The sequence below is a fragment of the Archocentrus centrarchus genome, chromosome 2 (genome assembly GCF_007364275.1).
Source record: "Archocentrus centrarchus isolate MPI-CPG fArcCen1 chromosome 2, fArcCen1, whole genome shotgun sequence".
NCBI classification, from domain to species: Eukaryota; Metazoa; Chordata; class Actinopteri; order Cichliformes; family Cichlidae; genus Archocentrus; species Archocentrus centrarchus.
This window is the reverse complement of record NC_044347.1, coordinates 31,149,777-31,210,724: the sequence shown is the minus strand read 5'-3', so window position 1 is coordinate 31,210,724 and position 60,948 is coordinate 31,149,777. Positions and strand designations below refer to the sequence as shown.

General features: G+C 45.8%; 5 protein-coding genes across 14 annotated transcripts; 2 read left to right on the top strand and 3 right to left on the bottom strand.

The window, feature by feature from the left end:
- Nucleotides 1–3,918: 3,918 nt before the first annotated feature.
- Nucleotides 3,919–13,715, top strand: cryaa (crystallin, alpha A). Of its 2 annotated transcripts, XM_030754428.1 has the most exons (7): nt 3,919–4,055; nt 4,794–4,881; nt 9,030–9,123; nt 9,527–9,673; nt 9,746–11,684; nt 11,941–12,063; nt 12,962–13,715. In XM_030754428.1, exons 5-7 carry the CDS (start codon nt 11,487–11,489, stop codon nt 13,169–13,171), a joined length of 531 nt encoding a protein of 176 aa, XP_030610288.1. In that variant the 5' UTR covers nt 3,919–4,055; nt 4,794–4,881; nt 9,030–9,123; nt 9,527–9,673; nt 9,746–11,486; the 3' UTR covers nt 13,172–13,715. The 2 variants fall into 2 exon arrangements, with proteins under 2 accessions (XP_030610288.1, XP_030610297.1); XM_030754437.1 differs by lacking the exons at nt 3,919–4,055; nt 4,794–4,881; nt 9,527–9,673 and adding an exon at nt 5,275–5,609 and having other exon boundaries at nt 10,574–11,684.
- A 507-nt stretch (nt 13,716–14,222) lies between these two features.
- Nucleotides 14,223–24,634, bottom strand: hsf2bp (heat shock transcription factor 2 binding protein). 5 transcript variants are annotated; one of them, XM_030748748.1, is made up of 10 exons: nt 24,493–24,634; nt 24,297–24,387; nt 22,682–22,817; nt 19,982–20,085; nt 19,615–19,743; nt 19,319–19,463; nt 19,046–19,163; nt 17,456–17,559; nt 16,458–16,657; nt 14,223–14,468 (listed from the first exon to the last, which is right to left on the bottom strand). In XM_030748748.1, exons 2-10 carry the CDS (start codon nt 24,339–24,341, stop codon nt 14,439–14,441), a joined length of 1,011 nt encoding a protein of 336 aa, XP_030604608.1. In that variant the 5' UTR covers nt 24,342–24,387; nt 24,493–24,634; the 3' UTR covers nt 14,223–14,438. The 5 variants fall into 5 exon arrangements, with proteins under 5 accessions (XP_030604608.1, XP_030604616.1, XP_030604595.1 ...); XM_030748756.1 differs by lacking the exons at nt 24,297–24,387; nt 24,493–24,634 and adding exons at nt 23,056–23,248; nt 23,476–23,822; XM_030748735.1 differs by lacking the exon at nt 24,493–24,634 and having other exon boundaries at nt 24,297–24,482.
- A 59-nt stretch (nt 24,635–24,693) lies between these two features.
- On the top strand, nt 24,694–35,546 carry LOC115793682 (ankyrin repeat domain-containing protein 10-like). Its single transcript, XM_030748777.1, has 6 exons — nt 24,694–24,920; nt 25,858–26,010; nt 26,453–26,544; nt 33,861–34,093; nt 34,186–34,254; nt 34,343–35,546. The coding sequence occupies exons 1-6, from the start codon at nt 24,723–24,725 to the stop codon at nt 34,657–34,659; spliced, it is 1,062 nt and encodes a 353-aa protein (XP_030604637.1). The 5' UTR covers nt 24,694–24,722; the 3' UTR covers nt 34,660–35,546.
- Nucleotides 35,547–36,466: 920 nt separating this feature from the next.
- ccdc14 (coiled-coil domain containing 14) lies at nt 36,467–42,739 on the bottom strand. 2 transcript variants are annotated; one of them, XM_030751565.1, is made up of 11 exons: nt 42,593–42,739; nt 42,433–42,476; nt 42,269–42,344; nt 40,059–40,131; nt 39,756–39,857; nt 38,871–39,467; nt 38,593–38,719; nt 38,411–38,502; nt 38,072–38,215; nt 37,527–37,629; nt 36,467–37,447 (listed from the first exon to the last, which is right to left on the bottom strand). In XM_030751565.1, exons 1-11 carry the CDS (start codon nt 42,614–42,616, stop codon nt 36,979–36,981), a joined length of 1,851 nt encoding a protein of 616 aa, XP_030607425.1. In that variant the 5' UTR covers nt 42,617–42,739; the 3' UTR covers nt 36,467–36,978. The 2 variants fall into 2 exon arrangements, with proteins under 2 accessions (XP_030607425.1, XP_030607432.1); XM_030751572.1 differs by lacking the exon at nt 38,871–39,467 and having other exon boundaries at nt 42,593–42,738.
- Nucleotides 42,740–46,054: 3,315 nt separating this feature from the next.
- ddx4 (DEAD (Asp-Glu-Ala-Asp) box polypeptide 4) lies at nt 46,055–54,339 on the bottom strand. 4 transcript variants are annotated; one of them, XM_030746600.1, is made up of 23 exons: nt 54,223–54,339; nt 53,694–53,724; nt 53,529–53,595; nt 53,408–53,455; nt 53,287–53,334; nt 50,836–50,856; nt 50,696–50,758; nt 50,482–50,526; nt 50,385–50,411; nt 50,254–50,301; nt 50,128–50,163; nt 50,020–50,055; nt 49,870–49,914; nt 49,641–49,783; nt 48,186–48,338; nt 47,953–48,107; nt 47,732–47,861; nt 47,483–47,649; nt 47,210–47,355; nt 46,985–47,084; nt 46,632–46,902; nt 46,438–46,545; nt 46,055–46,358 (listed from the first exon to the last, which is right to left on the bottom strand). In XM_030746600.1, exons 2-23 carry the CDS (start codon nt 53,712–53,714, stop codon nt 46,272–46,274), a joined length of 1,965 nt encoding a protein of 654 aa, XP_030602460.1. In that variant the 5' UTR covers nt 53,715–53,724; nt 54,223–54,339; the 3' UTR covers nt 46,055–46,271. The 4 variants fall into 4 exon arrangements, with proteins under 4 accessions (XP_030602460.1, XP_030602475.1, XP_030602466.1 ...); XM_030746615.1 differs by having other exon boundaries at nt 46,272–46,358; nt 53,423–53,455; XM_030746606.1 differs by having other exon boundaries at nt 46,272–46,358; nt 54,218–54,330.
- Nucleotides 54,340–60,948: the final 6,609 nt, after the last annotated feature.

Here is a 60,948-nt window from a genome sequence, read left to right as displayed (position 1 = left end):
TGCACAGCTTTAATCCTCCTGTATTAGACTTTATCAGATTACAAAATGCATTGCCCTGAGAATTTGTGTCTCTTATGAAAAATGTAATGACCTATCAAAAATTACAACCACAATTGCCCTCGCTGTCAATCCAGGGAACTCCAATTCTGGACAGGAAGTGCAAAAACCTTTTTATTAGAAAATGTTTTACAAAAAAGTTATTCCCTGGTCACCAAAATAAAAATGGTATTTTAAATAAATTTGATAAGTTATCAATTGCCAAAATAAGAACTATGTATCTTTCTTTCCCCATACCCCCCAAAGCAAAAGAGACACTTTAAAATTATGAATAATATTTACCCATCTAAAGAGTTACTCAGGTTACGCTTTAATATTGAAGATAATATTTGTATATTTTGCGAGAGAGATATTGAAACCAGTGACCATCTATTCTTCTCATGTGATAAAGTTAATTGTTTTTGGATGGAAGTACAAGCATGGCTAAAAGGAAAATTTCCATCATCACCAGCCTCTCTGTCAAGAGATGATATAACATTTGCTTTAATCTTAGGGAACAAAAAAAGAAGAAATTTGTGTCAATGAAATTGTATGTTTGGCCAAGTTCTTCATACACAAAAACAGAATACAAAAGTGTCCCCTATTTTTAATTTTTTTTTAAGAATGAATTTGATTTATATAAGAAATCATTAAAACTTACAAAACTCCCCAAAAGCCAAAAATTGTATTCTTTTATGAATGATACTTAGTGATTCATTGAGTTATCTGCATATTGTACACCCCTTGCTATGTTCTTCTTATCTTTTTGTTTATTTTCTTCACCTTTTGATTTTAGCTCTGAGTATATGCCTTTCTTTCTTTCTGTCCTGTTTCCTTTTGTTCTCTAGTTATTTTTTTTTTTGCAGACAGGTTTCTAATTGAAGTTGTGTAAGATCTTAATAGTTAAGCTATATGTGATTCTTAACTTGTTGGTTTGTACATTTTTGTCTAATTAAAAAAAAATTAGCAAGCACTTTCTGTTAGCGAAACTCACGTTTTCGCCGTTTATTTCTGCACAAAACGCGTATCAAAGGTGAGGACAATATACAGGAAAACGCACGGCATAAATTATTGAGCATAACTCTGGTTTTACTTGGCCTATTTACATAATTTAAAAACATAGTTTGATGTCTGCATTTTCGATTCATGGCAGCAGTGTGTCATGCTATGTCATCTAAAATCGGCGATGTCATTTTGACGCACCAGCGTGTCCGTGGACTCCGGAGGGTTAAGCCAGTCTTTGCCGGGTCATCGAGCCAAAGTAGTGAAAACTACATTTTCTACATTGACTCCGCGCATGCGCACAGCAGATCGGACAGCGGGACCGTTCGTCTGCTCGGGTCCTGCTGAGTAGTTATGTTTTTATACAGATCTTATAGTTAAACAAACTTAAAACAAAAAGTCTGCATCAATGGAAAAGTCAAAATATATTGAAGGAGTGATGAAAAATTTACTACCAACTCAAATTCTGTTTACTACCTTTGACTACCTTTGACTACCTTTGACTACCCCGCGGAAACCCTGATTAAATCCTGGGAATATAATGCATTTCATCTTGCTTGTTATTCTGTAGGTGAAGGACGAATAATCTGTTACATAATTAGTAGTTTTGTATAATAGACAGTGACAGTTAAGAGTTTTTAACAAACACAGTGTCTCTTTTTTTTTATTATAAATTTTTTTATTCGATATTGTACACATAACAGACAATTCGAAGAAAAAAATAATCATCTCAAAGGATGATTGAAAAAGTAAAGAAAGAAAAACCCCAACAATCTGACGATCCCCTGCGAGCAAGCGTTTGGCGACAGTGGGGAGGAACAACTCCCTTGAAGAGAGAACTGTGGCATGGTGAAAATAAGCCACCCAGCCAAAAATATTTGATTTCATTATAATGTTCAGATGGTTCAAATGTGTCATTTTCTTTAGTTGTCACAAAACAAGCTGTGCTCCAGTCTTAGGCTACGTTCACACTATCAAATTTTTTAGGGTGTATATGGTGATCAGAGTGGAAAATCTGGACGCTGCTCTCCTCATATTCAGTCTGTGGTACTGGGAGGAGCAGTTTTATATCTGTGTTGATAACCAGCTGTTAGTTCAGAACAATGCTGACACTGCTGCTTGGACGCTGTCACCTAATACTTATAGAAGAAATCTAGAGTGTGCTGTATGTAGCAAGATGTATTGATAAAGTTATGAAAATGAATACAAATAACCAAAAGATGAAATTTCCATACCTCATTTACTTATCAATTCTAATTATGTTTAATGTTTTTAATGCTTTCATATTTGTTTTAATGTTAAGCATTTGGTCAGCACTTGCTGTTTTTAAAGTGCTATATAAATAAAGTTGGCTTGGCTTTACTACCTTTTAAATGATCTATAATAATGCTTTATTCTCAACCTTAAATATTTAGATTCAGATGTTTGTGTAACTTTAGGATTGAGAGGCTGTGGAGGGACCCGTGGGTCGCTGTAACGAGCATCTACTACGATGTTCTCGTTACCTTGAAGAAGGTGGATGTGTCACCACCCGACTGATGGAGCAGATGGTACAGAAGTGTGTGCATGTTTTAACATTTAGTTTTATTAGGACGGGCTTTTATATACATGTGGTGTCAGTTTCAAACCTCAGTCCGTTTGTTTCTGTAGGATCCGGACTTTTCCCGTACGGAATGGGAAGATGGTGGACTTCCTTAAAATCAGCTCTCGGGCATTGTGGTCCCAGAGGTGGCGTACCCTCTGACCTGAGAACAAATGTGAGCCTTAAAGGAGGAAGTTGACACCAAAGCTGCTTTGGCTGCAACATTTATATGGTGCTGTTCAGTTTTGTGAGCTTTTGCTTATTTTGTGAATAAAAGAGGATCCAAGAATCAAAATAACTCCACCTTTGCTCTTTTTGGTGAGTCAAAGGGAGGATATGGAAGGTTTGAAGCCTAAATATTTATTCCATGAATTCCTGTGAATAGCGTCCATGCAGCTAACACATGTAAACTCAGGACTTTTTTAGGCCTGAAACCTCGACTGCTCTGGTTCCTGTAGTGATGAGGTGGTTTTATTTTAAGAACAGTGAAGATTTGCAGGTTTTGATAAAGAAATCATCTGGACTTGGTTTTGTGAAGTTGAAGACATTTCAATTCTGAATTGACAGAGTCTCTTGGAAAAAACCAAGTCCAGATGACTTTTTAAAACTTTTTTCAAACCTTTGAATTATGGAAATATCAGCTGGCACTTTCACACTAAACTAAATCCTGTGTGGAAAAAGGAGCGAGTCACTGAAGTCTAATGGTTGTGGTGGGAAGGGACGAGCAGAATCTCAGAGCAGGTTGAGGCTGTGATTTCCTCTGCAGAGCTGCTGGCAGGACCTCCCAGCCTGTCAGAATATCAGCAGTTCAGTTGGTGTTGCTACATTAAAAAAAAAACTAAAATCAAAAGTTGATTTTTAATTAAATTTTACACCCAGAACACATCCTAATTCTGTTTAAAGCACATGTGCAAATATGCTGTAACAGCCAAACCCTGGTGATGAAGTCTTGGAGGAGCTGACACGACATTTGATGTCAGCTGATTTCATCATCATCATCGTCATCATCATCATCTGCTTGTGGCCAAGTGATGCTCCAGAAGAACCTGCATTGAAACGCACACTGAAAAGCATAATTCACTTTGACCTTTACATAACTATGACAGCACTATGAAATACTAAGTATCTGATGACTGTCACAAGCATATTTATATAGGACAACTATGCTTACAGGAAAACTCATCAATGCCTCCAAATAGAACAATATTATAGCTAAAAGAGCCTGCGGAAGAGCAGCGCATGCGCAGACAGTGGGTGTCGCTCACTGCTAAGTTTGTCTCCGTGGGTTCAAAGGTCACACCGCTTTTGTCGCCTTTTTTCTCCGCTCGCTCTAAAATAGCGAAAAGCCGTAGTTCGGTGCCGCCATGATTGTTGTTGTTGTTCTTGCTCGTTGCCGCCAGTGTTGTTAAAGTCTACTGCCGACCGCCCCCTACAGGTTAGAGAACGTAAGCTGATGTCATGTACAAAACCGTCTAGAAAACGTTTGGAAAACTGTAATCTAAATGTTTTAGACATTTGTAACGAGCAGATCTATTTCTGTACGTAATTTCAGAATAACAAGCCTTTAGGTTAGCACTACATCTAGTGAGCAGTAGAACGGTTATACGTTTTAATTGTTATAATTTTTAATAAAAGGCATTAGCAGCAACATACATGTGTAGTCTTTTACATTGTGTGTCAGGTACTACACTGATACTGAAGAAAAGTAAGAGAATAATTTGTTTACAAGAAGAAGAAGAAGAAGAAACAGCCTTTATTGTCCCACAGAGGGGAAATTTGATAGTGCTGCCACCATTGTTCATCTGTCTCCCAGCTGGGCGCCAGCCATGTACCACATGACTGAAGAAGCGTTGCGTGATTGGCTGAAAGTTGGTTCGCCTTCACACGGCATCGATCGCTCTTCCCTGGGGCGGGCGGATGTTTCTTGCGCATTTTTTTGCCTGCGAATTTTAGACGCTGAATTTGGCCTATCGAATTTGAGTACTCGAAAATATCTGCATCGAATTTTTAATAGGTGAATTTCTTATCCTGATAAAATAATATGAAAATGAGACAGTGAAATTTCAGAGGCAAAAAATTCTGATACTTTTTTCGGCATTAAAAAAATTCAGTGCTAGAAATTCAATGCATGTAAAATTCAGATCCTGATGACACAAGTTTGCTTCCATAACAGTGAGAAGATCGTCACTGATCTCATCCAGCTCTTTGTGAAGAGAAGCTCTGATTTGAAGCAGCAGATCAGATCTAAGCAGGATAAAGAGGTGAGTCGAGTCAGAGAGCTTCAGGAGAAGCTGCAACAGGAGCTCAGTGACCTGAGGAGGAACCACACTGAGCTCTCACACACACCAGATCACATCCAGTTCCTGCAGAGTTACCCTCTGCTGTCGCCTGTCAGTGAACCCACAAACACACTCAGCACTGATACTCACACTCTGAGGTACTTTGATGATGTGACAGTGGTTCTGTCAGAGGTCAGAGAGGAACTACAGGATACTGTTAAAGAACGATGGACCAAGATCTCACTGAGAGTGACTGAGGCTGATGTTCTACTGCCACAACCACAGCCCACAACCAGAGCTGAATTCTTACTGTATTCATGCCACCTCACACTGGATCCAAACACTGCACACACACCGCTGTTATTACCTGAAGGAAACAGAAAAGCTACAGTGATGAGAGAAGAACAGTTATATCCTGATCATCCAGACAGATTCACCCAAAGACAGCAGGTTCTGAGCAGAGAGAGTCTGACTGGACGCTGCTACTGGGAGGCGGAGGGAACATGGGTCACCACAGCAGCAGTCACCTACAAGGATATCAGCAGAACCAAATTTCCTGAAAGTGAATTTGGATGTAATAACAGATCTTGGGCTGTAATAAACTCTACTGAATTCATTCACAACAATATCAGCACTTCCATCTCAGGTCCTCGGTCTCCCAGAGTCGGAGGGTATCTGGATCACGGAGCAGGGATTCTGTCCTTCTACAGGTCTCTGAAACCAGTGAGACCACGAGTCTCCTCCACAGAGTCCAGACCACATTCACTGAGCCGCTCGATGCTGGATTAGCTGTTTGTGGTTATGGCAAATCAGTTAAATTGTGTGAGCTCAAGTAAACAGATATAAACTAACAAAAACAATCAGCTCAAATGCAGATTTAATCCAAACAGGAGACTCATCTGTCCACATGTTTAAATGTAAATGTCTGGATTAATGCAGTTAATATCATAAAACTGATTTCTTTTAGGATGTGAGGGTATTTGTAGCACCCGCTTCCAATGTTATCAGTCCATTAAATGCACATTATCAACAGTTATCAGACCCATAGTTAAGGGCCAGGAGGGGCCGTCTCCACCTCCTAGCTGGTCAAAAAGGTTGTTATCATCGTCCTAATTGAGGAACACTGTTCCAGTGTGACGTGGACTGGAGTGGGTGTCTGGAGTGGATCTGGATTCATCGTAGTCCCTCCCAGCAGCCAGCTGCCGCTCTAATTCAGCCGATTTGAGTGTTATCAGTCCTTAAATGCACTTTATTAACAGTTATCAGTCCCATAAGTGTAGTTCAGACTAGCCGTCTCAGTAGGCCGTTATCACTAATTAGAGGGGAATCCAGATCCACTCCAGACATCCACTTAAATACACACACTAGGTCATCAGGGCAGGTGGAAACAGCAGGGCCCAGGACCATGACAGGTAGCTGCTGTTGATGCTGCAGAGTGTTGCTTTTGTTTAAAACAGGAAGTTTTTATGAAGGGGGCACCTGTGTACAGAGGCCCAAACCATTTGCTGAAGGCTGTAGACATGCTGCTCAATGCTGTAAGGTTGGATTTTAACACAGCAGTCTGTGGGGTTTGAGGCTCATTTGGAGACAGTTTCTAGCAGCACCTAGAGGAACTTTGCTTCATTTTTCAGCTCCAAAGGTCGCCCCTCAGGTCAGGCTAACGAGGCGGTCCTGAGGCGTCTGAGGCAGGACCTTTGCAGAAAATTAAACTGATGTTGCAGGGTTATTGCTGTGGAGATCATGCAGCTGCTGCATACATGCACATGCAAACAGCAGAAAGGGAAGCTTTCAGGAAGCAGTCTAAAAGAAGGAGTGAATCACTGAATGTGATAGTGGCCAAATTTAAATTGCTCAGTTCAGATCAGTCTATTGCTCAATTTAGTTTATGAAATAATTATAATTATAATAATAATAATTATTATTATTATTAAGAAGAAGTTGCTGGATGATGATGATGCCAGACAGGGTTCAGCCTTTCATATAAAAGTAAAACATTGCTCCCACTCCTCATCATACTTTGCAAAGACGGACCAACAGGGGGCAGCAGAGGGAGGGCAGAGGAACTGTTCTCAGTTTCAATCCATGGAAATGCTGAAGAAAGAAAAAGGTTCTTCTCGTTAGTTAAAGGCCTGCCATAAAATCAAGCACCTTTGCAGCAAATAATTCTCATGTAATTAAATGAGCGGTGTACAGCCTACACTCACTGGCCTCTCTATCAGTTCACAGTGGGTTGGACTCCTTTTCTCCCCATTCTGATGCTCAGTTTGAACTTCAGCAGGTCTCTCTGATCATGTCTGTCAGTGAGCTGCTCCTGTGTGATTGGCTGATTAGATATCTGTGTTAATGAGCAGTGTTAACAGGTGTAACTAATCCAAATGTCCTTTTTAGAGGATGTGAGCAGCACTAGTCATCGGCCCCCAGAACTACAGCAAAGCTCTGCAGGTGGTGCCAAAGCCTTGAAGGGAGCTGCTGGGGTGGTGGCAGGACGGTCGTCTCCATCACATCGTCACTAAATGAGGGTCGTCTGTGTGTTTTAGAAGAGCGCTGTTCATTCTGCTGAGAACTGAATATGTGATGATGGGTCATTTATGGGTCTCTGACCTGTTTGTCCACATAAATCATCACATGCTTCTCTGTCAGTAGCTCTGTGGCACACTGGCTTTTAACTGCACTTATTTTCAGATTAGTGCCTGTCTCTATAAACCTGCTTCACCTTCTTATGAAAAAGTAATGAATATGAGGATGACTTGCCAGGTTGTCGACCAAAACAGCTTTTCAGAGCTGTGGAAACACAGCGCGCCCGGCCATTGTCTGTCCCATTGAAAAAAAAACTCAGAATGCTGACTTTGCTGAACTGCAGCCAGTCCAACTACATCTGCATCCGGTAGCAACCCCGAACTTAACAAGCTGCCTAAACTGCCCCTAAAACATCCCGAGCCTGCTCCCCAGCCCAGTTGCTCTTGGCCTGTGGCTGCGTGGAGCGGCTAAGCCCCTGTGTTGGCTGCCCAAAGCCCTGTGGGATTTGATTAATTCAGGCAGCGGGAAGCCACTGCTGGTGAAACAACAGACATGGGAAGTGACCCTTAGCTGTAAATTAGAATTCACTCTTAGCTACAAACTATGCCGTACTGTGATGTAATGTGTACTGTGCATAAAGGCTTCTTTCCTATTGTAGTGTAACCTGCTTGACTTCTGCAGACGTGCTCATACAGTGATCGTCTCTGTGTCAGGCTGCCTGTGTGCCACACAACACCAGGCCCCTCACTCAGAGCAGCAGCACTGCTCCCTGAATATCACTTAATGTAGACACAGCCTGACTGACGTGCACATTAAACACAACACAAAACTTCCTCATTGAATCTGCTCTACAAACCCACATGTCCATAAACATGTAACTTTACTGTGATGATTATCGAGCCTGGCCTTTGACATAATCTTTAAGAGGAGCCTTTCAGAGTTTGTCCTCTAGGTTTATTAGGTTTCAGGTCTGCATCAGGTCTACATGTGTCCTAACAGTGCTACCATCAATACAATGTTATTTTGTGTCACAGTGATAGCTGTCATGGTCTCTGGGTCTTGGGTTTTGAGTTCTTGAGTTGTGGGATACTAGATTTGAGATCATTTAGGTTCCAGTTCCTTTCCTTGCCTTTATGTGTAATATATTCTTATGCTTCTGAGGTTATTGGGTTCCTTGTTTTATGATTATTCCTTTCCATCTCCAGCCTGTCCTAGTTGTGTCTCTGTGTCCTGTGTTAAGCCCCTTTTGTCTCAGTGTTTGTCACTTCCTGTCTTATTGTGTGCTGTGTGTGGTTTTCCTTCCTTGGTCTCGTATTCTCTACGAGTTGTGTCTGTTCTCCTCCCGAGTCGTCTTCACAGACTCTGGAGGTGAGTCAGACTCATCCTCGCCTTCAGAGTTGCCTTTAGAGTTGCCCCCACTTTCAGAGTCCCCCCACAGCGTCGCCTGCATCCACTCCGATGACGAGACAAACACTTAAAGGATGGGTGACTGAAAGCAACAAAACAGGCAACTCTGAAGTCAACTCTGAAGGTGATGATGCAGATGACTCTGAAGGTGACGGCGAGTCTGAAGGCGACTCTTTCATGGAAGCCCACTTCTGCACTGTGGACAGGGTGGTTTGGAGATTTGTGAGGCCAGAATCCTTCTATGGATTGACCTAAGAATACCAGGGGCACACCTGAAGGATCTACCTGGCTACTGTACAGGTAGGAACACCTAACTATTACTCTGTAAGAGTCTGGGACCAGGTTGGGTTAGGAGCAGTCTGTGATTGCCTGAAGGAAACCAGTAAAACTAAACAAACTGTGCACTTAAAAGATAATGAAAGGATCTGAGATTTGTTGATTGCAATCATAAAAGGAAAAAGAAAAGGAAAAAATGTTATAAAAGTATATTAAGAAACTTAATGAAATCACACTGATAATAAAAAATAAAATACATAAATATGGGAAGCTGTTATTCATGTTGTCTGTTGGAAAAACTAATTCTGGGAAGGAGATCAAAATATATGAACCAACACAACCCAAAGAATGTTAAATATTTGCACTTATGGAAAAGAAAGCTAGGCTTTGAGGGAGATTTAAAAGGAGAACATTGCTGTTGTTGAAGGTATGAGAGAGAGGAGGGAAAGATCCTCCAATGGTGAGGGCAACTCTGAAGGCAACTCTGACCCTGAAGGTGACTCTGAAGGTGACAGCAACTCTGAAGGCAATGATGCACGTGACTGGGAAGGCAACTCTGTGGGCGGTGCTGCAGGTGACTATGAATGCGAGGCAGCAGGTGATGGTGACTCTGAAGGAGATTCTGAAGGAGAGTGCGATGTCGTAGGTGATGCTGAATGCAACACTGCAGGCGAGGGCAACTCTGAAGGCAACTCTGACCCTGAAGGTGACTCTGAAGGTGACAGCAACTCTGAAGGCAACTCTGAAGGTGACGACAACTGGTACGGGTGCAGGGACAGGATGGGCCCTCGCCACCCCCTCCTGGGAACAGGTTTGTATGCAGGGTGCTCAAACTCGAAGGAGGTCTCAGCAGAGACAGCAGTCTCTGGGAGGTATGCACAGGTGCACAGCAGGGTCAGGGCTGTCATATGGAGGGCACTGATGTGTCCAACAATAAGTTTAGGGTGAGGGAAGCGGAGCAACAGGGAGGAGGCGCCCCCTGAGAGGGGCAAGGGAGGATGGGCACCAGGAGGGCACTCAGGGAACCTACTGCCCCGCAGCCCCAGGGCCAGCCAGGGCACCTAGCCAAAACTGGCCAGTATCACCCGAAAAGCCCTGGGCCTGAACAGGGCTCCTGGACGCCCCACACTACCCAGGCAGAAAGGGTTGACCATACAGCCACCACTGGAGCATAAGGGTCCCCCCAGGATCCAAAGGAATAGAAAGCCCAGTTAACTCATGCTGGGACCCCTGGAGTGATCATTTGCTGTCTGCAGTGATGTCAGTGATGATAGATAAATCCAATGATAGTGATATGCTTAGACGGGAAAATGAATGGTGTTCATTATGGTGTATGGTAAGTTCCATTTAATGAGCCACAGAATGGAGACCATGTGTTAGTAACGTGTGTCATCCTGTTCTGTAAGGAGGCAGAAACTCTTCATTGATATCAGGACATTTAACCAGTGATTAATGTTAATGTTTTTATTTCCAGTTAACTAGAACTGTTTTCTTGGCGCTGCTGGAGCAGTGAGTGTGGTCACCGAGCCGGCACACATGAGGAGCCGGGATCACCGCTGCTGCCTTTGCCTGACACGAGCCGGCCTCTGCATCTGTTTTTAATCAAGTGCAGCTGATCAGCAGCGCCTAGCTTCTGTGTACCCTCTTCACTCCTATGGAAGAAGTTTGTTGAGCTTTTCTTAAATAAAGACATAGTGTAATATGCCATGTGGCTGTATTTAGCTCATTTGAAGACCTGCTGAGTAAAACCTCAGAGCTGAGAGAGGGCATCCTTCCTTTACGGGTCTGCTCTCGTTTCTGTGTCTGCTGTTGTTCCATTGGACAGCATTGTTTCTAAATCTGCCCGTCATCCAACCACACAGGCAGAACAATACAGCAGCATTATGTCACTGACTGACTGACAGAACAGATATGTGTGTGTGTGCTTGATGCACTGTCACACAGGTAAAATCCCTCTGTGTCTGTACTTGGCTTCCCGAGCTCATTGTCTCGCCCGCCCTCCTCTCGTCTAGCACGGTTTGTTTTGGCAGCCCTGGCTGTCTGATGCGTGAGTGCCACCGGGTCTCAGCAGGGACTGGACCTAGCGGTGCCCCCCCATCCTCAACCCTGATTCTGCTGACGGGGCCCAACCCACCATGCTGAGATAATGCCATTCCAGAGGGATCGTGGCTAAAGCCTCTCTTTCTGGCTCTCAGGTATATAAAGAGGAGGCAGCTGTAGAGTGGGGAACAAAGCGCTCACTCTTTGCTTACTGCTTTTGACCATCACTCTGTTCTCTCACTCTTACCTCATCTCCATTTTTAACCTGCGGGATCCTGAGCGAAGCAGGTACTTCTGCCAGCCTAAACCAAACCAAGCCAAAGCAGACCAGGCTGTCTTCAGTTACTATGGATATTGCCATCCAGCACCCCTGGTTCAGACGTGCCCTGGGCTCCGTCTACCCTGCCCGACTCTTTGACCAGTTTTTCGGCGAAGGCATGTACGATTATGACCTCTTCCCTTACACCGCCTCCACCATCAGCCCCTATTACAGACAGTCACTCTTCCGCAGCTTTTTGGATTTTTCCAACTCTGGCGTCTCAGAGGTAACCGGATCAAACAATCCAACTGATCTCTATTCTAGAAACATGTTTTTAGTGTTGACTTAAAATACTCCAGAACAATGTACATCTCTGATTTTAGCCATGCATGTGTAGTATCCTGATTTGGTTTGTTTTGAGTTTATTTATAGTGAATCATAAGCTCTACTGTGCTCCACATAATGCTGTCAAGAAATTAAAGTGATGACTAAAGTTTAAGAAGTCAAGGTCACGAAATGTTCTGTTTGTGTGTCTCTCTCAGGTGAGATCTGACAGGGATAAGTTCACAGTCTACCTGGATGTCAAGCACTTCTCTCCTGACGAGCTCAGTGTGAAAGTGACTGATGACTATGTGGAGATCCAGGGCAAGCATGGAGAAAGACAGGTAGTCCTCCTCTCTGCATGAGTTAGTGAGACATGAAGGTTTCCTGAGGAATTTTAGACATTCCTCGGATCAGTGATGCAGCAATGAGCCAGCAAAGACGGGGAAGAAAAATCCTCAGTTAATGTGAATGTAACAAAAGCACATGTATAAAAGGAGCTTTCCACTTCTACAGTGGTTAGACGTGTCTGTTTGTAAACCTGTTCTTGTTAGACTGCACAGAAGCTTCACTTTTAAAGGATGTACTGATCACAGGAGTGTGCCTGCTTAGACATCTGAAAGCTGTCTGTGCCTGTATACCACAGACATCTGAAAGCTGTCTGTGCCTGTATACCACAGACATCTGAAAGCTGTCTGTGTCTGTATACCACAGACATCTGAAAGCTGTCTGTGCCTGTATACCACAGACATCTGAAAGCTGTCTGTGTCTGTATACCACACTCCATCATTGTTCTTTGTTTCATGAGAAATGGAAAGAGGAGAAAGAGGTCACGATGAACTGAGAAGACTAAACATACAGCTTTCATTACATACGTTATCTTGGCTGACTGACCTGAGTACACAACAACTTCATTCAAACACGAAAAGGAAGTACACACCAGGATCCTTCCACCTCACTGCACCCACGCTACAAAAGACTTCGACCTCAGACACCTCTTCCCTTCAACTGTGTAGAATAACTCAGGTGGTTTATTGTTGTATCACAATATACAGCATGAGCTCAAATAGTCTGTATGAGGCCTTCTTATACTGCTGTATCAGGATCAGCCTTTTATTTTGAAGGGAGTTTCTGACCTTTGACTTTCAGAACATCAGCTGGGAACAAATGTGCTCACTATCCCAAACCTGTAATCTATATCACTGACAGTGGCTTCATGGCATCAATGTTGCTCTTTTTCAGGACGACCACGGTTACGTCTCTCGTGAATTTCACCGCCGTTACCGCCTCCCCTCTAGCGTTGACCAATCATCAATCACCTGCACCTTGTCAGCCGACGGCCTGCTGACTCTGACCGGACCAAAGGTCAGCGGGGGGAGCGAATCTGGCCGCAGCGAGCGTAGTATCCCCATCACCCGCGATGACAAGACCAACGCTGCCGCGTCCTCCTAGAGGCCAGATGCCGGTGGGTGCTGGGGTGCTGCAGTAGCTCAGCCCCAGGATGACCAGCATCATCTGGGATGGATGACTACAGAATTCTTCTTTTCCCTTTCCTTAGAGGATATCTGTGTCCTCCTTGCTTCTTTCTATAGTTACTTCTTAACTCATACAGTATCATTAGTATGATTGTTTTTTTGAGTATAACAGAGATCAGCCCATGGAGGCAATTCAGTGAGGGGGGGCTGGAGTCTTTAAGTCATCTCAGGACACCTGGAGAGGTCACATGGCCTGACACGTCACTGCTGCAGATTAGTTTCAGAGCGAGCACTCTAACAGTGCAGATGGTTGGAGGTAAATGTCTCACCTGTCCTGTCCCACATATTAAAATCACTGAGGGTCTCTTAGGCCTGGCCCCTCCCATTCTTGTTCTTACTCTGAAGCCCCTGCTGCTTCGTCTTACATATATCCTGTACTGCAGTCGGCCTTGTTCAGTGGATACCTGCTCACTACTGAGAGTCCATACTAAAGAAACAATAAAGCTGTACAATTAACAAAACGCAACTCCTGTGTGCATTTACTTTTTCTACTCTTCTTTCAGCTTAGATTTTACTCTCTGCAGTGACTAAATCAGGCACACGTCCAGCTGGAGGACAGCAACTATTTAAATGATGAAACTTTAGCAGAACACTCCCATTGGCTCCCATCAGGACCGATGCAGAGATCCACGAGTACCTGAACACAATCAGGGTTAGCTGCACAGGTTTCACAACATAAAAGATGTCTGCCAGCTGAACCCTAGGAGCAGGTGACCCCTGAGAGGTGTTAGTGCAGTCAGGGGGTGCTTTTGTGTTTGCATGGCTGTGTCAGAGGATGTAGGAGAGGTTGAGCGCCTCCTGACTGTGACTCGTGGTAGTGGCACCACAGAGAGCACGCCGTTCATCAGGGAACAGATGACCTGCAGAAGACCTTCAGAGCACCGTGGCCCTCTGATGCCTGTGCTTCCTGTAGTGCATTAATCTGTATTAATGTAGTCAAATGGTATAAAGACAGTGGACTGTAAACATCATCTTTAATATGCATTACCTGTACTGTTCCATCTTTAAGATAGCAGACACATTAAGAACTAACAATGCACAGGATTGTGAACATATATGAAAACTCAGCACTGAACAGTGAAACCAGTAGAAACGAGTAGAAATGAGTCGATATGAAAGACTCTTCTCTTCACTTTAATAACCATGTTTAACTTCGATGGCCACGTCTTCTCTTTGCTCACATGTCAGACGCCGCTCTGCTCACAGGCCCGGCCCTGCAAACACACACCACATCACACTCTGCAGTCATGGGTTTGGCATCAGTGACACATGTGTAGTGTAGTCTGCAGCTGTGAATGTCAGAGGGGAGTTTGTGCTGAATGTAATAATGCTACAGTCGTGATTTTCAGATGTGTCTCCATTCAGGAAACACACTGCTTTTACTAACATGACGACCATCACCTATGTGAGGAATAACCAGCGTTGTATAGATGTAACACAGTGAGGGACTCGTGAACCAGCACTGCCCCAAAACAGGACAGGTGAAGGTTACCCTGAACAAAGGCCGAGCCCTCGTTTCTGTGATGGTCGCACATGTGAGGCAAACACAAAGAAGAGAACGTGTCTCAGACTGTGGGCAAACAGAGCTCCACAGCTTCACCGTCCTGTGACGGGTTATCCCACCTCAGCACGGCTGTCTGCACAGGTGAGCACATATAATGATTGCTGTGAAATTTCAGGTTCATATAGCAAACACTTCACACACTGAAACGTGAACATCTCAAAAACTATTGAAGAGAAAAGCCTGAAACTTTCACTGCTCTTTCTTACCATTAACATGAACCAGGATCTGTAATTTGGGAAAGATACATCAAAAAATGCCGGAGTATTGGTTAGTTAAAATGTGTCCTGTAAAGTCTCATATTTGAGCGTACACTAATATAAAACTTCACACTGCAAAAGACAATTAGTAACATTATATTTCACAAAAATGCAAAAAAAAGCATCCATCCATTCTCTTCTTCTTATCTGGGGCCGGGTCGCGGGGGCAGCAGTCCGAGCAGAGAAGCCCAGACCTCCCCCTCCCCAGCTCATCCAGAGGGACCCCAAGGTGTTCCCAGGCCAGCTGAGAGATATAATCTGTCCAGCGTGTCCTGGGTCTACCCCGGGGCCTCCTCCCGGTAGGACATGCCCGGAACACCTCACCCAAGAGACGGCCAGGAGGCATCCTAGTTAGATGCCTGAACCACCTCAACTGACTCTTGATGTGGAGGAGCAGCAGCTCTACTCTGAGCCCCTCCCAAATGTCTGCACTCCTCACCTTATCTCTAAGGGATAGGCCAGCCACCCTTCAGAGGAAGCTCATTTCTGCTGGTTGTCGTGACCTCGCTCTTTCGGTCACTACCCACTTTTACGCTCAGCTCCCTCTTCACGATGACAGACCGGTGCAGCGTCCGCATCACTGCAGAAGCAGCCCCGATCCGTCTGTCGAGCTCCCGCTCCCTTCTCCCGTCACTCATAATCAAGACCCTGAGATACTTGAACTCCTCCACCTGGGGCAAGAACTCGTCCCTGAGCTGGAGAGGGCACTCCACCCTTTTCCAGCTGAGGACCATGGCCTCAGACTTAGAGGTGCTGATTCTCATACCTGCCGCTTCACAGTATGAACAGAACTGCAGAGTCCAACACCCACCGGAAACAAGCCCAACTTATTGCCAGAAATGTGGACCAAGCTAAGCAGAAGGAAGGAGGCTGAGGACTCGTGAAGATCAGGAAGAGGTCCATAAAGGATCACAACTCAGACAGCAGAAACCAGAGAAAGAAGAGGACAAAGAACAGGAACCATCATGAAAGGACAGACCTCGGCACAACATGTACTAGCAGATAGAGCTGGAAGTACATGGAGTGATAGAGACCAGCTGATATCAACCAATGGCTGGACAAAGCTGGACTGGCAGACAGCACAGAGGCACTAATCATGGCAGCACAGGAACAAGCTCTGAGTACAAGATCGATAGAGGCTGGGGTCTACCACACCAGGCAAGACCCCAGGTGCAGGCTGTGCAGAGATGCCCCTGAGACAATCACATTTTAATGTGTGAGAAAATGGTCTGAAATTGGTCTGACAGGCCATTTTCCAAAAAAATAAAACTAAAATTTCACGGCACTCATTATGTGTGTCCAAAATTTGGACATTTTTCAGAGATGGTTGAGCAGAAAATGTTCTAAAAATGTGCTGATCTGAGATAACTTGAACCTGGTACCTGCTGAAGAGCCTGAAGGTCCTTCAGGGTCTGCAGAGCAATCAGCCTTAGGCCGGGCTGCACGCTGTCGGCGAGCCTGCTGACCCGATCGTGGAGGCCTGGATCCAGCAGTGAGGGGCCCAACCGGAGCAACACATCGTCCTCCAACAACAGTGACTGCAGGAGACGCAGAGCGTGCAGACACACCTCCCACTGGCCATCTGTCAGACAAACATTAGAAACTGGAATACAGATTTGTTCACACTGGTCTCAGTAACTCACGTTTTATCTACCACAGTGTCATGCTTCTGAAGGTTAGCCCTGAGACTCTGAACACATGGGATGCAGACCTAGACTCCATTTATATTTGTCTCCTCTTCCAGCTCTCCTCCTGTGTGCTTCCCTGCACCACCTCCACATGCTGCACCTTTGCTTTACCGCCTTCCTCTCTGTGGATATGAGCAGTGGCTGCTGGCTTTTGTTGCTCCCTGAGCAGATGCTGTTCCCTGTTCTCCAGCAGAGTTAGTCTTCACATGTGCCCATGTGTTCTCCTGTACTGACAGGAGTCACTGAATTATTACCTACTGGATGGACAGGAGCCAAATCAAAACCCTTCACCCTCAGAGGAGGAGCTATGGAGCTATGCAATGTTCACTGTATTGTGAAAGACGTCTCAGATAGCTGTGAGCAGCCACAGCGACCAGCATGGTCGTGGACCAAGACAGTCCCCTCCACATCAAACCTGGGACCAAATAAATCTCCCGAACCCTCGGCCCATTTGTCTTTTTGTCTTATGAGATCACAAAGCAGATACGATCATTCCTTCATTTATCAGGAACTCTTAAATCTTTTGTTCCAGCAGTTGAAATGATAAAGAAATGATAATAATAATGAGAAGATCTGGCAGAGGTGTATGGTGTTAGAGAGGCTGAGTTTGAAAGAAATCAGAGCTGAATCAGAAGCTGTGGTTTATGTAACATTACAATAGATGTGTCTTTGTGGTAGTAGGCAGGGCTCACCGTCTAACAGGGTCCAGATGAGAGGGATGAGTCCTTGGTTCTCACTGAGGTACTTCAGTCCTTGGAGACTAATGCTCACATTATAGAGAGTCATCAGCATCAACCTGCAGCAAACACCACCACAGTCCATGTTACTGAGACACTAGTCCATCCTGCAGAGCTGCACTGACACCTAGAGGCCACAGCATCCTCACATGACCCTCTGACATCACGCAGTGACCTTTTAAAAGGACGCTAATAAATGAGTCAGTGAGTGATGGTTGCATCAGCTTTGCAGCAGTGTTGCAATTAGAGTTTCACTTTAGCAGGTTCTTTGTCTGAACTCTGCTCTCACACACGCACACACACACACACACACACACACACACACACACACACACACACACACACACACACACACACACACACACACACACACACAGTTAGTTGTTGGTCACTGTGAGCTAACCTTTGTACTAAGACTTCATTTCCATCCATCCTTCTGTTCAGTTGCTGCTTCAGAGTACAGGCAGCAGGGGCAGCAGTGGGAGCAGACCTCCCTCTGCCAATCCACATCCTCCTGCTCTTATCGGGGACACCAAGGCGTTCCCAGGCCAGCCGAGAGACATAATTTATGCAGGGTGTCCTCTCAGTTGGACACCCCCAAAATATCTCCCATAGGAAGGACACCAGTAAGATGCTTGGGCCATACTGAAAGGCTGCGCTCCTTGTAGAGAAGCAGCAGCTCTGCTCTGTGTTGAAGCTACATGATTGCTTTGGTTTTATTGTTTTTGGAATAAAATTTGCTCACCATGAATTTCAATGGCAGTAATAATTTTACAAAAGACCACCAAACACCAAAACCCTGAGAAAGTTATTCTCATGACTGAGTTCAGCTGACACAGGGATGGTTTCATCCTCCTCCGTAAGACAAAGAGGTGACAGTAACTCAACATGAAAGTATTTGGGGATCACATCATCTATGGTGCACAGCTACATGGGTACGGCTGATTTACTGGACCCCCCTGAAAGCATTGATCAAACCTGCAGGCTCAATTCAGTATCAAATAAGAACATCTGTCTGCCAGAGTTACAGCAAACCTGGATTCTCAGGCCTCTGCAGACCAGAGCCCAGCAGGCAGCAGCTGTTTATCACTGCTAGCTGAGAATGAGGTCATTCATCTCAGCAGACCCACATGAGGCAAATATAGAGGAGATCCTAAAATGGAAGGCAGGCTGTCAGCTCTGGAGCAGTGGTGTTCCCCTACTCACATGATTTCCTTTGAATAGCTCACAGCATTCCTATTAACTGCCAGAAACTGGCAGAAATTCAAACTCCACATATTCCAGGACCCAGCAGTTCATGGAAGCTCTCTGTGCTGTCTCCAGATTCCTGTGCAGCCATTAAGCTGAACTGTGACGCAGCACAGAGGGAAACTTTCATAAAGGATCAAAGTGCTTTGGATCGACTGTATCCTGTTTTAGTTACACACAGTGTCCAAAGCTTTGTGGATGTATGCTTGATCAACACTGTCGCTGACTGAAGCTTAAAAATACATCATACATAGGTTATGACTTATGGATCAGAGGCAAACTACCAGCTCCACATACACTTTCAGTCTGGGGAAGATACCAGGCTTCATCAGCTTCAGAAGTTTCATCAAAGTGTCCAGCAAGACGTGTGCCGAGCTTGACAGGAAGTCCCGCCCCTTCGTCACTGCTGCTATGTCTGATTGATGAGAAACAAAGAGAAGTCAGTTGGCTGAGAAACACCTCGAGCTGAACGGTTACTGAGTGAAATGAGTCTGAAGTAACTGAGCGGCGGCCGCTCAAATACTCAGGAAAGATGCTTCAGTGCTTCCTCTCTGGAAGCTTCAGACTCACTGGTAATGGTCCCAGCCACCGCCAACACGAACTGGAGCTCATGGGAGTTGTGGTCGTCGGTCTGAGTTGTCATGTCTTCATCCAAAGACTTGACAAAGCTCTCGAGAGTCTGAGCAGCTACAGCAAGGAAGGCCTGCAGCTTCCCCTGAGCCATCAGCACGCACGCACACACACACACACACAATAGCAAAAGGACAATAAACACACTGTAGCCAACATGTATCCCTGTAGTCTTGTTATTATATGAAAACAAGTCCAAAGACACAAGGAAAGGAAACCCTGTGAAGGTGACTCACATCAGCCAGCCAGAGTAAGACCGTGTCCTCCTTCACAGAGCAGCTCCACAGCAGACCGCAGGCTGCTGATCCCAGATCAGAGCAGAAGTCTGCCTGCTGCTGCAGCTGCTCACGCAGCAGCAGTTTCTCCTGAACATGTGCACAGTGAGGTGTCAGAGCCAATAAAATAACAGGACGGGATGAATTTCATCTACCAAGAGGATTTTTCCTTCGTGGGGTAAGAGACATCTTTTTCCTGATATTATCATGGATATCAGTGTTTCATTTAACAGGGACATCTCCATATCGATCACATGGGTGGCTGTAGCTCAGGTGGTACAGCAGCCTGTCTACCAATCAGGAAGTTGTGCTGATGCTCCTATCTCACCTCTTTCTCTGTCTGACACTCAGCCTGCACAGCATCCAGCCGGGACTGGAGGTGCAGACACTCCTGCTGCATCTGCTCCTGCTCCTTTACAATGTGCTCCTTCACTACACACACACACACACACACACACACACACACACACACACACACACACACACACACACACACACACACACACACACACACACACACCTAAAGTTAACTTAAAGGAAAAACAAGAAAACAGAGGAAAGACTCGTGTGTACTGTTTGAATTACTAATGTTTCACACATTATAATGTACTTACACAAAAAGAAAACCTTTTGTGAGTTGTAATATGAATGAATATGACATAATCTCCCTGTCCTGTGATAGGCTGGTGTAACCGCCTTTCTGCACGGCCCCCTCCAGACCTGAGAATGAACAAGTGTCTCTTTGCAGGATGTTACTGATGAATGTGAGCTTACTGAGGTCTGAAGGTCATTTTTGGACTTTCTGACCTTCATTAGATGGGCTGCATACTGAAGAGAGAGATATAGGGGAAGACACGCAGGTTGGACACAAACCTGTGCCGCCCACAACACAAACATGTTGGGTACGTGGTCACCTGCTCCTCAGGTGCCCAGGGCATCAGTTTTTGAGAGCTGGGGGAGATAGAGCTGGTACCCTTAGCTCCCACAAACAGCTGCTAAGTATCTATCTAGGTATCTAAGGACTGGCTGATGATGCTGACCATGCTGGGAAATAGGGTGGCTTTTCTGGCCACCAGTGAGGGTGAAACAGTACTGCATTATGGCTCTCAACAAAGCTTTTTATTAGCACTTGTGGTCTTTAAGGGCCTCGTGGTGGACATTTGAGACACATCGTTTACAGATCCTGTCTAGGTGACAATCAGTGGCCTTCATGGAGCACACCAGTGAACCGGGGGGAGGACAGAGAAAGGAAACAGTCCAGGATTTTAGAGGGGCCACAGAGCCAAAAAGCAGTGAGACAAAACAGTATTTACTATACAACTAAGCCATCCACTGTGGGGTCAGCGGGATCAGAGGTCAATTGGGTCCCAAAGATTAGGTGTGTGTTGACAGACGATGTTCCTGTATGAAATGCTACGCTTGACACACTGGGGGGGACAGGAAAAAGGACGTTGCTGAAGAGGAGCGAGAGACCAAAATGTTGGTGTGCAGCACAGGCCGATGGAGAAGGATGTATGAGAGAGAGGCCAGGAGGGGAAGATGGGGTCAAAGGAAGTGACATCAGGGCTGTGAGATCAGCTCTATACGTGAGGTCCTGCTGATTTATGTTTCCATGAAACATCTTGCAACACAAACTGAAGTTTGGGGGTGGCTGTAGCTCAGTAGGTAGAGCAGGTCACCTACTGATCGGAAGGTCAGTGGTTCAATTCCTGGCTACTGCTGGCTGCATGCCAATGTATCCTTGGGCAAGATACTTAACCCCAAGTTGCTCTCCGACCGTTCCGTCGGAGTATGAATGTGAGTGAATGTTAGATGATTAAAGCACTTAGCTTAATTAATCATGGAAGTGCTTGTATGAATGCGTGTGCATGGAGTAAATGTGAACGCGTTGTATAAGCGCTTTGAGTGCTCATATCTGAGTAGAAAAGTGCTATATAAGAACTAGTCCATTTACCATTTACTAATTTTGTGTTATACCAGGCAGGATACACGGGTTAGTGTGCAGTCCTGTGAGGTTCTATGAGGGCTACACTGATTACATCCAGGGTACTCTTACTAGGCTCCATGTAACGGGTTAAATCAGCCATAAATCTCAGTAACATCTGCTGAATTCAGCACAGGTGAGAAAGACACTGCCAGCTCTGTGACTGGGCTGCCTGCTGGTGTCGAAAAGCAAGCCCACAACCACGTTCACGCAGCGTGGCGTGGCGTGGGAAAGCACTCAGTAGAGCACAATATAACAGAGTCTGTAATAAGTAAGAGCGGGCTTTGCAAGCATCAACCTGCCGAGCTGTGAGCAGGTGTGGACAGCCCAGCGGCCTCTGCGTCACGGTGACGCGGAGCTTAGTTGTGATGACGTCGGCGCTCGTCAGCGCCAGCTGGGAGAGCATGCTCAGTGTAAACAAACCTCTGTCGGGACAGAGATTTAATGACAGCGAGGCATCCAGGAGCGAGCTGGCGGCGTGTGATCTATTTCATGTCGGAGCGAGCGCCAGCAGCTAGTCCGCACGCTAGCCTTTCCGGGGAGCCACGGGGGGAAGCAGCAGCCTGAAGCAGACCGTCCACGGCAGTCCGGTATGCCCGCAGAAAGAACCGTGCGGCCTCTGCGGTCACAGAGGATGTTATCACAAAGATAGACCGCACACAGGTAGGTGAGCACACAGCAGCAAACAACACAAATACACATCCCGATAGATCCCAGCGCAGCGATACTGCTCCCACTCCTGTGGGTGACTGTGGAAACCAAAGGTAACAGCCGTCTGTACTTTTGCACCAGCGCGGTGCTCCCGGAACAGCTGTTAGCCCTGCCTATCTCTGCAGGTGTGCTCATGTCTCCAATCCTGCGCACCGTTAGACCCACGGTGTGGACAGATCCTGTGAGCCCAGCTCTTCCAGCTGTGTGTTCACACCTGGGTTTCCTGGTGTTTAGCGCCTGCCAGCAGTGTCCTTATCATAGGAGTGGTTCCACTGACCTAAATCTGCCCCTCTCTGGCTGTTCACTGCAGGATCAGTGCAGAGCTGAGCCTACCTGTCTGAGCTGTTCGGCCTCTGTGCACCATTTCGATGAGGTCCGCATTCAGGACTCGGGGCAGGAAGTCTTGAAGCTGCATGACTTCTGTGGTTAACCTCTGTAAATCTCTTTGCGTCACTCTGACAAAGCCATCCTGGAAGAAATACAATTTTTACTCGTTAGCACAGCACGTGAAGATGCAGATTCATTTATTTAGTTTAGCTTTTTTAGGTTTGTCATCCTCAGACAGGGGAAAATAATTAAGGAATTGTCTGTATTAAAGGAGTAAACATGAGAGGCAGGGTGAGGCTGATAATGCTGTTACCATGAAGTATGTGTGCAGGAGGATGCAAACTCAATTCAGAAAATAAATGAAGTTCAGCTTTGTTTACATCTATATGGCTGCCAGTCTCAGATTTACACCCCTTAAAAACTCCCGGCTTGATGAGGTCGTACTCCCGCTGTCACAGCCTGTATTTACAGATGGGAGGCTTGATGCTGCACTGAGCTGCTCTGTCACGTGGTCTTGGTGTGTTTCTCCTCAGTTTTGACAGGTGGCTTCTGGGCAGGTGAGGCTCCAGGACTCTGATTTAATAGAACAGGGTCATTCGGGTTGGGCCGTGTAATTACTGAATCAATGATTTTAATACAACCACTTCTAATCATTACAAGTGCATAAATGATCTCTCATTATTATTTTTGCTGTGGATTGTGACGACCAGTGTAGGGTACAGTCACTAAAACAGCAGAATCCAGAGTGTCATTAAATAAGATCTTATTGGAGTCATATATGGATGAGAGAGGCCGCTGACTCGTATCAGCAGAGAGCAGCACTGTGCTGCAAATTCAACCCTCTGCAAGTTCCTGCTGGAACGCTGTGGTTTCATCATCAGTCCAACTAGTTACTGCATCCTGCTGACCACAAACCGAAGGAGGCTTCTTACTGTAATAATTAAACACATAAAGAAGCATGCATTAATTACAGGGGAGCTGTTTGTTAACAGTTCTCAACAAATGCTTTCTTCTTCTTTCTTTTTCCTTCCACTGACTCAGTGTGAACTTCTCATCATGCTGCAGGCTCAGAGTAACCCAAACCTCACTGCACACAGTGAAGGAAAGCCTCTTCTTCACAGAGCAACCTCAGAGTTGTCAACATCAAATCTTTTTTTAGAGGAAAAATACATTTAGTTTTATTTAAACATTTAATTTTGAATTAACTGAAAATCAAACCTACAGTCACAGCTGCTTCTTTGTTTGACAGCAAACCTGATGGCAGCTGAGGAAGGCGCATCCAGCTGAGACCTCCTCGCAGAGAAAGCAGCCTTTATTGGTTTGTTGTGCAGTCAAAGCTTCGTGCGTGTGCGCAGAGGGAGAAGATGGTGCTGGCTGTTGTTCTTACAGACGGGGTGTCTTTAACAGCATCTCTCTGTGTGGTTTTATGGGGTTTCAGCAGAACATGTGCTCATCATCATTCCTGAGTGCGCGTCATTGTTTCACGGGTGACGACAGCAAATCGCGGCCAGCAGGTGTTTTACAAGCGCTGTTATACTTGTTTCTTGCTTTCCCGCCATCACTGCAGCCAGGTATACCGCGAAACACCCCAAACTCAGAGGTGCTGTCTGCGCTCTCTTACCTTTGCTTCCCGGCTCTCCTTCTTCCCGCCTAACAGCGCTGCCATCTTAGGGCCCGTCTGCGTCCTGCGGTCAACAGGGTTCACTATACAGCTAGGACCCCACAACGAGTACGGCAACAGCGTTAGCTGAGACATGTTTGTGAATACAGGCAGAGACGCTTGAGTATTTCAGTGCAACATGACTATTCCGCCTCACCTGGTGCTCTGACCTCTGACCGCTGGCTGGCGCAGTGGAGCGGCTCTTCCTGACCGCTTCTTAGCTCAGACCGTCGCAAACAAACTGTGGCTGTGAGGCGGACTCCAGTCCGGGTTTTCCGAGCCTCCGAGAGAGCCTCTCTTCCTTTGTGTTTGAAACTCCTCAGTGTGCTCCGTGGGATCGGCGCAGCGGGCAGAAACTCTTCCGTCTGCCCCTTTCACAGGTCACTTATGTCTGGGGGACCGGAAGCCGCCTTCTCCGGTGATGATGTGTTTGTGAGCCGCTTCCCGGTGCACCGCGCCTGTCGGGATGGAGATGTCGGGGCTCTGGTCCTGCTGTTACAGCAGCTGTCAAACCGCATCCATCTGACTGCGGAGGACTCCTTCTACGGATGGACCCCCATACACTGGGCTGCCCACTATGGACAGGTGAGCCTGGAAGCTGAGGTACTCCTGACACACCGGCAGCTTAAGAGGAGCTAACCGCTGTGAACTTTATATCGTGTGTAGAACACGGAGGTGGGCAGACTCTCAGCTAGAAAGCGTTTTTCCCGGCTAATACACCTCCGTATTTATTTACTGTGTGTAACTGCTCACACAGTTGTGCTCTAGCGTAATAACAATAAAGGTTTTTAGACCCAAAAAAAAGTGCGGGGTTGAAGGTTTTGATTGGGCCAGTGGGAGCCAATCACTGCTCAGGCGCCAAAACGACCCGGAAACCAAACTGATTCTAACTTATAATAATAATAACGCCACTCACACCGATTGTACTGACACACAGATCGATATGTAATGAAATAGATATACTGATTAATTACTTATGGTAGTATTCTGATCCCATGGCGTTTTATGTCCTTGTACTGTTTCCTGTTTCCCAAAAGCCTCCTAGAAGCTGCTCGACAGCCACCTCGAAACGGCTCCGGCGCTTATTTAAAACCCTGTCGGTGATCACTGGGAAACTGCATTACAGACTTAATGCTCAAATCCTGCTTTTTAGAAACAAAACTCTTTCTTTGCTGTCGGTTGTTTTGACAGTTTTGGGTCTGTCTGTGGTGATATTGTAACCACCATCTAAGTCACTGCTAATAACCTCCCAACACTCAAAATAAAGTTCCTTATGATGAAGGCACATCCCTGTAAACGGTCACGTGATTTTAAGTATGTCTAACAAAAAGGCAGGTGTGAACAGCGGGTAAACCCTGCACACCCTCACTCCATACACAGACAGGCCTGTTGGAGATTTCTTCCAGTGGAAGGGCATCAGTGTGAGAGCTGAAGTCTCCCGTGAGCTCTGCAGCACTCGGCGTGCACGAGCGTCCGGTGTGTAATAATTAAGTGATTCTTGTTTGTTGCTGTGTGCGTGTAGCTGGAGTGCGTGGCACACCTGGTGCAGATGGGTTGCGAGGTGAACAGATTGACCAGCCGGTTCAACCAGACTCCGACACACACTGCAGCATTTGGAGGACATCCTCACTGCGTGGTGTGGCTCACTCAGGCGGGAGCTGATGTCAACAAGCAGGTGAGTGTGTGTGTAGACAGCTGTAGTGTGTAATATTTAATGTGTCTGTGATTATTGCTGTGTTAAATCTAAGGACCTGTGGCTGTGTGCGGCAGCCAGATGAATTCCCATTTCATTTACAGCGTCTGCATCAGTGTTTACACTAAATATGTGCTTCCTGTTAAGGTTCTGAGACTGAATTTGTAGTTGCAGTAAACCCAGAGAGATACACAGAAACAGGGCAGTTACCTGCAGTACTCAGAAGCCCCAATGTATTTATATATACTTCCTCGCTTTGTGTTGGACTGTGTGCTTGGCTTTGACCGGTCAGTACTGCACATCAGCCCCTCTGCTTTAGTGAAGCAGTTAAGTTATATAGTATACTTGGCTTTTTGTTGTGTTTGTAACATCTTCATTCATACGTCACACATGAGCATGCTTACAGCTTTATGTTGTGTTTCAGGACTTGGTAGGTGAGGCTCCCATTCACAAGGCGGCTCGCTCAGGTAGCTTGGAGTGTATCCAGGTGCTTTTGATAGCAGGCGCTAAACCGCAGTAAGTATCCTGCAGTCCTTGGTGAGCTAGTAATATCCAGTGTGAAGCGACACAGCAGCTCTGTCATGCTGAGTGTGAACCACAGCAGCTGCTACACAACTCTTAGCTTTGAGTCACATAGCCTGCTCAACAGGTGTGTTAAGAATAGTTACACTTTGCACTGCATTTTAGTGCTGAATGATTGTAGTAGGAACTCCAACCAGGCTCTAAGCTGCTGTCAGCAGTCCTTCACGTATTCAGCCAGCAAGTGGCTGTTCACACTGAAGAGCTCTCCTGATGCAAACCCAAATGATGATGATGATGAGGAGGTGGCGTCAGGCAGCAGCATTTCTGCTGACTCTTCTCCATTTTCTGATCTTCTGCATCGTTTCATCAGCAGCTGAAAATGACTCACTCACAGGCTGAGTGTGGCAGCCCGCCCTCTGCAGTCCTTTGCTTTCTTTAGTGCACGTTTCCTGTGTTGAAGAAGATCAGCTGCTGTGGTTCTGCTGCATGTTTGTTATTGTTAATGTCTGAGCAGCTGTTTGGGAGGGAAGGAGCCACTGTGTTGGAAGCTTTTTCCATCATGATTAAGGTCAGTGCTCATATGACCCCGCTGGGTTGTGACAGGATCCCCTTTAAAGTAATGGCAGGGCTGACGTCCTTGTATCGGCTCCAGGATGTGCTTTAACATCAGTTACAGGTTACAGTTACCTGGAGCTGAGGAGTGGGCACTTACAAACAAGGGACATTAAATAGTCTGAAGATGATTGATTTTAAAAATCATCTTCTTTGCAGTAATGTAGACATTGTCCTCAGGGTGGGAGTCATGGAAGGATCAGTTCTGTATCCGTGGAATAAACTCTGCTTCCAGTGCGGATCAGCAGGTGACTGCTGGTCATTATTTTTTTCTTTGTGGTGTCATTAATTCTTCAAGTGTTATTAATAATTTACCTGTTCAGCTGTTCATGACACCAATACTAATAACACTGGTCAACAGTGATTTTGCTACCTGCAGAAAAATACCTGATATCAGGCATTTCAGGTGTGCTGATTCCAAATCTTATAATCAGAATTTCTCCAGCACGTCAGGTTCTTGAGTTATGCATATGTCAATATTTAGCTAATGTATTGCTGTTCTGGAGCTTCTCACACAAATGTAGAGTGTGCTAAGATTTTCTAATTGTGAAATTGAACATAATTTATCAATAATTTGGGTGATTTTTGGTGCTGAATCCAAATATGGTCATTAAAATTCAATCAGCTAAAGTTTAGCTGCCAATATTGAGGATCAGTGATGCTAGAAATTATCAGTTTCTTACAGTGACTGTTTTTGATCTGTCAGTAGATAAAAACAAAGTTTTAGTGAACTATTGATCAAGTGATCAATAGTGTTTCAAAGCTGGATCTCTGATGGATCTGTGAGCGTATTAGAGACAAAGACCTTCCCTCTAAGCTCAGACTCCTGAACCAAGAGCACGGGAATCATTTGTTCAGGTGGGACAGAATTTCTTGAGCAACCACAAACTATGAAGAGCTAGTTGATGACATCATCATCATAAATAGACCATTTAAAATCAGTGCCAGCAGTCTGGCCAATGCTTGTTTTTGTTGGACAAGCCAGTGATGCAGGAAATGAGCCTCAAGTCTCTGCTTGTGTATCTTATCCAGACATTCATTACACAACATGAAAAATAATTAATTTATTAATCCCGTTAGTGTGAGTGGAGCTTTACATTATGAAAGGGTTAAACACAGGACATGGCACCGCAGGAACATAGAAATTTCTCAGCCCACTCTCTCTGAAAACAGCAATAATCTCATAAACCCATATTTCATTCACAATAGGACATAACAGCACGTCAGATGTTTAAACTGAGACGCTCTACTGTCGACTGAGAAATATGAGCTCATTTTAATTTGATGACAGTAACATTGGTCAAAAAAGTAGTGGCGGGGCAGCAAAAGGCAGTAACAGTCGGCGGTACTAAGAAGAAACAGCAGAGGAACATTTTTCAGCCAATCAGGTTCATTGCATCTACAAGCTGCATCTACAGATTGTGAACAAAGAATAATGTTCCTCAGTTTGAACGGTGAAGCCTTTGAACGCGTCTTTCCAGGTTTCAGAGCAGCATGTGCTCCCATTCCTATTTCAGCAGGACGATGCTAAAGCACATCCTGCAGCAGGAGCGTCCGGGTGCTGCAGCAGCCTGCAGTCCTGACCTTTGACCACCTGAGACCATCAGGAACCCCAAAGCAGCCCCAGGACTGCTGAGCAGCTGGAATCCTCATTCAGACAGGAATGGGACAGCATTCCCAAAAGTCCAGCAGCTGGTTGTGCAGTTCCAGATGTTTACAGATGTTAGAAGAAGAGGGGATGCTGCACAAACACGGCCCTGTCCCAGCTTCAGGAGACACGCTGCTGCCCTCACATTCAACGAGGAGCTCATATTTTCCTTAAATGATTCATTTCCTCGGGTTAAACAGCTGATGTGTTTCTGTGTTCTACTGTCAGGAAAATCTGCATTTATCATCCTGCGTCCTGCAGAGTCCCTGCTGTAGGAGCTGGGTTTGTATCACAGTGGCCGTTCTCTTCCAATCAGCTCTCGTTTTATTCCAGGTTTGATAGGAATGTTTGTGTTGTTTTGTTGAGCAGGTAAAATGTTCTGTGATAGATAATGAGAGAAAATGCTGATGTTAACTGTAAAAGCAGAAAAGCTCATGTGTTTCTATTTATATGTGGCACAGTGGAGGCAAACGTGGAAACGAGCTGCTTTAATATAAATTCATGTTACACCACCGTAGATTATAATAACTGGCCGTTCTTTGATTTCTCTTGACAAACTCTGATCGAGGCTGTTTCTAAGGTGCCGTTTACACGAGGCCGTTTTCACTGGAAACGGTGTCGTTTTGATGCGTTTCAGCCTTTCGTTTACACGATGGCATTTCAGAAACCATCCGCGTTTACACGAGGACATGTGAAACGATGAAAACGATGTAGTTCCCATGCCAGGCCACAAGTTGGCGTTGGTTTTCTCTTTGCAGTTTGTTTACGCAAGACGCGCATGCGTGGAGTGACACAGTAGGTAGTGCGGCAAATTGTTCATTACTTACAAAACGGCCAATGTGAGAGGTTTTGTGTGGACAGATGATGAGGTTGGATCGCTGCTGCACACAACGCTGAATTACAAAACGGTAAAAACACAGGAAAAGCATAAGAAGCACTCGTGAATCCGCGAGTACTGTTTATCAGTTTGCGCGTGCGCGAAAAACTGGCCGTCGCAACCATAGTGCGCATGTGCGAGTCGAGCGTTTTCAAATCACCCCGGTTTCAAGTGTTTACACGAAAACGCAAGCCGGTGCGTTTCTGAAACGCTCCACTCTGGACCCCGTTTCTGAAACACATCGTTTTCACTCTGTTGTCGTGTAAACAGAAGGGCGAAACGCATCAAAACGACACCGTTGTCGTGTAAACGCAAGGCCGAAACGCATCAAAACGACACCGTTTCAAAATGAAAACGGTCTCGTGTAAACGGCACCTAAATGACCTACAAATGTGTTTGCAATACTTCTGTGTTGCACTACATTCTGTGGCCACAGGGGGCGCTGTGTTATGCTGTTGTATAAAGTGGTTGCTGAAAATTATTTCACAGTTTAAAATGTTGGACAAACGTGACAGCGTTCCTGTTGTCCTGGTCCTGGGAATTAAAGGAATGATTTAGGAATCGGGCAGCTGCCGGGTACGTGCCGGTCTGAGTTAGATTAAAAACAGCTTCCATGTGTGCAGCAGGAGCCTCTGTGGGCATAGGTGGGTATCATTTACTGTGTGCATACGACACTGAAAAAGCTCCAATGGAAGCTGGATGGATGCTGTGTAGCATAATTAACCCTGTGATTGGAAACGAGGTGAATCCTTGCAGGTGACTGAGCTCTCTGACACCGAGCGGCACATTTCTGTCCAGAATGCCTCGATAGTCCTGAGAGTCCATTGTAGCTGCGCAGGCTGAAGACACCCTGTGGCAGATGCAGCAAAGCGGCCCCAGAACATGACCGAGCCTCCTCCGTGTTCCACAGCAGGTGCAGCCTTCTGGTCTTTGTTTGGGAGCTGACGCGAGTCGCCACGAAGCTCCAGTTTAGTCTCGTCTGTCCAAAGGACGTTCTCCCACATGCGTTTTGGTAAATTCCACTCTCATTTTTTCATGATTGAACAGTGGTGTCTTCCTCGGTCATCCACTTTGGCTCAGACAGCCTATCCCAGCTGACATAGGGCGAGAGGCAGAGTACACCTGTACAGGTGTCCAGCCTGTCACAGGGCCAACACAGAGACAGACAACCATCCACACCCATGGGCAATTTAGAGTGACCAATTAACCTAACCCCACTAACTGCATGTCCGGGCTGCGTGGTGGTTAGCGCTGCGGCCTCACAGCTACAATAACAGCCAGAAGGTCTGGGTTTGATTCCACCTCGGCCCGGGCCCCTCCGTGTGGAGTCTGTGTGGGTTTCCTCCCACAGTCCACAGACATGCGGTGATTTATTTTATTTTTCTGGTTAGATCGCTGTCATGTGTGAGTCGCAGGCTTTCTTGTAGTCAGTCCAGGCGGTGCTCAGGTTGGTCAGCCTGGTCTTACAGTCTCCAGTGACTGCTCCATCTACCAGTAGGTGGTGTTTTGCTCCCCTGCCAGTTCCTCTCTGGGCCCCGCTCATGTAATGAGCCACGTTCCTGCTCATCTCAGCTGCTATGATTCCTGACAGGAGCTTCCATGCTGTACTGAGGCAGGTTATTGGATATTGGTTTCAGCTGTGAGCCCTAAATATTGAGGATCAGTCGGGCTTTAAAATGGATGATATGTCAGGGCTTCCCCAGCCTACCAGATTTTCACCCTGTCTTCATACAGTAACTCTAAACTCAAAAGAAATCAGAGCGGTGCCACCAAATACTGACCATGAGCTTTTGTGCCTCGGGGCAGGTTAGCAGTGAGCAGCAGAGGGTGTGTGGATATAAAGTTGTGTTATAATGTGCTGTACTGTGTTTAAAAACCAAGCTGCCTGTGATCTTCATTTTCAAACTGTGCCAGCAGAAACAAACACCCTGCACGCTGTGACGTTCTCCAGCTATTGAATTTGAACTCGATTTTCCCAAGTTATCCCAGAAAGCGGGAGCAATCCAAATAGGCACCGCAGAATCTGCCACACATGCATCTGCGAGCATCTTACAGTTGTCCAATGAGTGCTCACTATCGCTTCCCACAGTTTCTGCAGCTGGCAAACTGGCGAGGTATTTCCTGCAGTGATTGGTTTGAATGCTAAGAAAGCACTCATAATGACTGTCATGTTTAGGCATGCATGCTTAGCTTCATACTCTGTGCTTACAGGACACGCCTCAGGGATTACTGATTATTAGCAGCTCAGCTTCAGGAATACTGAAGGAGCAAACTAGACAAAAATATGTCCCCAATCAAAGAAGGTAAATGGATGAATAACATGAAATGTTTCTTATGACACGTTGGTGACCCAGTGATATCCACACTTACCGGCCACTTTGTTAGGTACACCTGTGGAACCCTGATGTGCTGCAGTACATCTGCACTGCCACAGAAATGATCCTTTAGACTGGATTACTTCTAATAGTGTGTGCCTCATTTACTGGACAAAATACTTTAAAATGAGGAGGCCTAAACAGCATGCTGAGGAAAACCCACAGATGAAAACTTAATTCCATGTTAATTCCACCATACACAGTAAATATCATAAGTGGAAACAGAAAACAGCAGAAACACAAGCTTGAACAGTGTCTGCAGAGCCTGGCTGGGATGCTGTAGCAGGGAGCTGGGTGTACCTAATGAAGTGGCCAGTGAGTGTGCATTACCTGGGTTGGCTGAGCTGTGGTTATTCATGCAGGGTTTCTGCCTCGTGTTCATGAGCTGATGATATGCACTGTTGGAACAGCAGCCAGTGAAACACTCTGATATAGAAAGCTGCTTTTTGGTGGTGCTCCCAGTGCAGTAACCACAGCCTGCTCCCTTTCCTACTCACCAAACAGCAGCAGGCATTAAGGAGCTAGGACCAAGGCTTCAGTACTGTGAGCTTACCTAATTATGGCCCACCAAAGCAGAAAAACATCAATATTTCATGTGTATATAGTGTGTCAGCAGGGATGTGTCTAATTCTCTCTAATGCTACATGCTGATCGGCCCTTCACTTTAAACCGTATCCTTTCATTAGCTGGTGTTGAGGGAGATGCATGAAAAACAGCAGTAAAATGAAATATTTCAGCCTTTTTTGTTTTATTCTGATGAGTACGTCTTAGAGCTTATGAAAACTAGTAATCCAGCGCCTCAGGTGATCACATTATTTCCTGAGATCAATCAGAGGGAGGATTGGTGCAGAATGGTTGGGCTCCTTTACCTGGAGTGACTGCAGGAGTGCAGCCTGACAGGGAGGTCACCAGTCAGTGCTGTTACGGGTGGTCTTCAGCTTGTCTGGGTTTGTGGGTCAGCTGTTTCCTCTCCTCTCCGTGGGGTCCAGGAAACCCGTTTATACAGGCGCGCTCTAACATGCACACTCTGATGAACGCCTGGGGTTCAGTATCCTCCGTCCGACCTCGATCTCCAAATGAAATGCAGAATTCAAGAGTCCAGATCCTCCTCAGGCCGGAGAAGATGCTTCTGACATCACGTGTGCTCCACAGAGGCTGTCCTCCTGCGTGCTGGCTCCTGGTGCTTTGACAGCAGCCTCGGTCCCTCCGTGTGGAGGCTGTGGATGATCCTTATCAGCAGATTATTGTCCTGAAGCAGGCCAGGAGATGCTGTCTGAACAGGAGCAGGTTTCAAAATGAAAAAAGGCTGAAATATTAACTTTATTGTGAAATGAATATAGGATATATGAAAGTTTAATTTTTATAAATATATTTAAAAATGGGGGGTGCACTAGTATACCCATGTTCTGCAGACATTTCATTTCATGTGCATGACTGTCTCAGTTAGGAGGACTGTGTTCTTTACCTGAAACGTGACTGTAATCAGTCTGTGGGAACTTTAATGTGATTACCACTACAGTCTGCTTAGTGTTCATTAAGAGGAGAGGCCTGATTGGACAGAATTATCCAAAGTAATGTGTTGCAGGGCGAGACTGTCAGGACTCAGACAAATGTAGGAGATGTTTCCTAAACTAGTGGACCAAGAACACTTTGGTTTGCCTGCCTGTGGTCCTGATGATTTCTCCCTGCAATACTTCTGTGTCAGACTTCAGCTTGTGATGAATGTAGGATGCAGTCAGGTTGTTTGAGGTGATGCTGCACAGGAAGCAGTTTGTCTGACTTCCCTCTCATTGTTCAGTTTAAAGAATGCCAGCGGGCAGACGGCGGCAGACCTGGCCCACGCTCACGGCTTCCACGACTGCTTCTGCATCATCTCCAACGCCCAGAGGCACCTGCACCAGCGCGGCGGGCTCGGAGTGAGCATAGTGCCGAATGGAAACGGTGCCCCCTGTGGTCAGGGCCCGCTCAGCAGAAAGAGGCAGCTGGCTGCCGTGGACTCGGGCCACATGAAGAAAGCCAGGGGAGCTGATGGTAAGAAATGAGCTCGCTCTGTGTGCAGCATGAATGCAGAAAGACTCATCAGGGTATGATGTCCCTCCTGTTCTCTCTGTCGTCTGCTGCAGGTGTGCTGGTGCAGGTGCAGAGCTGTGTGCATGAGCAGCTGGAGGGCATGAACCTGGAGATCAGCTCAGGTGGGTTTGCTTGGTGACAAAGTAACCAACAGGTCCAATATTATGTGATCTGGTCATAAAGAGAGATTTTTTTTTTGCAACTGTGTAGATTTGGCCAACGGCCATCATCACGCATCGCCTCCTGCTGCCTACGACGAGCCTTTGCTTCCAAAGAGCGCCCTCTCTCCGGCCTCTCAGACTCCAGCACCACCTCAGCGAGCTTTGGCTGAAATGTGTGGCTCACTGCACCTGAGCAGCAGCCCCTGCAGCTGCGCCTCCGACTGGCCGGCCTGCCCGGGGCCGACGGGGGCAGACCGTGGGGATTTCCTGTATTACGGACACTACCACGGCTTCGGCGATACAGCGGAGGAGCTGAGCGAGAGCAGCTGCATCCAAGCTGAGCATCGATCGGCAGGCTGCGGATAGCACCGTCCACTTCTCCCACGCCTCAGACACACAGGGTTGGGCTGTGATATAGCAAACTTTCAGGATTACTGCCACAGTCAGCTTAGTCTCCTGTCATACTCCTGACACTTGGCACTGTATCCTGTGGCCTCATTCAGCAGGTGGAGCTGGTTTATGAAAGATCCAAAAATAATCTTGTAAGCAATCATCCCCTAAAATATATACCGTGTATGTTGGTACGCTGAAAATGTCATGTTGAAGGACTACACTACACTCAGACTACAGTGAACTTTGTTCCATTCCTCGTATACTCACACTCAGCAACGGTTCAGGGTCTCTAAAGGCCCGTTCTCTCTCCACACCATCAGTCAGAGGTGACGAGATGGTACAAAGGATGCGATACTGTGATACTGTTGTACTTGTCTGTGTTCTACTTCCAGTACAGATGTACCTTTCCAAAGAAAAAGGCCTGTAATCATACTCTCATTCTCAGCAGAGGGTGGAGTTTTCTCAGCTGTATCTTTCATGAAACAGCAGGTGGTGCTCTGGATGCTCGGTCTCCATCCATCATCGGTCAGAAACAAACCTTCCTGAGCCCCCTGCTAATCACCAGGTGGCCTCACTGTTGCACTGAAGGCTGTCAGGTTGCGTGTCTGCACAGAGGTTTAGGTGGGAGCTGTCCTGTGCTCCACCCTGTTGTCACTGCTCTGCACTGAGGCTGACGCTCCCAGCAAACCAAAGGATTGTGTAATCACTCTGAGTGTTAACTCCCTCCTGGTTTGTGTTTTCCAGTCTCAGAGCGTGCTGAGACAGCGGTGGAACGATCAAAGTGGCCTTAACACCAACCAGGCTTTGCTGCATACCTGCATTTGTACTCAATAAAACCTGTTTTACACTTTTTCACAAAACAGTATAAAGAGTTCTTTTTTCTATCTTTATTTTTCATTGCACTTTTTATCTTTCACACCAAAGACAAACCACAAAAACTGATTAATACAACAATAAAGGATGAGTAGTTCAAACAGTAAAGAGTCCAAACACACTTCAAAAGAAGACCAAAAAGGGCTGACATGAGCATGGCCCCATCACAGGAACCTGATAAACCAAAACAGGGTTCATGCTGAATGTACCCACACTGCTCAAATCAGTGAAATCAGATCTATGGGAGAAAAATCATGCTACATATCTACACTGATATGGACCAGGTAATGAAAGGATGCTGCATCATTTGATGAAAATGATGAACTTATAGAGGCTGAATTCAAAGAAAATCACAGTGAATCAATGATGCAGCAGCTGGAACATTTAGCCCAAGAGTCACTGCAGCAACTCTAAATGGTCCTCAGGAGTCTGTGTGGCCCCCACGTGCTTGTATCCATGTCTGACAGTGACAGGACTCCTAATGAGATGATGGATGGTGTCCTGGAGGATCTCCCAGATCTGGACCAGGGTATCACTGAGCTCCTGGACAGTCTGAGGGGCAACCTGGCAGCATCAGATTGACCAAAACCAGAGGTGCTCTCTTGGATTTAGGTCAGCGTGGGGGCCAGTCAGTGGTATCAGCCACCTTCATCCTGCATATTCTGACCAGGAGGAACCAGGACCCACTGCAGCAGTGTAGGGTCTGACAGGTCCAAGGGTTTCATCCTGATGGCAGTCAGGGTGTTGTTGCCTGCAGAGGTCTGTGTGTCCCTCCCAGACCATCACTGACCCACCACCAAACCGCTCATGCTGAACGATGTTACAGGCAGCATAAGGTTCTCCACGGCTTCTCCAGAACGAGTGAAAATCAGAAAAGATGAGGAGGGAAAATTTGAGTGTCCTCCACCTGTGAAACCATTCCTGTTTGGGGGGTGTCTCACTGTTGCCCCTCCAGTGCACCTGTTGGTAACCTGATACTGACTGACCACAGTCAGTATCAGAGGTTCACTGACTGAGGCTGAACTCTGATTAAAAGGTTCCTGTTGAGCTCGGCTCTTAGGAGGACAAAGTCGAGCTGTAGTCACAGCCTGAGCATCAGCAGCGTCTGTGACAACGATGTGACCTCAGACTATAGATACACCACAGATTACAGTTTTCTGCTCAGTACAGGTGAGGCATGTTGGTTCATTTTGCTGTTTTCACAGTCAGCTGTGTTTGACTGACAGCCCTGCAGACAGGTGACAGACTGAGGAGGGACCACCTCCAGGAGCAGCAGAACAAACCACTGTTCAGATCACGGCCACAAGCAGAAACGTAAAGAAAAAAACCTTTATTTAAAATCTTAATTAACAGTTTACAGCACAATTTATCATCTAAGCAGGCCATAAATATAGAGACGCCACCGAAGCCGGGCCTGCGTCAGCTCTTCAGGTCCAGCTCAATAGTCTTCTGCAGGCTGGCTATGCTGGCGTCCAAAGCTGCCAGGCCGTCTCTGAACGCTGCCTCGTCTCTGGTGTCAAAGGTCAACCTTGACTTCATGCTCCAATCAGACCACACAGACTCCGTGTCACACTGGGAATGCTGCCTGCGAGCCTCCTCTGGCCGCTGCGCCTCAAGGTTAGACTTCTGACGATTCACCCGAGGCCCTGCAGGTTCCTCGCTCCCCTGACCTTTGACATCATGGTGTGATATGGGCGCTCCCTCTCTCTCTGCAGCCACATACTGCACATCCTCTGTGTGCACACTCTGGCCAAGAGACTTCAAGTATTGGATGATGTGGTCAGTAGGGGGCGCTAGTGGCTCCAGTCTGTGCTGCTGTTGGTCTGTATCAGACACCGAGCTCTCAGCGGCAGTAAGGCAGTCCGATGAAAGCCGACTCTGAAGGAGACTGAAACAGAGGGCAGAAGATGAATGACCTCTCTCATTCTGAGGGACACTCCCACCAACACAGCCAAACACAGGCCTACCTGTTCAGGTGTCCCATCTGCTTCAGTCTGTGCTCCGCCAGTGAGGCCAGCTTACTCCTCTCCTGCTCACTGTGCAGTAACCTGCTTTTAGTGGCCTCCAGGTCTACACACACACACACACAATCACACACACACACACACACCATTTACGTTAACCCCACCCCCGTGTCCAAGAGTCAGCAGGTATCACTTTATCACAGGTGCAGCAGTGTCAGCACCTAATCCAAGGCTTTTTCCTTAGGAAAGAATCCCTACAAAGACACAGCAGCTGCAGCCAAACTGTGAGCCATGGAGTCCTCAGTTCACTGGTCTGAGCTCCTCCAGCTGGGCTTGTGGTCTCACTGGACCAGGCTTTGTTACCCAGTGTGTCCTCACCTCAGTAATCTCTGAGGGTCCATCTTTCCTGGGCTGGTCCTCATATGTTTAAACTTCCAAACCAGGACCATTCCTGACCTCTGTGTCTAATGACAGGTGGACCTCTGAGACCAGTGATGGTCTCCAGCACACAGCGAGCCACTGAGGGCTGCCCATCAGCAGGACTGTACCTGTCTTCATGAGCGCATTCTCCGCCTCTCGCTCCCTCAGCTGGCTCTGTGCGTCCCGCAGGGTGTCCCACAGGTCGCTCAGGTCCTCTCTGAGTTCCTGCAGCTGATGCTGAGCGGCAGTGAGCTCCTCCTGCAGTCTGAGCACTGTGGACGGGCACAGGATGAGACCATTACTCTGCTGAGCTGTACAGTCCCATCCAGACATTAATATTCTCACTCTCACCATAATAAAGCTCACATTAACCAGGGCCCACCCTCACAGTAAAGCATGTCTTTACCTTCAAATGTTATCATCACTTGATGTCGTACACACACACACACACATACACACACACACACCTTTACTTTCTGAGTTAGAGAGGATCTCCTGTTTCTGATGCCTCTCTGCTTTCTCACTCTCCTTTAACTGCTGGTTCAGAATCCTCCCATGCCTAGGAAACACACACACACACACACACACACACAGAGTCAGGTGTGGAGGAGTCAAAGGACAGTGGGGTTGAGGCCAGTGTGTGGCTCACCTGTGCAGTTGTGTGTTGTGGCTGTGCAGGGCTGATGGGTCTGACACACACTGCGACCTTCCAACATTCATCTGCGGTGTGGACACAGCCTGCTCCAGATCACTGAGCAGACTCTCTGCTACACCACCTGGCACACACAGACACACAGCTCACATGGTTTTAGGTGGAGACACCAGCTAAAAGCAGCACCTGCCCACATCTGTTTGCAGCTGCTCAGAGTGGCAGTGAAACAGGAGACATGAGAGAACAAGTCCTCTGTCCACACATGTACACATTACCTCGTCCAGCAATGAGAGCCTTGAGTTCTCCTAACAGATACTGAACCATGGTAGCTGTGGTGTCCGCCTCAGCGCCGCACCCCTCCCTGCTCAGAGTGTCTCCGGGGACCGTCTCACCCCGTCCAGGTTCCAGTTGTAAGTGTGACATCTTCATGGTGCAGGTGTCTCTGTGAGCATGTGTGTGTCTGGCAGCTGTGTGAGAGTCTGTGGGGGGGCTCTGGGTATTCACGTCTCTCACAGGGACACACTCCTCCTCTTCATCACGCACACAGTGTGTGTGCGAAGGCTGAGAGACAGACTGGCAGGCAGCCTGATGGACTGGGAGCTGCTCTGAGAGAGAGGACGACTGGCGAACCGACAGAAGGACGGACACTTCGGGCTGGGGGGGTGGGGTGGAAGCCTGGGCTGGATGGGCAGTGGGGGAGAGAAGCTGAGGGGTCTGGCTGTGTGCTGGCAGTAAGTGAGACTGCAGCTGGGCCAGCTGTTTCTGAGGTGGGTGTAGCTTCACTCCTGAATGCGGTGCAGGGGGGGTGGAGCGATGTGCTCTTGGAGTTCTGGTGCCCGGTCCACGCTGGCCTGAAGGAGCACTCCTGTGGTCTGGAAGGATAGATGGAGGGCAGGTCAACTGTTGGCATTTGGAGGGAGGTCTGGGCTTCTCTTCTCAGCCTCTCCGTTAGTTAGTTAGATCAGATTTGACAGATGTGGTGCTGAGCTGTGAGCCCTGAATGCATTTTCCAAAACAAATGTATAGAAATCCTAAAAGCTTCATGACTTTTGAGATGGTGACCCTCTCATTAGTAATTGTGCACTCCGAGCTTTAGAGAGCTACAGTGGAGCTGAGTTTGTTCCCTCTGATTTTCTTCTAAGAGTGCCAAACACGCTCACCTGCCTTTGGAGGAAGTTTCTTCAAAGCCTTTTTCCCCACTGATGAGGAAAGCCTGGATCTCACTGCTCCACTGCTTACTGTCCTGGGAAGGCTTGGAGAGGCTTACACACACACACACACACACACACACACACACACACACACACACACACACACACACACCCACACTAAGCATCCAGCTGACAGAGCTAACTTATACATAGGATAGAAAAGCATAAGACCCTCAGAGTGCAGAGGCTGCAGATCACTTGCTGTTACTTGTATCAATCAGCTGATCTGTAGTATTAGTGAGCTCCTCTGACCTGCTTTGTCAGCCTGAAGCATCCCGTGGAGCAAGGCAGCACAGCGGTCCAGACCCTTCTGCAGAGTGGTGACCTAAGGGCAGAACAAAGGTGCACTTTATTAACATGCTGCTGCTTCGTGGATGGTGTAGCTCAGAGGCTTGTGTTTGTCGAGCTGTCTGACTTTGCTGAAGTGATGTCACTGTTTGAAGAAGACGAACAGTCACACAAATGTAGACTGGACGCTAACATGGCCAGATCAGAGTCATGCTACATCAAGTCAGGCTGTGAGCTCATCAATAAAGGCAGCTTTCCTTTTCCCTCTGTCCGTCCACAGCTGGAGCAGCACAGATGTTTGGAGCCTTCCTACCACCATTGTCAAGTTTGCTGACGACACTGGTGTAGTGGGCCTGATCTCTAACAATGATGAGAGGGCCTACCTCGAGGACATTAAACACCTGGAGGACTGGTGCCAGGACAATAATCTCCTCCCTAACGTCAGCAAGACAAAGGAGTTGATAGTGGACTGCAGCATAAAGCAGGAGATGAACTATCACCCCGTTATGATCGGTGGCACCGCAGTGGAAAGAGTGGACAATTTCAAGTACCTTGGAGTTCACATCTCTGAGGACCTGTCATGGTCTTGCCACACCACTGCATTGGCAAAGAAAGCCTGTCAGCGTCTTTACCACCTTAGACGCTTAAGGGACTTCAAACTACCATCCAAGGTGCTTCGTAACTTCTACACCTGCACCATTGAATCGATCATTACGGGAAACATCACAACCTGGTTCGGAAACAGCACCAAGCAGGATGGGCAGGCTCTACAAAGGGTGGTACGTTCAGCTGAGCGCATAATCCAGACTGAGCTTCCTGACCTGCAGTCCATATACAGGAAACTGTGCTGGACAAGGGCCAGGAGGATAGTAAAGGACCCCAGTCATCCCAGTAACGGACTGTTTTCTCTGTTACGATCTGGGAAGCGGTTTCGTACTCTACAAGCCAAAACAGAGAGGATGAGAAGAAGCTTTTTCCCACAAGCTATTCGATTCCTCAACGAACATAGCATTTAGGACTAATGTACACAACGTCAGACTTATATGTATACGTATGTGTATATATGTGGACATATGTATGTGTATATAAGTATATGCATGTATGTTTTTATGTGTATATGTATAGATTAGTACTTGTGCATTTATTATTATCACATCTGTATAGATTATGTAGCATCTGCACTACTGTCGCTTTATGCACTGGTTCACTTTAAATTGCCCCTTGTAATTATATTGTTAATGTTTACTTAATTTAATTGGTTCTTTTTAATTATATTGTTAATTTTTCTAATGTTTATATACTTATACTTTCAAATACATTCTATTTCTGTATAATATATTTTTTAACTATTCTGTAGTTTTGTAATCAGGGTGGCGGAGCAGTCACAAAAGCATTTCACTGCCAGTTGTACTGTGTATGACCAGGTATGTGACAAATAAACCTTGATTTGATTTGATTCCTGGAGAGCCTAAAACAGGGATCCTGAAATCCAGGCCTCAAGGTCTGGTGTCCTGCAGGTTTTAGATGTGTCCCTGATCCAACACACCTGAATCAAATGGCTGAATTACCTCCTCAGTATGCAGTCAAGTTCTCCAGAGTCCTGCTAATGACTTCTATATTTGACTCAGGTGTGTTGAAGCAGACACATCTAAAAGGTGCACTTGGGGCCTGGATTTCAGGATCCCTGGTCTAAAAGATGGAGCATTTGATCATCGTGATTTCTGAGGAGCAGTTTCAGTGCTCACTCCACAGTGTCTGCCATGTCCTGTAGTTATGCTGTGTAGGCCCAGGCTGTGGGGGAACTCACTCAGCTCTCTCATTTATCTGCCACCTGTGGATGTCAGTAACGCTCTCTCCTTGCCTTCTGTCTGGCGTTTTGCTGGTCTGCACTCTGCTCGTTGTGTTTCACTGCTCATCTTCTTCCCTCTCAGCTCTCCCCACATCCCAAATGTTTCAGGCAGCTGCCGCCCTCCCTCAGCCTGCTTGTCTTTGTGCCTGCTACAAGGATGCTCTCCTCTTTGACCTTTCTGTGTGCAGTACCCTTAGATGAGTGTGCTGTGGCAAAGACGTGGATGAGCTACCCGTGACATCACTGAACACTGTCACACAGGCTGAAGTGAACCCAATCACGTTAGCGTGTGCGGGGGAGGCTGTGAGTGGGCTGCCTTCCTTACCTGGTCCTCGGAGTCGGTGGAGTACAGAGAGTAGGCCGGCTCCGGGCGGGATGCTGCCCCCGGGCGGGAAGCGGCTCTAAAACACAGCAGAGAGCACAGCACTGACACACAGACACACAAACACACAGCCAGAGGAAACGCTGAAAGCGGGCCGCTGTACTCACACACGCCCTCTCACCGCCCCCGTCAGCCTCCCTGATGACACCACCTGCCAGTCACAGAGACACAACTCAGCGTGTGTGTGTGTGTGTGTGTGTGTAGAGCTCGGTACAAACACCCGTCCTGCTAAGGCTCGCTGCGGGTCAGACTGGAGGTCAGGCTCACCTCGCGTTTGGCGTTTCCTCTCATGGGGACCCACAGATGACTGACGGCCACTGCAGCTTCCACAGCACTTTCTCACGGACTCGCAGCTTCCGGTTGAAACGTGTTTGAAAAGGCAAACATGGATTCGACCAATCACAGCGATCCCGTCAGACTGAGGGGCACTTTGATTGGCTCACAGAGGCGGAGGACCCGGATGGGAATATCGGGAAACTTACGCCGCTGTCCGCCAGCTCGTTTCCGTGTTGCTGTGGAAACGTCCCACTCCGGACCCCGGTGTTGTACCAAACAGTGATGTTTTATGTTTTTGTGTTTTTTGTGTGATGCCTTTGCCTGTAACGGCAGACTGTTGCCAACATGAAGGGCAGAAGCGGCCTGTGTGTGGATCTACATTAGAATCTGTTCAGAGCTGTGCTGCCCTCTGGGTCAGGTTAAAGTTCACAGACAGCTCTTTACCCAGAGAAAAGTCGCTGCCAAAAAACTGAACACAGCTTCTACCTGTGACACAAATGTTTGTGGCTCAGAATGATCTCAAATGAGAGATTTTTGACAGACTATAGGCCACAGTCACCTTCAGCAGTTTACATACAGCCAATAATTATTGTTTGGCAAATATTGGAAATGCCTTTTTGGCCCAACACTGGGCCTTAACCCTCTGAACTTGTTCGTTTTTACTACCCTTTCAGCTTGTTCGTGGCCAAAAATGGCCACTAACAAACAGAGGGCATAATTTTTTACTTTTTTCTTGTTTTTTGATTTTTTTTTTTGCATAACGTTCTTAACTAACATCAGTTCTTCACGTAAATGTAAAATGTTCATTCCTTTTTTATTTATTAACCCTTCAAATGCCAGCTTGTTTGAACAATGCACTTGTTGGCAAATTACCTCAAAACTGAGTACTTCATATATTCGCAGTGCTATGGGATTCTCTTGTATTATCAAAAGTACAGCCTGAGATATGTAACTGATTAATAAGAACACTGATTATTATGCATTAATATTTTTTTGCAGGGAAGGCAAAATTGAAGAAACTCCCTTTCAGCTTGTTCGTGGCCAAAAATTGCCACCTCATGTTTATATTCAAAAAATGTTCTAAAATTAACATTTTGTAACCAATTTTCACACTTTCACAACTTGATTTTTTAAATTAGCATCAGTCCTTGTCATTAGAACCAAAATTTGATTCAAACTCTATATTTTAACCTTTTAAATCCCAGTTATATCATGTAGTCCTAATAATTTATAAAATGAGAAAATTATAAATTTACATTTTTTTACCAAATAACACATGCAACCTGATTTATTTTTTTAACCTTCATTGCAGCTAAATGCATGTCAATTATCAGCAGTATCACTGATTTTTATGAATCATTACTTTTTGTGCAGTGATGAAAAAACCTAAAAACTCCCTTTCAGCTTGTTCGTGGCCAAAAATGGCCACCTCCTTTTTGTGCTCTAAAATGCTCTAAAATAAATATTTTTTAACTGATTTTCTCACTTTCAAAACTTGAATTTTAAAATTTGCATCAGTCCTTGTCATTAAAACTAAAATTTCATTCAAACGCAGAATTTTAACCCTTTAAATCCCAGTTATATCATATAACTGCTATAGGCTTCCTCTATTCCCCGTCGCTGACCGCTGGTTGCCTGGGGTTTGTGCACAAAAGAAGCACATTCTTCCCTCGCTTGGGCATGTAGGATACTGCCATGTTAGTTTTGTGAAAAGAAAGACAGATGACAGAATCTTGTGCTGTCACAGTTGGAGGAGGTGGGGAGGTAGCTCTGGTTTGTTTCTCCTTGATTGTACCAACCAGAGCCAGTTGTCTGAGGAGTTCCAAGAAAAATGAAGTAAAGATGTTTTCACATGTGACAGTGTGTCCTTGTAGCTCCTGTCAGTTGGAATGTGACCCTCATTCCATGGTTAACTTCCCAAATCAGAATTCCAATGTAGGCTCTCATCTCCACTTCATCCACATCCTTCCAAACCTCACACCTCCTCCTCCCATGCAGGTTTGTGTGGGTGCACAGAAGATGAATGATCTCTTCTGTGACAAACAGGTCAAAGGCAGACTTCAAGTTGCTGATGTGGGCAATTGCATACAGGGTGGGCCCTGGGGTGAGACCAGCAGATACTGGATTGTAATGCAGGGTCTCTTCAGCAGTGGGAAACCACATAAGTTTCCAATCATGAGACATCCACTGATCCAACTGCTGTGTCTGTATTGTCCTCACACCCTAAAGAAGTAGAATCAGGCACTGGCTGGTACTCTTCATCATCAGTGCTGATGCTGTCAACCTCTGAGGAAGGTGTGCCCTCATCTTCAGGAGTTGATGTGTCTTCAAGTACAGAGGATTTCTCCCCATCTTCGCTCTTTGAGCACATTACATAGTCAAGTGCTTGAAGCAGTGAATATGACCTTCTTGCTGGAGAAAATACGATCTTGAAGCTGCTAAGTTTACTTCTGGCAGCAGTCTTTGCTGCACCTGCACAAACTCCGGGACAGATTTACAAACAGTGCCAGAGGTTGTTGTTGTTTACCCTGCAGCTGCAACTTTGAACTCTGCAAGATGGCCAGTGAATTTTTTTAAAACTTTTTTTAGAGGTTAGATATTTGGGTGTGGTATTTTTTTAATGAAAAGAACAAAGCTACAAGTGCTTTGAACATGTGCATCAAAGCCAAGTTTACCTGGGAAACTCAAAGCTGAATAGCTGGTAACTTGGAGGTCATAATTTATTTCAGTCTGTCTTTCAAATACATATTTCTGCTAGAATGTCACATAAAGGAATAATTATTTTCATGCACACACACAAAAAATTATGTGACATCACTCCTATGTCAAAATTGTGTGATTTATTTGCTCCACTGGAGTGTAGTAAGCCATCATACGCCCCATTGGAAACTAAGAATATTACATAAAATTGCCTGCTCAGCAAAAAATTAATAAATTATCTGGTAGAAACTGTTAAAAATTACAAATTCCATGTCCTGAGTTTAGAATGAAAGCAGTTGTGCCCAAAATGCATGCTTTTATGTTGCATATAACAAGAGATTTAAAAATGTAGTTTTAATGGGCCAAAAGTGGCCACGATAGAGCCAAGAGGAACAATTTGATGTACACACTACATTATTGACATATTTCAGTAGCTGAAGTGGAAAATTTAAAAATCAGAATGAAATCTAGACCCTTGTGAAATTTTATTCCATATGCATTAACACAGTTAAAATGGTTAAAAAGAGAGTGAAGTGGCAGCAAATGGCCAGCATAGAGCTCAGAGGGTTAAACAGCCATTTCAGCAGCAGTGTTCACCTGCACCCATCCCTGCTCTGGTTCCACACTTTTCAATTCAAACACTCTGCTTCCATAATCAATACATTCACTGATATAATGACATGTCCTCAGTTTGTTTGCATCATCAAGAAGATCCAGTGAATGGGCTGGACCCTTTAATAAACCAAGCACTGCTTCAAACACTCATTTATTTTGGAACTGCATGCAACAGAACTGACTCCACACACAAACGCTGTTTGCAGGAACACTAAATCCAAGTTTAAAAAAAAAAAAAAGGTTTTCACAGTTATTGAACATTTTGTATAAACAAAAACAGTCTTAAAATAATGACCTGAACACCTCTGAAAACAAACTCAGATCAGCGCTGCCAGATGCTGCTGCACTACTCTGTCTACTCCCACTCTTCATCATCAGCTACAGTCTGTCCTGCAGGCTGGCTCCACCCACTGCTGTCCTGGAAACAGCCCACCTGTGGACCCTGAGGACAGATGACAGTGTGAGACACTGCAGACAAAGACCTCAAAGAGAATTCACTGCAGAGGAGTTTAACCGCTTACCTTCCTCGAGTCTGTGGAGGCAAAAGGCTTCCTGGGGGTGCTGAAGTCACCGGGGCCGTGGCTGCTGAACGCGGACTCCTCCAACCATGAGGGGACCTCCTGCTGGGCCTGTCAATCCCAACCAACACGTCAAAGCCATGAAGGCTCACCTCGAATCTCCTGCAGGGCTCCACAGTGGCTGTGTGCTGCCTTACCTTAGACAGGATTGTGACCAGGGAGCGAGCCAGCTCCCTATCAGCATCTGGGTCAAAGAAAGACACCGCCCTTCCAATGTTGCCACAGCGCCCAGTCCTCCCAATACGGTGGACATAGTCATCGATGGTTTTCGGCAGGTCAAAGTTCACCACTTGCTGCACATCTGGAATATCCAGACCACGGGAAGCCACAGAGGTCGCCACCAGGACCGGATATTTGCCAGAGCGGAAGTCTCCGAGGGCCTGCTCCCGCTCCCGCTGCTCACGATCACTGCCAGCACAGCACAGGTTACACACACACACACACACACACCTACATGAAAACTACACAATGACACAAAGAAACAACTTACCCATGAATGCTGGTGGTTGGAACCTTCTCCTGGCTCAAGAACGCAGCAATAAAATCAGCTTGCCTCTTGGTCTCAACGAACACCAGGGTGCGCTTGGATCCTGCAGCAAAGCGTCACACAGCCACACCAGAACGCATTACTCACTCCAGTGAGAGCGCAGGGTTCAAAGTCTACCTGCAAGCTGCACTTTCACCCTTTAATAGACAAACAGCTCAATAAAAATACCTGTTGTTTTGAGGAGATCCAAAAGCACCTCCCTCTTAGAGAACTTGGTGACTTCCACGAATGTCTGCTCCACATCGCTGCAGGCTCCACCCACAATGCCCACAGCCAAGAACAAGTAGTCAGGCTTGAGGAAGTCAGCTGCCATCCTAGTACACACACACACACACACACACACACACACACACACACACACACACACGTGTTAAGACAAGCTGGCCAACAATCCAACACTGCTGTACATCAAGTGAAGCTGTGGCTGATGGAGGAGCACACCTCTGGATGTCCTCAGGATACGTAGCGCTGAACATCAGAGTCTGCCGGTTCTCTTTTGATGGCATTCCAGGGGAGCCCACTAGGCGGCGCATGTCAGGCTCAAACCCCATATCCAACATGCGGTCGGCCTCATCCAGCACCAGGTAACGCAGTTTAGTCAGACCCACCTGGACCGCAGACCTGTTATTAGCATTTTTAAACCCCGTGCAACCAGGTGACCACATCAACGACAGCTCTGCATGACTTCACCTTTCCTCTCCCAATCATGTCCAGCAGCCGTCCTGGTGTCCCGCACAGCACATTGCACCCCTTCATGATGTCTCTAATTTGATGTCCAGTGCTGACTCCACCATACACCACAACTGGTCGCACACACGTCCTGATGAGTGGAGAGAGATTCACACTTAGCACATTTGAATTAATGGGGTGTATTTAACATGCCGCTGGGGGATGAAGGAGCTCAAACACACCCATAGGCAAACTTCCTGGCATCCAGGTAAATCTGGTTGATGAGTTCCCTGGTTGGAGCCACAATGACGGCTTCAGGCTCCTGAAGCTCACTGAAGCGGCTGGCTGCCACGCCGTCTGCCATCATCTGCTGGAGAATTGGCAGCAGAAAAGCAGCCTGGTGGAGAGACGACACATTTAAACTCTGCACACAAAGCAAGTCTACGTCCCAGAGTTCGATTCCCCCACATCTCACCGTTTTACCAGATCCGGTCTGAGCGCAGGCCATCAGATCCCTGCCGGCAGAGATGATCGGGATGCCGTGCTTCTGCACCGGGGTGGGCTTCACGTAACCAGACTTGCTGACGTTCTTTGCCAGGGTCTGGCACAGCGCCGCCTCATCGAAGGTCTGACAGAAAACAGACGAAACGCACACCGGCCTCAAGGGAAAGTCAACATTTGCTGCAACACAGTCTGAGTTACTCAAGGTTTTATTAACTGCATAAATAACAGCTGAACTATTCCAGTAAAGTGGCAACAAGTACAACACCTGCATTAAGATTATTAAGGATCCGGCTGTATGCTCAACACTCTTATTCATGTCAGTCTTACAAGTCTCATGACCCACGAACCGTCTGCCTTTATGTCAGCTCAGCATGTGTTTTCATTACGACTGCTTTGAGCTGCTGCTGCCTGTGCAGTCATGATGAAACCGAGCGTCTTTAAACTGCCTCTCCAGCCATGAACGAAACAAAAACTTCAACAAGTTCTTCTACAGCTCTCACCACAGGTGGCCATCTCGGCACCGCAGCACATCTGCACGGATGTTTGTGTGGTTGTTTTAATCTGGCCGGTCATTTCCAACATGCTGATGGTAAATGGACTGGTTTCCAACTCGAGCGCTCAGTACAACATGCCTCACTTCAGAAATAAAAGGATTATAAATACGATTAAAAACTCGTTTTCCTGTAAATGGTTTCCACTAAAACAGCATTTTTTTTTTAAAAATAACATTTTGTTAGTAAAAAGGTGGAAGTAGCACCACAACCAGGGAAATACCAAATTCAAACATGTTTTCAATTCAGAACAAGTGGAAAGTATTAACCCATTTATATTCGTAACACTATTGTTCATTAAATATACGTGGTAAATTAGGAAGTACTACTTATGTCTGCACTACCATATGCTGGTAAACCTGCACCAATGCCCTCAAACTATGGAGTTAATCTCCTGCCGAAAGGTTGCACGCAGTGAACACATGCTGCACATGTTTTACAAACGGTACTCAGACATTGCACACACACAAAACATGTTTTACAAACTGTCCTCGAGCACAAAATGACCTCTGCTCGAATTAGGGTTGCCACCTTTCACAAATGAAAATAAGAGACACCCACCACGGCTTCTCAGGGCCGTGACCAGCACGACCCAATCGCTGACTCACATTTTATGTTGTGAATCTGTCATCCAAGCACTTTTTTCTACACCGCAGTGCTTTCTAACATTCACACGCTGATGAAAGCCTCAGAGAGCAGCTCTGGGTTCAGTATGGTGCCCTTCAGCATGCAGAGTGGAGCAGCCAAGGATCGAACCACCGACCTGATCACTAAGTGACCTGCTCTGCCTCCCGAGGCACCCCTAAGGTTTATTAGCAGCTCAGTCCAGTGACAGCGTGCCTCTGTCTGATTTAGACCCCCACAGCAGTCCTTACCATTATAGCCGGCGGTGGGTTGGTTCCACTGACGTCCACCAGGATATCGTCGTACTTGTCAAAATTGATGCCGGTCTTATAGTGAGCAAACATGGCGTCCTCGTCTTCAGAGGGAGTTGGAGGAATATAGGTAACCTTGGGCCCTGCAGTTAAACACAGAAACTCTGCATGTGGTGCAAGATAAGATCAGCCATGCTGCAGGACTGCACCCATGCAGAGCTCAACTTACTGTCACTTTCACCTGCATCCTTCCCCTCTGGTCTGCTTTCATCCCCTGTGTGACACACACACACACACACACACACACACACACACACATTAGAACAGGGTTCAAACCTGCATGAAACTGAGACTCAGTCAGTAAATAAGGAGAAACAACCTTGACCAAAGACTTCTTCATCCCTCCCACGGTAACCTGCAAGGACACAACATGCATTTCTGACAGCTCTGGCAGACCAACACTATCACTTACTGCTCAGTCACTTACCTCCTCCAAAGCCACCTCTGCCACCCTGCTCACCACCTTCAAAACATCAGCCATCAGTTACCTGCGGTTCATATTTGAAATCCAGACAAAGTGCAATAAACATCATGAAAGAGGCCAGATTCATACCTTGCCCGTAACGCCCACCTCTGCCTCCTCGGCTTCCTCCTCTAAAGGCTGTTCACAACACAGAGAATGCTCACGTAAATACAATCATTTCTTTGAGTCTACATTTGTGCGTTCACTGAAGGTAAAATTACCGTTATTGTCCCCGCCATCGCCGTCATCTGTAAAAATACCACAAAGTCAGAGGAGAGTTCCCAAATGCAGCCAAAGCCAAACATGTGTAAATATTACCATCAAATCCACCCTGATCCATTCTGCCAGACTCTCTGCCACGCCCTGAAACAACACACAAACCATCGTGTTATAACTGCACAAACACAAGTGTGTCATGACCTTCACACCGCTCGTGTTTATTGGCTGAATTCACAAGGACGCTGTTGACATCACTGCTTCCTATTTATTCAGGTAACCATAGGATTCTACAGGAATACATGATGTGTCCCACCTCTGCCTCCTCTTCCACTGAATCCACCCCTCCCTCTCTCTGTGGGAGTCCAGCTGTCACTGGCTATGAGGAAGAAATGAAAGCTCAGCAAACACTTTGGGTAAAACCACAAGACTTGTTGTAATACTGACAGTGCTTACCATCTCCACAGTCCTCACCACCTTAAAGAAAAAAAAAAAAACAAAGTTAGGTACAACACCTGGAAGAGCGATCTTCCTGCCCTCTAACCTGAGTTTAAGGCTGCGCTCAGGGGTCTGCCTGTTCTCAAACCCCATGAGCCTAACAGACTGCTCTGAGGTTTCTAACATGCCTGCATCCAAGTCAACCATCTGACTACACATTTGAACAGGAGATGCATCAGAGGACTCCGCTCTGCTTCTGAATGCACCTACTACAAGAAGACTCCATCGTTCCCCTCGCTGGGTTCACTGTCTCCATCAAGACACAAACAGGGACCAGCGTGAAACCGCAGGTCTTCATAGACTCACAACTGTAACACACTGATGTGTTGCTTAAGGAATGTTTATTAACAACAGCTGCAGGTAAACGTGCATCTTATTATCAGAGCATCATAACACAGATCAGAGGATCCAAATCACAGACATTGAGCGCTGACTTGTACCACATGTTGGATATGGTGGTTCTGTGTGGAGTTTTTTTTTTTGCATTTTTGGCCACAGCAGTTTTTATTGGCAGTGGAGGGAGACAGGAAATGGGGGAAAGATACAGGGGAAGACATGCGGGCAAATTGGCGACATGCCGGGACTCAAACCCGTGCCGCAACGCGGCATATGTATGTGGTCGCTGGCTTCACCACTAAGCCCCCCGGGGTGCCCCTTTGTGGAGTTGTTTGAACCATTTTACAGTCAAACCTGGGTCACATGGGATTACCTCTCACAGGTGAGACTTTTTTATGCCGTTTGGCCATTCTAACATTATGAAAACAGATTTCTGCAGCAGTTGCAGTTAGGGCTGCAACGATTCATTGACGACGTCAACTACAAAAATTCATTGACATGGAATTTCATCGTCCAAGCGTCATATTTTATAACCCATCCATCTATTTTGTTCCGTTTGTGTGTGATTTTGTAACTGCAATACACTACAGGAAGATATGGGGGCAGTATTGCCTCCATTGTCTGCCAAGAACAATACCAATGAAGAAGAACATCACCTGAACATTCTAACGCTGGTGGACCAGAGAGGAGGGTGGAGACAGACTGTCAAAGGTGTGGGAGCGTTTGACAGCAAACCAAATAAAGCTGACTGCAGACTGCAGAGCAGCGTGGGTTAGGGTCACTGCAGAGCAGCGTGGGTTAGGGTCACTGCAGAGCAGCGTGGGTTAGGGTCACTGCAGAGCTGAGTGTTTAAAACACCGGCACCCTGAAGCTGTGACATCAGTGATACCTGTTAATGTTTGTACAGTAATGTTTCTGTTAGTTTATCTGTCGGAAACAAGATCTCATGGATGTTTGCTAAGCTCCAGCATTTCAGTGATGTTAGCTAACGAGTGAAGGACAACAGGAGCAGCTATGCTGGCTCTTATTTATTTCCCTCATATTAATATCAGTTCACTCTGAATAATAAACCTCTGTATCAACTGAATCATCTCTAAACTTTTCAGCTGATTTGGATGGGAAAAACCTTTTTGATTTAATTTGAAGCCTTATTTGAACTTTTGGACAGAGGCCATTTTTATTCATTTGCACATTATATTTTCATTTAAAAATAAAAATTCATTATCTTTAATATGCACTTTTTATTTTATATTTATTGTGATGGTCCCATTAACGATAAAATATATTTGATTAGTTTCATACTCATTCTTATGGGTCATTATTTTAATTGTGAGAAGAGAACAAGGTGACGTAAACAGGTGGGCAGTCATGAACAGGTGAGGGAAGACTGAAATAACTGTTGACCAATCGATAAAATAATTGACAGATTATTTGACTATCAGTATAATCTTTAGTTGCAGCCCTAGTTGCAGTAATACTATGTAGTCCTGCACTACAGCCTCCAATCAATGAAGTCAATCTTGACTGCACAGCCCCAAACTAACTATACAAATACAGACTGATCTTCCAGACCTGCTGCCTGTCTGTCTACTGTTGCATTTCTGCTTCGTGTCCCCTTATTTTTGTGCAGTAACAATACGTTTAATTTATGAAGCACTTTACAAAAGTTGGATATAACTCTTTTCTGTTCTTTTAAATGTTAAACCATAAAATGTTATTGTATGCACTGAAGCACATTTTTAATTAGTAATTAATAAGTTCTCTTATTTTTGTTCCCAGTTTATATTAGTGCAGATTTGAATGAAGGCACTTTATGAGATTCAGTACATTCACTTCTATTAGTTTACAGCGCAGATCTGCCACATCCAATATGGTGGCCGCACTGACATATCACAAAAACAGGCTGATCCACTCATAATGTTAAGTAGCCCCACCTCCCAAAACACACCAGCTCCAGGCTGAATTTTTTTCCTGGCTAGAACGCTGAGAATGACCTCACAGCTGATCCTTGACCCTGTAATTTGCTCAAAGGACAATTACACTACTGGCTAACAACAAGTGTTAAACGTGCACCTGAGAAGGATGAGTTTTTGAATCCTCTCCGTCCTCGGCCTCCACGACCTGGAGAGAAGCAGAAAATTATTCAGTACCCTGTGAGGCTCCTCCTGGATCTGCTCCACCTTTCCAGACTTACCCCGTCTAAATTCACCTTGCTCACCGTTCCAGGAACCTCCCTGTGTGGCTGAAAACACATTCATGTCAAATACTGAACCTGCCTCTACACTTTACTTTCACAGCTGGAAGCTTTCACTTACCTGCGGGGAGCACACCTGCGTTAGAGGTGCTGCTGCTGAGGTCTGAAGGACCATAGGAAGGTGTTTCCTAGAGACATGAGCAGATTTCAATCAGTGCTGGATCAAAGGCAGGTACCCCACCCATCGATGGAGCTAACGACTGCACGTGAACAGAAACTAGCTTACCTGCTCTTCCCACTCATCCATCGCGATATACCTGCGAAAAATGTAAAACTTTACATTCTGACTCCCATATGTCAGCAGAGGTAGGGTGTGCATGTATTTTTTAAAGAAACTCGGGGTTTTTATCGTTTCAGTCGGACGCTAATCTGGAACCTTCCTGCGGGTGCAGCACACTGATTACCACGTGACTACAATGTGGGTCGAAGCTAGCATTCAAACATTAAGATAATATAGGGCGGAGGAAACCCCGTAACTGCTGCAATTAAAGCAAACCTGCCTCTGAACCATTAAACACTGTTAGCTAACCCGGACACAAAGGCTAATGACACTAACAAACGCTCGTGTTTGTCCAAGCTAACAGTCCGGTGACTTTACCGCCGCGAAGATAAAACCACAACCCTGAAAGAGAAGTGTCCTCATTACCGCATGTTAGCATCGGGAGAGCTAACTACGCTGAAACAGACCAAACACCCTTTCTGCTCTGTAGAAGCGCCTTCCTAAAGCGAGCTCAGATTAAACAGCCATACTTTACTTTATAAGCAGCCGGACTTTCTTCAGTACTTGTGGGACACCTAGCAGGTGAGTCTGTCCCTCCTCGCGCTGCTGCTGCTCGTTCAGTTCAGAGACTGGCCGGCGCACGCGCACTTGCCGCTTCCGCTGCTTTCCCGCCGAGTTGGGACTTTGGAAATAAAAGGAAGAACTACGATTATAAATACGATTAAAAACTTGTTTTCCTCTATGGTTTCCACTAAAACAGGGACTGCATTTTTTAAAATAACATTTTGTTAGTAAAAAGGTGGACATCACAACTGGGAAATACCAAATTCACCAAACATGTCTAATTTGGCATTATTTACAATGCTTTAAAAAAGACACAACTGGAGATTATTAACCCATTTTCTATCCCTAATACCATTATTCATTAAATAAATACAATGTGGTTAATTCAGAATTACTACCTATGGTGTGTGCACTGCCACCTGCTGGTAAACCTGCACCAATGCCCTCAAACTATGGAGTTAATTTCCTGCCGAAAGGTTGCACGCAGTGAACACATGCTGCACACGTTTTACAAACGGTACTCAGACATTGCACACACACAAAACATGTTTTACAAACTGTCCTCGAGCACAAAATGATCTCTGCTCGAATTAGGGTTGCCACCTTTCACAAATGAAAATAAGAGACACCCACCACGGCTTCTCAGGGCCGTGACCAGCACGACCCAATCGATGACTCACATTTTATGTTGTGGTTTTTTGTAAACGGGTGATCAAGAAAGCAATTAGTCATACATAAAATGAAATACTTTTTTTTTTTTTTTTTTAGCAATGAAGACTTTCTTGCGAGAGACTGCTTCATATAAAGTGCTGTTAAATAAGGCTACATTACATGCATCCCCATTTAAAGACCTCACAGCTAGAATAACATCTAAAAGGTCTGGGTTCGATTCCACCTTGGCCCGGGCCTCTCTGTGTGGAGTTCTCCCTCTTTCTGCGTGGGTTTCCTCCGGGTACTCTGGTTTCCTCTCACAGTCCAAAGACATGCTGGGGTTAGGTTACTTGGTGACTGTAAATTGCCTGTAAGTGTGAGTGTGAATGGTCGTCTGTCTCTCTGTGTTAGCCCTGCAACAGGCTGCTGACTGCCCCACTGACCCTGAACAGGAAGGACAGGACAGAGAATGGATGGATGGATATATCAAAGTGCAATGACACACAACTTGCACACAAACGTAGTGAATGGTGTACTGTATGATCTGCTGCATGACAGTAGCACTAGCACCATCAAAGTCAAGCTTTTAGCTTAGACTTTACTTTTTCTCTTTTTCATCTTTCTGAGATATTTCATATTTTAAAAAGACTTTTAAACAGTTTTTCTTCAAATCAAAATTATAGACTCTTGTCTTGGGACAAATCATTTTGTGGGTAATTTTATGATATGTGGGCATATCATAAAATCATATAAATCACTAAATAAAAACCATAATATTTGTGCCAAAATCCCCCAGTTATGTTTTATGAATTTTTAAAATTAATATGCAAATGGAATTTGCACTTTTTTGGTGGGACATGATTTTGCCAAAGTCTCAAGAATCAGAGGTTTACTGTTAATCTATTGGCATGATTTCTTCTTTCAATGGCCACATATATGTATACTAATACTACTGTATATTCACTTAATGACCATTCAGACTCAACACCCTGAACAATCAATCAACCCAAACTAGTCTCCTAAAGCACAATAGGAAACTGGATCAGTAATAACATAATGTTCTCTCAGTGTCCGGTGTTCTATATCAGTCTGCTATTGAATTTGTCCATTTCCTCAGCTAGTTATAACAAAATCCATGGACTGTTGCTTTCATATTAGGGATGAACAATCAAGGCAAGCCTTTGGAAATGTGTTCATTCTGATTATCTAAAGTTAGTAACCATGAATTTAAGTCCTTTAGGGAATAAAGACTTACTGAAAGGGTATGTTATGCTAAGTGGAATATAAAGGAGTGTTTAATTGTACCAACATATTTCATCACCTTCCTAATTTAATGGCCTAAGTCATTTTTTTGCCAAAAGTTATTTTATGAAAATCTCACCACCTCTTTATTGCCAAAAGATGATTCAGGCAAAAAAACAAAAAAAATTTAGGAAGGTGACGAAATTTGACTTTGATTTACTCAAACAGTACTATCAGCTCTTCAGGCCAGGAAATGTATCTCAGCTGATGTATTAATGTATTCACTGCATGAAAAGGTAGAAAAAAGTTGAATGTACAGTTCAACTGTATATGGTACTGAGTAGACGTTTTAAAATGCTCAAGTTATGGAAACTGGTTGTGTGTGACTGATTAAACCTGAGTAAGAATACAAACACATTGGGGTGTATATATGGGTGTATATATAAATGTAAATATAGCTTGGCACTTACACACATATGTTCTGGAAATGTGCAGAGACTGAGAGGTTTTGGGATGATGTACGGGGTGAGGTGACCTTCACTGCATCCTGGCAGCAAAAGTGGACAGTGCAAGGAACAGCAAAATGATAGGAATACGCCTACATGCTGCAAGGAAGGCCATCCTCAAGCTCTGGATATCACAGGATGCCCCTGACAGGTCGCAGGATTTGGTTGTGAAGGAAGACACCTGAAACACTTTAATTAATAAAGTAAGTGAATTATTATATCTTTATTTATATTTATAATAACTGCGGCTGCTGTTACACCCAAATTTCCCCTCTGTGGGACAATAAAGGCTGTTTCTTCTTCTTCTTCTTAAGAGATTTCATCTATTAAAGAATCAGAAATTATCACCTGTACATGTGGGCAAATCTGGCTGAGGGAGACACAGGCCTCTCAGCAGCTGCCTGAGATTTTTTTTTCGACCACAGCGGCTTTTTGTGACAGTGGAGAGACAGGAAATGGGGAAAGATACAGGGGAAGACACGCGGGCAAATCGGCGCCGGGCCGGGACGCGAACCCGCGCCGCCCGCACCGCAGCGCGGCGTGTGTATGTACACTATTTCTTTCATGACTACTGTTACTGTGACACTCTGACGATAAATAAAGCTTACAAAAAAAAAAAAGCTGTTCTGGAACAGGAAACTCAGAGTTGCCGGTCTCAGAGTTGATCAACTCAGAGTAGGTTTATAAACTCAGAGTTTGTTGAACATGCTTCCTGGAATAGGCCCCAGCTCCGCCTCCTCCTCACCGTACTTCCCAAACACAGGACCACCTCACGTGATCACGATGGGCTCTATAATATAACAGTAATAATAATAATAACAACAGGCTAGTGAATAGATAGTGATTTACATTATGGAGGCAGCTGTCGTTTCAAATTTTCTAACTTGTTGAAATATGGATCATCTCAAGGCGAAGGATTGTGGGATATGTAGTTCTTTTTTCCACTTTCTTTCCCCTCATCCCTCAAATAACTGGGTATTGCTGATGAGTGCTGGTTCTGGCTGTCTCCAAAATCAGCACTCATTTTGGAGACACCTACTGCTGGTGAGTGATACAGAGGACAAAGTAATAAAGTTCAGTTCAAAATTATGCCCGAACAAGCATGCTGCGTGCTACTGAACACAACACATCTGGGCCCTATTCCAGGAAGCATGTTCAGCAAATTCTGAGTTGAAAATAAACTCTGAGTTGATCAACTCTGAAATCGATAACTGAGTTTCCCGTTCCACAATCGCTGATTAAAGTCAGTTCAATCAACTCTGAGCATGCGCGTGCGCGATATAAGGAAAGAAAGCCATCATCAATGGAGCTCCGATACAAGGATTCACCGTGGCAACCAGCATCCTCTATTTTAATCCAGTGGATCGAGGATTTTACTCCGCATTGAGCGGGACGTCAGCGCGTCCGCCAGATCTGCGCTGTAAACTAACACAAGTAAATGGACTGAACTTCCTTTATTTATTGATTGATTTGATTTGATTTTTTTGGTAAAATGATGTCACTGTGTTGGTGGTATGGTGACGGCTTGTAAAGACATTGTTGTAGGAGCACTATGTTTGACTGACTCCAGGAAGAGTAGCTGTGATTGTTACAGCTAATGGAGATCAAATTAAAAAAAAAAAAAAAGCGCCTTTCTACAAAGTTCTTTAAGTTAATGCGTCTCATTCATACGTGCACGATGATATTCTGGGAAAGTGAGAGGCACCAAAAATAACGTAACTTTCTCTGATCATTATAAATGTTAAATACTCCACGTATGTTAGGGTGCAGGCATCAGAGCAGCCTATGTATTTCTACTGTTTTTCTGTTACCAATGTTGTGACACTGTTACTGTAATCATGTCTACAATAACCAGATCTGACATGTAGATATAACATCTGCAGCTTTAAGGAATTTGAAAACGCATTTTTATTTTCAGTCATTTAAAAAAAAATTTAATTAATTAAGACACAGCAATAGACACTGATCTACTTCATATTTCACTTTCCTGAGACTGAAACGTTATTGGTACTTCCGCCATGCAAATACTGTGAATGAATGCATTTTAATCATTAATGTCAAGTGGTAGCAATGGAACGCACCATTTAAAGTACTTTGTGTAAAAAAAGATTCCAACGTTCTGTGGCGCCCTTATGACGACGGATCAAATATCAAAGGCAGTTAAGGTTGGAGCTGTAGTAGTAACTTTGTATCTGACACGTTTGCACTAAACTTGCTTGTTAGGACGCAGCATTCAGCAAACACAGACACTCACCGTGAGTTTCCAGTTTGAAAGTGTATTCAGCAAACGATCTCTGACAGGTCCTACTTCCGGGGTTTGTGCCTGACAAAATAAAAGCAGTTGACTGCAATAACGCCGTAGCAGTGGTTTGCGATTACATTTTCGACAAGACAGAGCCTCAGATTGCTGCCATGTCCAGAGGAACCAGCTTTCCAAGAAGTGGTGAGGCTCCTCCTCAGTGGAGCACACGAGAACAGCGTCCTCCGCTTAATGAAATTGACCGCCTCCGGACGGAAAACCGCAACCTCCGAGAGAGCACTTACAAGCTGAAAGGACGCATCTATGGGCTCCTAGCAGAAAGGAGAGAATTGGTCCACTTAAATGAAGTTGACTCAATCACCAAAAAAATGAAGCAACTTCAGGAAAGGAACAAAAAGCTGGAAGAGGAAAAGAGAAGTATGAAGGAACAAAATGTGAATGTGGAAGAGACATGGGACATAGCAAAACTGAAAGAGGCTCTCGTCCAAAGCAGAAGTCCAGAACAGATGGACAAGGAATCTGTGATTAAGAAATATGCAGAAAAAATGCATGAAATGCTGAAGCAGAACTTTATGAAGCGCCAGCAGAAGCAAGAATGGGAGAAAAGAAATCCAGCAAAGAAGGACAAGGAATTTGTGAGTAAGAAAGATGCGGAAGAAATGCACGAAATGCTGAAGCAGAACTTTGTGAAGCGCCAGCAGAAGCAAGAAGGGGAGAAAAGAAATCAAGCAGAGGCAAGAAGTGGAGGATTATGAGGAACTGGTGAGGAAGCTGTCATGATCCTGGGCCGGTGGCCCAGTGTTTTGGTTTCTAATTGTGAAGTTCTGTTCTATTTCTAGTTTTGGTTATAGTTTAGTATTTGAATCTTAGTTTCTTTGTTTTCTGTTTTGGTTTCTCATGTTCTGTTTTCCCTATACTCCCGTGTGTGTGTAAGTCATGACCCTCTTGTATTTAGGTTCCCTTTGGTTTAGTTCTGTGTTTCTTAGTGTCTCTCCTTTGTCCCAGGTCTGGTTTAGTTGGTCATGTTCTCACTCCTTTTGTCAGTCTGTTAAGTCTGCATTGGTGTCTTTGTTTACTTCCTGTTTTTAGTTTGATAGTTTAGTACTCCCTGTGTGTCCTGTCTAGTTTTGCTTCCCTTGTTTATTAGGTAGATTCTGTTCACCTGTGCCCTGTGTTCCCCAGCTGTTTCTTGTTACCCACCAGTACCTTCTGTATGTATTTAAGCCCCTGGGTTTGCTTTGTTCTTGGTCGTGTCCTTGTCGTCCGAGGGTTAGTGTTGTCTTCACTGCCCAGCTGCGTGCTTTATGTTTCATGCTATGTTCTTGTCTTATGTCCATAGTTATGCTTATGTTTATGTTCAAGTTTAGTTACATGTACTGCTGGCACCTGTCCAGACTTATTAATTAAAGTTCCAAGCTAAAATAAGCTTTGCCTCTGAGTCCTGCACTGGGGTCCTCCGCCTTGCCTGCACCAGCGAAACGTGACAGTAGGACACGACCCGAGATGGACCCCGCGGACTACGATCTTCAGGAGCGCAATACGGTGATAGAATATTACCACAATGAACAGATCAGGTGGAAGCCCTGGCTCACCCCGGAGCGCCGATCTGAGTTTACCGGCACTCGTCTGGCCCTGGGCGGGCCGGCCAGCTGGCAAAAGGCCCAGCAACGTCATGCTCCACCTCAGCATCGAGCCCAAGCCTCGCCACGGCAGCTGATCGCGCCGACAGCTGCAACCCCTCCACCCGTTCCGACGGCGATCACGTTGGGTGGCTATGTCTCTTCGCCGCCACCGCGGATTATGCCGTCTGTCACCTCGTCGCAGCCTCCGCCTGCTTCTTGGAGAAAGAAGCGCGGTGTTCGACGAGGGAAACGGCAGCCTTCGGCTGCCACACCGATAAGCACTGCACAGCAACAGCTCGGCGTCACTGCGCAGACTGTGCAGCATCAGGACAATTCTGCTCACTCACCCATGTGTGGCGGCACCGGGCAATTTGTGAGTAACTCCGCTGTTTTGCTTAATTCGAAGACTGAGTTTA

Coding starts and splice junctions, on each gene's coding strand:
- cryaa (XM_030754428.1), top strand. CDS start 11,487: ATGGATATTGCCATCCAGCACCCCTGGTTCAGACGTGCCCTGGGCTCC. Junction 11,685..11,940: donor CCAACTCTGGCGTCTCAGAG/GTAACCGGATCA, acceptor TGTCTCTCTCAG/GTGAGATCTGACAGGGATAA. Junction 12,064..12,961: donor GCAAGCATGGAGAAAGACAG/GTAGTCCTCCTC, acceptor GCTCTTTTTCAG/GACGACCACGGTTACGTCTC.
- hsf2bp (XM_030748735.1), bottom strand. CDS start 24,431: ATGTCTCAGCTAACGCTGTTGCCGTACTCGTTGTGGGGTCCTAGCTGT. Junction 22,818..24,296: donor AGGAGAGCCGGGAAGCAAAG/GTAAGAGAGCGC, acceptor TATTTCTTCCAG/GATGGCTTTGTCAGAGTGAC. Junction 14,469..16,457: donor ACCTTCAGGCTCTTCAGCAG/GTACCAGGTTCA, acceptor GTGTGTTTGCAG/GGCCGGGCCTGTGAGCAGAG.
- LOC115793682 (XM_030748777.1), top strand. CDS start 24,723: ATGTCTGGGGGACCGGAAGCCGCCTTCTCCGGTGATGATGTGTTTGTG. Junction 26,545..33,860: donor ATAGCAGGCGCTAAACCGCA/GTAAGTATCCTG, acceptor CTCATTGTTCAG/TTTAAAGAATGCCAGCGGGC. Junction 34,094..34,185: donor GAAAGCCAGGGGAGCTGATG/GTAAGAAATGAG, acceptor CGTCTGCTGCAG/GTGTGCTGGTGCAGGTGCAG.
- ccdc14 (XM_030751565.1), bottom strand. CDS start 42,616: ATGAGAGGAAACGCCAAACGCGAG. Junction 37,630..38,071: donor GAATGCGCTCATGAAGACAG/GTACAGTCCTGC, acceptor GTGTGTGTGTAG/ACCTGGAGGCCACTAAAAGC. Junction 37,448..37,526: donor CAGATGGGACACCTGAACAG/GTAGGCCTGTGT, acceptor CCTCTGTTTCAG/TCTCCTTCAGAGTCGGCTTT.
- ddx4 (XM_030746600.1), bottom strand. CDS start 53,714: ATGGATGAGTGGGAAGAGCAG. Junction 47,356..47,482: donor TATCCTGAGGACATCCAGAG/GTGTGCTCCTCC, acceptor TGTGTGTACTAG/GATGGCAGCTGACTTCCTCA. Junction 46,903..46,984: donor CCAACCACCAGCATTCATGG/GTAAGTTGTTTC, acceptor CTGTGCTGGCAG/TGATCGTGAGCAGCGGGAGC.